The sequence below is a fragment of the Megascapheus bottae genome, chromosome 9 (genome assembly GCF_031878675.1).
Source record: "Megascapheus bottae isolate mThoBot1 chromosome 9, mThoBot2.hap1, whole genome shotgun sequence".
NCBI lineage: Eukaryota > Metazoa > Chordata > Mammalia > Rodentia > Geomyidae > Megascapheus > Megascapheus bottae.
The window spans coordinates 32409589-32481677 of NC_143517.1; the positions used below are offsets into that span (position 1 = coordinate 32409589).

The following is a 72089-nucleotide window of genomic DNA, read 5'->3' on the forward strand; positions in this document are numbered from 1 at the left end:
TATTCAGTAATTTTTATAGTACTTGGATCTAAACTCAAGATCTTGGGGTGGCTAGGCAGACACTACCATTTTTCTTTTTCTTTTTTTTTTTTTTTGAGACAGGGTTTCTCATCTTGCCCAGGCATTTGCCTAAACCACAGTCTACCTATTTTGGGCTTTCTGTCAAAGTTAGGATACCAGATATGTACTATTGAATATTTGTGACTTTTTCCACCAAATCTATCCTCAAGCTGAGATCCTCTCAATCTCAGCCTCAAAAGTAGTTAGAATTACTGGTGTGAACTACTGGCACACATTTCGTTAACTTCTTTACTCATGAACTAGAAACATTCTACCTCATAGAAAGAATATAAAAGTAAATAATTTTGGTGTTGCTTAGAGATTGGCAAGTATTGCAAAACAAGTAAATGAAATGTTATGATCACAAAAATAAAAGTAAAACATGAAGAAATGCTCAACATCTCTGGTCATAAAAGAAATGCAAATCAAAACAACTCTAAGATTCCACCTCACTCCAGTTAGAATGGCCAGGATCAGGGAAACTAAAAACAACAGATGCTGGAGGGGATGTGGCTAGGAGGGATCACTACTACACTGTTGGTGGAAGTGCAAACTCATTCAACCACTATGGAAAGCAATATGGCAGTGCCTCAAAAGACTAAACATAGAGGTCCAGCAATTCCACTACTAGGCATTTACCCAATTGTCCAGAAATAAGGACATACTAAATCCACTAGCACAATGATGTTCATTGCAGCACTATTACGATAGCAAAGATATGGAACCAACACACACGTCCCTCAGTTGATGAGTGGATCCACAAGATGTGGTATTTGTACACAATGGAATTCTATGCTGCTGTCAGAAAGAATGACATCGCCCCATTTGTTAGGAAATGGAAAGACTTAGAAAAAATCATATTAAGTGAAGTAAGCCAGACTCAAAGGAACATAGGCTCAATGGTTTCCCTCATTTGTCATAATCAGTAGAAACCTTGGGCTCTCCTAGCAGAGATCTGCAATAGAACAAAATCTTGATACATAAGGCCATATAGTATGAAGCTAATTGAAAGGACCTCCAGGATATTGAAACAAAAGCCATACAATGAATGATTGTTGTCCTTAATGTACTATGTTATCTCTCATCTCTATTGCTGTCCCTTGGTTATCTCATATTGTTACAGTATCTCACTTTGTTATCTGATATATTGGATTTATTTGTATTTGGTTAATTGGAATTGGATAGGGAAGGGGGTAAAACCAAAGTGGGGGGTGGAGGGATGGTTAATGGGGACCAAGACATGTGAAAGGTAATCAATATATGTGAATTAACGCACCTTCAATCTGGCAAATGTCATGTAACCCTTTTATTAATTACAATAAAAAAAGAAAGCATTTCACCTAGCAAATTAAAGTTAATAACATGCATTGTAAAGCAAAGCCAGGACTAGTCTTCTTGTGATGTGAAGTCCCAACAAATGCTTTCAGTTTCTCTGATTGTCTGGTAAAGCAAATAGCTTGTTGGTATAATGCTTGCTTTGTAAAGTATTTTGATTCAAATCAGTGATAGAGCCCTAACCCAAAACATTGCTATCAAGAGGAAATCTCCACAAAAGTACCCTTGATCAATCTTTGACCTTCACTCACTTGACTCCTATGGTCAAGGATGGCACATGGGTTAGGTCCGCCAGATCTCAGCCACTCCTGGCCTTTCCCCTGTCAACCCTCAATTATGGAGAAAGTACACTTAGGTCTTTTCTCACAGGCTTGCTGACATCTGCTCCTCCCTTATGATGTCTGTCAAATTCAGTACTCAAGTATTAGAAACTCAATGAATTAGATCCACTCATCTAATCTTCCTCAGTATTCATAAAGCTGGTATTTTAATGCTTCTTTAAATAAACTTATTCAAGTCATTCAAATTAGAAAACAAAATGTGTCAAAGATCAGTCTCCAAAAGATTGAATATCTGATTTGGGGGCCAGGAATGTGTTACTCCTTACATAAGCACCTGTATATATAAAACAAAATAACATCTGTGCAAAATGATTGATGTAGCTAGAGCATTACTATAAAAGTTTTCATATACTGTTGTTTGAGGCACACTATATTATATTTTATAGCTGGCTTACTCTCAAAGGCCTGGGTCTTTTATCAGTTGTGTTTTAGTGAGCAACTTATATCTTGGAATTGTAAGTATAGGAAATACGAGACTTTTATTTTGTGACATCAATTTTATTCAAAGATGAGTGGTTACTTAATATAGGCAGACCTCACATAAACAGGACTTCCACAAAGACAAGAATATAGATCTCAATATATAGGCTTAGCTCTAGCAAAATATTTCTTTAAAAAAGGGATTTATCCAATTGCAAGATGTTAAAGCCAAAGAATATGGTGTGTTTCAGCTACAGTTTGCAAATCAGAAAGCTGCATATTCATCTTAGTCTAATGAATTCTTCACATACTGCAGCCACCATTTTTAATAGCATCTAGATTTATCTGCTAAGCCACTATGCTTTCTTTCACTCGGTCCCAGGATTTTCTGCTAACAAGACACTCTTCCACTCAAGCCATTTCCCCAGCACTTTTCTATAATTCATTTTTCAGAAGGGGTCTCCAACGTATGCTCATCCCCAAACTCTGATCATGTTTCTCTTGCCCAAGTCTTTCCACGTTGCTAGTAATAAAGGCATGAACCACCACACTTACCTTGTTTTCTGAGATATGATCTTGTGAAATTTTTGACCAACCTAGCCACTAACTGTAATCCCCATTTCCACTTTTACATAACTAGGAGTATAGCATGGGTCACCCCATCTAGGTATAAGCCTTGCTGTCGCATTATGTCTTCATATGGATGTCAAACATGGTGTGAGTAGTGACAGTTATGTCGTATCCTGGTTGGTGATTGTTTCCTCTCTAATGAAGGCTTCTGGGATCTATAAAAACAGATCCATGTATATTTTCGTTGCATTGCGTTTATCAGCAAAGTTGCAATTTTCAGCCTTTGGCCATTAGCAGAGTCCTTTAACTTCTGCATAGAATATTGTGTATACTTACATCACGGTGTATTTCTCGGTGCATGTTGTGGATGACCAATGCTGTCTTTCAAAACTCTCTCCCACAGCAAAGTTATTTCTCTGCTACTCATTTCCAGACAAAGAAAGCTTAATTTTCAACAGCTTGCTTTTTCAGCGCATGTCAAAATATTCAGCAGATGTACTCAAAAACCAAGTATATTTTATGGGTTTATTGGTAGATTTTTACTCTTAATGGGTTATTAGGAACGCTTGTAAATAAAGAGTCGTTAGTTTATGAAGAGACACTGATAGAATGATGGTATTACGTTACATAAATGATCCACACATTCATACATTTATCCCTTGCTCATGTTGCTGAATTATGTGCTCTGGATCTCATAAATGCTTATTAGAAATGCACTCTGATAAAAAATCAAACCCAAATGAGCTTCTATGTTGCTGACCCATCTTATGACCATGGTGGACTTGAAAGATTATACCTCATGATAGACAGCTTGTATAGAAAATGCAGTAACTTTATATCCAGAAACCCAACTCTGAGTTGCTACAAGCTCCCAGAGGGATAGCAAATGCTGCTTCCTGAGATGACAGCTATTTCTCTTCTTCCTGAACCATGGTCTTGCTCCATAACCTTCACAGAGCTCTCTGAACTCAAAGGCCCTTTCAAAGCTGTCAGCATGCAAAGTCACTTGAGAAATATGTTGGAGAAATATTTTTCAAAAACTATAAAGTATGCAGCAAAATCTGGTGGTAAGAGCTGTAAATAATTTCTTATTTTGTGGAGCTCTCTTACCATGCCCTTTATTAATTTGATCTCTATCTGAATTGTGGTAGGCATACCACCAAGTGATCAAGGAGAAAAACACTTGGGAAAAAAATTGGAATTTTTTTCAAGGTAGCAGCTTACTTGAACTTTCAACAAAACATTTCTTTGTTTTGGCAGAATATTGAATTCATTCAGTTCTAAAATCTACAGAACAATGGTGGATACTATAGTTTCCTCATATCCTAGCCATTACTAGATTTAGTGTTTCTTCTACTTGTATACCTTCCAATCTACTAAGAGATGCAATTGTAATATTATGGAAAGTCACTTAGGAGAAAAGGTTTCTGGTTTCCCCCTAATTGGCACATGGTGCAATTCCAAGATTGTATCCATAATATGTGCCCTATAGCACAACTTCTAGTCATGCTCTGTAAACATGGGTTATGCCAGGGTCTATACAGACTTTGTATAAGACCTACAAAATCATTTATGTGATGAGACAGCATGCCTGTCTCCTGGCCTCTTGTCTGTACTAATAATTTTGTATGGACTGTGAATGATGTAATAATTATCTAAAGGCACTTTGGCAAAAGATAGGTTTCCCACCCTTGCTGGACCATTAGGTCCATTTTAATTAGGTTCATTTTATATCCCTCTCCCCATAATATCTGTTCTACTCTACTGAATGCAGTAAGTACCCAGTCACTCATGTGTACATGGTACATGTGTACATGGTTTTTGCCTATCTCACAAGACAGAAGTCAGAAAAATGATGGTAACTATAAAAGAGGGAAATAAAGGTAGTTGTAACAGGTCAGGTGAGTTGGTTAGTAGTTGATGTCAAAAGAAGCCAGTAAAATAGTATAGGCTATTTAATTTTTTAACTCACTAGCCATATGTTGTTCATCATGAAAGAAAAGTGTACATGTATCTGTGATCACATAGAGTTTATTTTCATCACTGGAGGACAGACTGTGCTTAATGAAGTAGTGAAAACCTATCCAAATTTCTATTCACTAAAGATGTTGGGAGCAGCAGGGCGCTGGTGGCACACGTCTGTAATCCTTGCCACTCAGGAAGCTGAGATCTGAGGATCATTGTTCAAAGGCAGCCTGAGCACAAAAGTCCATGAGACTCTTGTCTCCAATAAACCACAAGAAAATCGGAAGTGGCATTGTGGCTCAGGTGGTAGAGCCCTAGCCTTGAGCTGAATAACTCAGGGACAGAGCCCGGGCCCAGAGTTCAAGCCCCAATGAGTGACCAAAAAAAAGATGTTGAAAACACACATGGAAGATGATCATATTCCGAAGAGAAAGCAGAAAAACTGCAAGCTGAAAGCTACAAATGGAAATGGGTAGGTGAGTAGTTTTTCATCAGTTTTCCATTTTCTCTTCAGCATTTGGAAAGACAACAGAAAATCTAAGATCTTTATCTGGTGTTTAAGAAAAGCAAAGCATTTTTAAACATATGTACACCTTGATAAGGTGATTAAATGACAACTTAAATTTTATCAAAATTTAACCATTATTATTTTGGAGATGTATTAGAAGTAATCACTTAGCACAAAGTACATGCTCAAAAATTGTTTAGTTTTTAGGGTTCTCTTATAAGTTTAGAATAAGGCTTGAGTCACTTAATAAATTCTTACAACCAAAAATCATTGCTGATAATATTAAATATTTTTGTTACCAAACAGATATAGTTACATGAAACATTGCCCTGATCCTGTATTCAAAGTTTATATATGCTTAATGCAGGTAAAGACAAGTTTATGTAGGCATCATAAGTCACCAGTTTGTTAGGAAACAAATATAATCTAAATGTGTCATCCAAAATGCAGAGAATTGCCAAAGAAAATGTAATGGATTTGGGAGAATATATCAGGCCACTTAGTGTGATAGCTATGTAAGATCACAAGAAAAGTAGAATAAGATGCTCAGAGTCTGAGTATAAATAAGTAACAAAATTCTAACAAGAAGAAGAAATAGGAGACAATTTTCAATTGAGGTAAATTAAAGTTGGAATCCAACATGGTAACATAATGACAATAATAAAGCAAGTTTCTTTTTTATTAATGTTTATGATGTATTTTTGTGATCATTTATGTCAATTGTCTTCTGTCAAAAATATAAAAATAGAAAGAACAGAGACAAAGATTCAATAATTACCCTCTCACAGTAAATGATTTACTGATAGGTATATAGCAACCTTACGACTGAGTTCAATGCAAATAATAACCAAATTTTAATTTTATCCATTTGAGAATTGAAAATTTAATTTTTAGACAAATTTTTCTGCCACCACAAATCTGCAGAGTAAGTCTCCAACATGTTAGATTAAGAAGTAAGTGTGGGCCAGGAGTTTGGCCTAGTGGTAGAGTGCTTGCTTAGCATGCACAAAGACTCGGGTATGGTACCACATACTTAGAGAAAGCCAGAAGTGGTGCTGAGGCTCAAGTGGTGGAGCTCTAGCCTTGAGAAAAATCCAAGGACAGTCTTCAGGCCCTGAGCTTAAGCCCAGGACTGGCAAAAAAGAAGTAAGTGTGCAGAGAATAATTTGCCTATGAATAATTTGCCTATGCTTCTTGTGTACATTTCATAAATTTCTTTAAAAAGCCAATTAGACACTAATAAGTCAATCTGAAATGGTACAAGGAATTTTTTGCTTGTTTTTTGTTAGTTGCAGAGTCATGTTATATTATCCAGGCTAACTTCATACTCGGAATCCTCCTGCAGCAGGCTCCCTAATACAGAGATTACTGGCACGTGAGATAGTATTATTTTTAACACAGTAACAGTCTATAGTCATGTTTTAAAAGCAGGGTTCTATTTGCTAGTAATCATTCAAATATTTTAAAAAATACACTGGATGTGAAGCTACAAACCCTATCTACTTGAGATGTAGAGATGAGGAAGACAGAAGTTTTAGAAAACTGAGACAAAAGTTTCAAAGACTCCCCCATGGATATGCCTGAGTTCCCACTTCCCTTGATAGCAATAATAGGATTATAATCCAGGTCAACCTGGGTGAAAAAGACAAACCCCCACTCAAAGATAACAAGACAAAAGAAGATTTTAACATTATCTCAAATGGTAGACTACATGTTTACCATGAGAAGCCCTGAGTTCAAGAAAGAAAATTGACAGAATGGCAGAGTTAGGAGGAGTGTGGGAGAATGATGAAAAGGGTGACTGATCAAGAGTCACTGTATTTATAAACTGATTTGTTAAGCAGCAACCACTTTGTACAACTGCTTAAAGATAGCTTTTTTTAAAAAAAGGAAAAGAAAGAAGCTAAGCTAGGGATCAGTCAGTGGCTAACACCTGTGTTCTTAGGTACTCAGGAAGCTGAGATCCGAGGAATTGCCGTCTGAAGCCAGCCCTGGCTAGAAAAGTACTGTGAGACTTTTATCACTAATTAATCACTCAAAAACTGGAAGTGCAGCTGTAACTCTAATCAGCAGAGTGCTAATCTTGAGAAAAAGAGTTTAGGGACAATATCCAAGCACTAAGTTCAAGCTCCACAATGAAAGGAAGGCGGGAAGGAAGGAAGGCAGGAAGGAAGGCAGGAAGGAAGGAAGGCAGGAAAGAAGGCAGGCAGGCATGTTGGGAGGGGGGAGGGAGGGAAGGCAGAGAGAGAGGGAGGGAAGGAGGGGGTAAAGGAAGAAGGAAGGGCAGAAGGAATGAAAGAAGGAAGGAAGGAAATAAGGAAGGAAGGGAGAAAGAAAGGAAGACAGAAAGATGAAAGACGAAAGAAAGGAAGGAAGGAAGAAAGAAAGAAAGAAAGAAAGAAAGAAAGAAAGGAAGGAAGGAAGGAAGGAAGGAAGGAAGGAAGGAAGGAAGGAAGGAAGGAAGGAAGGAAGGAAGGATCTGGTAACAATGTTCTACCAGAAATGCGGCTCATGGCTGTAATACTAGCTACTCAGGGGGCTGAGATCTGAGGATTGTGGTTCAAAGCTAGCCCTAGGCACTAAAGTCTGTAAGACTCTCATCTCCAATTTACCACCAGAAAACTGGAAGCTGTGCTGTGGCTCAAGGGTGGAGTGGCAGCCTTGAGCTGAAGAGCTGAGGGACAGAGCCCCGGCCCAGACTTCAAGTTCCACGACCGACAAGAAAAAAAAAAAATGTGCTCATTACCTTATGTATGTAATAAGCCCCCCTGTACATCCCTTTGACAATAACATTAAATTAAAAAATAAATAAAACCAGAAAAATAAGTAAACAAGCAATGAATCGTGGGGTTTAAAAAAATAGGCATAATTACTATACAAATTTTAATGTTAATGATACTTTGTTGTTTTTTTTTGTTTGCCAAAACCAGGGGTTTGAACTCGGAGCCTGGACACTGTCTTTGGGCTTTCTCGAGGCTACTGCTCTACCACTTGAGTCACAGCACCACTTCTCCTTTTTCTGTATATGTGGTACCAATATAGTGCCCAGAAACTTGAAGCCCTCCCCTGAAAGGATCCCCAGAGACCAAGCATCAATGCAAATTGCAATGAGTCATTTATTGACGAGCTCGAGCATGGTCTCTGTGCACTGATGGTCGAGTGCAGACCAGAGGCCCCGAGCACAAGATTACCGCACCTTTTATACATACTTTGGTAGGGGGAAGGCCCCAGCAAGTAATAGCAACAAATCAATACACCACGTGGGAAATTTATACTATAATTCCATTAAATGATTGGTGCACTACAAAGCAGGAAAGGGGTCATGACTAATCATTGGTCAGCCTAGCTGGCTGTCATTCTAGGAGGATGGTTTTAGGCCAGATATGAGTCTAGGGGGATCTCCATGGTAACGGGCTTATGATTGGTTGACATTTGCCCTAGTTTGCTGGCCCTCACAAGTCGGACCTTGTAGGTGCCAGATGGTCACTATCTCTAGCTCCAGGCTGGGAATGTGTATACTCCCTGCCAGAGGGTAGCTCAGTGTCTGGGACCCAAGGGCGAATGGGTGGTTGTAGATTAGCCAGAAGGATAGCAGTTACATTCCTCAGGGTTTTAGCAAGCAGATATACAGAAGCAGAAAGGCAAGTTAAGGAAATACAAGTATAAAAATACAAATGGCTAACATAGGTTTATAGAAAATATATAGATATTTTCTATGCTCCTCACCAAGAAATCAAACCCAGGCTTTCTATATGCTAGGCAAACACTCTACCACTAAGCCAAACTCCCATTTCCTTAATGATTTTAATGGTTATATTTCTACAATTTTTCTACATCAATTTTACATAAAACAGAATTTGGCTATGGTAAACATTTCCTAAGTGTTACCTGTGGTATTTGTTAGCACCTAAAAAGTATTCACTTCTTTGTGATTGTTGCTCTTAATGTGCTATGTGAAGTTATTTCTTATCTTTTTTCTACTTATGATTAATCTGATGTGGTTACTGTATCTGACTTTGTTGCCTGCTATATTGAATATATGTTTATTGGTATATTTGAAATAGGGAAAGGAAAGGGGAAAACAAGATGACTGGGAGGGGTTGGGGAGAGGGAAAAGAGAACAAAAACATGAGAAAGGGTATCAAAGTTCGAGAAGTAATGTACCCATTACTGTAACCACTCTGTACATTATCCCAACAATAAAATAATGAAAAAAAAGAAAAAAGTCCTTCAGAATTTTATTGATTTTGCATTTCATTCCTAATTAAAAATTAGAGCAATAATTTATTTATCTGTAAATATGCAAGGCAAAGCAGAAGAATTTAATGTAAAATTTGAAAATATCCCTTCAACTTTCTTAGAATGTCAATTAATTTGGAATTCATAGACTGCAAGAGAATTAATATTTGTGGAATGTGGGATCCTCTTATCAAGAACATGGAGTGGTTTTGCAAATATTCAATAACTCTATTCAGCAAAATTTATGCCATTTGATCCTGAGTCTGTACATTTCTTTACTGAGGATTTTTTTCTATTTTCTTTTCTTCATTTATTAGTTTTTCCCATTTAATATAATTAGTGCTGATAAAGAGTACATAAACAGTTGTTTATGAATAGGAAAACTGTTCACTTTTGAAAGTCATAATTTTGTTCCTGAATGTACTCATGGCTTGTAAATGAATGTTATAGGATTCAGTTGTATGAATATATAATCCTATTATCTGAAAATGATACTTTTTGTAATTGATATTCTCCTGGAAAATTATCTTTTTCATTCATGTTATCATTATTCATTTCACTCATCTTGTAAGTTTATTCAGCTTAAGCAAACTTCATTCTCATAATTCTACTTTCATTGCTATATGAGATATAAGAATTTAGAAATTCTAATTTCATATGTTTGAGTAGTATTTTGTTTTAAATAATATACTAAGCCATTGCTTGATTTTTATTTTGCTTTATCACTTTAGGAAGAAGTCTTTTTGTTACTCTATTTTCTAATTCATTTATTCTTGCCTTGCCTATTTAAATTCTTTCTTTTGGTTTGTTTGCAAGCAATATGCATGCTGGAGGCTGTGAATATTTCTGTAGGCAGAGATTGAGTCTTATACCACTAGAATAGCTAGTGTTTACCTTTTTCTAATTTTCTGGATATTTCTGTGTTAAATCTATGCCCAGACAGAAGTAGTTTATCAGAGAGATTTTTCATTTGCTTTGCTCCTGAACTTTTAGTGGTTGAAATCTTAGATTCCTATCAATTTATTCACTTATACTGTGAACCATTCTCATTGTTAGAATGTATTGGTGTTATTTATTTGCTTATTTTTTTTTTATTTTGCCAGTCCTGGGGCCTGGGCACTGTCCTTGGAAACTTTTTGCTCAAGGCTAGTGCTCTACCACATGAGCCACAGTGCCACTTCTGGCTTTTTCTGTGTTTGTGGTACTGAGGAATAGAACCTAGATTGTCATGCAAGTTAGGTAATAACTACTACTAAGCTATGCTCCCCATCCTATTGATGTTATTTTTGAGGCCTAACATGTAGTCACTCCCTTTTTTTCAAATGTGGTTTCTAAGATGCTTTATTTGCTGGATTCAGGACATTAATTGTGGTATTTGTATTAGAGCTCCCCTATTCACTGTTCTGTTTACCTTCTAGACCCACAAGTTCTTTTCAATTATTTCATTGTTCATAGTATGTTTCTCTCAAATTTCCTACAAGCATTTGCTTTACATTTTGTTAGGCTTTGGAGCAGCGATATTCATGACAGAGTACCCTGAGAACCTCTCTTTACCTTCCTATTGTGTTTTTTGGTGTGTTTTTGGACTTCTTTTTATACTTATCCTTTACTTTTGAACCTCATACCAAGATCTAATTCTGATATGTATTTTGAAGTTACTCAGACCTTCAGAGCAATGCAGAAACAGTGGTTTAAGGTAACAAAAGGCGACCTTCGGAGATAAATAGAAAATAATGTTGGAAAATATATTTGGTTGTGAATGTCCTTGAGTCTTAAAACAACATCAACAACAAAACCAGAATATCATAATTGGAATGGAAACTTTAACATAGGGATTTTAAATGTGTGCAGTAGGAATGCAATCAAATGATACCTACGTAAAAATTAAACCAGGTGACTTAACAGAATGAATGGGGTTGAAATAGATGTTAGAGGAGTGATATTGGTCATAACTTCACATGTTGAATTAAAACTCTTTTGTACAATGAGCATGTAATATACATATACAATAAAATTCTATGTTGCCATCAGAAAGAATAACATCACCCCATTCATAAGGAAATGGAAAGACTTTCAAATTATATTTGAAATGGTTTTTAAAATACAAAAAAGAATTGTAATTAAGTAAATATTTGCTTCTAGAAAATCTTCCCTATTAGCATGTAGAAACATGTGAGGTATTGAAGTATTACTTTTGATAGGCCCTCATTCCTAAAAAGATAGAACATAGCAGGCCTTTAACCTACAAATACGAGCAACCTTATCTGTTTATTCTAGTATGTTTTTAAGTTTTATGTTCTACATGTGTCATGAAATAAAAATAATTTAGAAATATAAGTTAGGGAAGGCAAACACTAAAGGTAGAAGTAGTTTTTAAATTAGTATGTATGTGTATGATGATGAAAGAGGAAACTGAGTCACAGGAAATGAAGAAAACAATGTGATAATTCAGTTCGATGATAAATGCTAGATTCAACTGAATTTCATATTTGACTGAATAAAGGGTAAAAGTATAGAAATAAGTAATAACACCTTGGATTTCCTATTTGGTAAATTACTTACATGATAATGCCACCAACATATGAGTAATTAAATCAAGAACCTATTCAGCATGATTAATCCAATAATGATAAAGTAAGTATGTATACCTAGTACCATAAGGACTTAGAATGAAGAAGAAAGTCATATGTATACACAGAAGAATATATCAATTGTGTAAAAACATGACTTTTTAAAGGCATGTATTCCAAACAGCAATGACCAGATACCAGGCTAAGCCAACTGAAGTGCTAACACACTTGAAAATGGTTTATTAACTATGCAAATGTCAAGCTAACTCTGATTTTCCCCAAAGCAGGATAAACAAAATAAATGAGCCATTAAGAGACACAGGTGAGGCACTCAGCCTTCAAGGACCCTGCTTTGATTACTTTCAAAGGCAGAGAAAGGCAACATAACAAGTCTCCACTTGAACACAGTGTGTTTATTCAGTTTGATGCAAGTCAGAGGAAATAGCCCTAATAGTTTTGAATTGCAATAAAAGGTTGTATGCACTTGTCAGAGTTATACATTTAGGCCATAAAAGCAAAAGATGCACTTTCTTAATTAAGCAATTCAGGTATAAATTGGGGAATAAAGAGGAAATGGAAGCTTCACATGGACTCCAGTGTGTTCCCAAAATAACCTTTCCCTTTTTATTCCAAGATTTCCTATTCAGCTGTCAACATCAACTTAAAAACATTCAGAAATTCAGACTGACCATTATTTTTACCAATTCATAACTTCCATCAACCTTTACCTACCATTTATGAGACACTTTCTTTAATAATTATTAATTTATCTCACTCATTGCTCTATGATATTTTCAGAAATATATGTAGTGTATGAACTATGTGTGGATCCCACAAATTGAAACTGTACACAAGAAGGATGCTAACCATATTGCCTAGTCACAATTAAAATCAAAACACTAAACAAAGTTTTCACCTAATTCAAATTTGCTTTATTTTATTGAGCTCAAGGTCATTTTTATAAGTCTAATAATATATTAGAGAAAATGGGACAGAATAGTGAAGGGCAAAGTCTTGCCTCTCAAAGACACAGTTTTATTTAATTATTAATGTGGGAATCATGAAGTTGTTAGAACTAGTTCAGAATATATATTAAACAAACACAAGTTTCTATACATTAAAGTTTGTGATTAAAAAAAAAGATGTTGAACTCAATTACAGCTAGATGCAAAATGGGATTTTTATGCATGGAAGGATAAGATAGAAAAATCAATTAAACATCCTGACAGAATTTATTTGCATGTCTAAGAGCAAAAAAATATTTTTCAGCAATCTACAATTTTCAGGGAGAGATGCAAATAAAATAACCTGAAGGTGGGGGCCAGGAGTTTGGCCTAGTGGTAGAGTGCTTGCCTAGCATGTACAAAGACCCGGATTCAATTCCTCGATACCACATACATATAAAAAGCTGGAAGTGGTGCTGAGGCTCAAGTAGTAGAGCTCTAGCTTTGAGAAAGTCCAAGGACATGGCTCAGGTCCTGAGCTCAAGCACAGGACTGGCAAAAAAAATAAATAACCCAAAGGTAAGTGGCGACAGGGAACATGGAAAGGTATTGCAATGGACTGAATGTGTGTCCTTTGGAAATTCATATGGTGAAACTCTAATCCCAGTGTGATGGTATTTGAATGTGGGCCTCTAAGGGGTGATTAAGTCATAAGGGTAGAGCTCTCATGAAAGGCAGTAGTGCTCTTTAGAGACTCTAAGACTTTACCAGAATCCAATCACAACCATACTATTTTTAGTATTTTGAGGAATATCCATACCATTTTTTATCATGATAATGTGAGCACACCTATCTACCAATAAATAGTTCTTTGGTCTTTATATGCTTGCCAGCATTTATTGTGTCTTGTCTTTTGATAATGGCCACTCTACTAATATCAAATGATATCTTCATTGTGGATTTTAGTTACATTTTTCTTAGGATTGGCAAATCTGAATTTTTTCACCATTTATTGGCCATTTGTACATCTTTTTTTCTGAGAAATATGTGTTTACTTCCTTGCCCATTTTTCAGCTGGAATCTTTGATTTGCTGATGTTCTTCTTTATGAATTCCTTACATATTCTAGGTTTCAAACCCTATTCAGATTTATTGTTTGCAAATGCTTTTTTCCATTCTGTTGGTCATTTCTAATTGTTTTCCTGGCTGTGCAGAAAATTTTCAGTTCAAGGCAATCTTGTTTGTTTATTTCACTTTCAATTCCTGTGCTTTGGAGGTCCCATCTGAAAATATGTCCCTATGACAATGCCTTGAAGTATTTCTTCTACAGATTTTTGTAGTTGTTTCAAAGTGTCAGAATTAAAATTCAGATCTTTGATATATTTTGAGTGGACTTTTCTGTATGGTGAGAAAAACATGCCCCATTTTATTCTTTTGCATGTTCATGTGCAGTTTTGTACATCCTGTTATCTGAAAAGCCAGTCTCTGCTGTTTGTAATTCCCTGGCTATAATCCCAATCAAATTCCAATGACTTTCTTCAGAAAAATAAAATAACCCTATAATTCACATAGAATTACAAAAGACCAAGAGTAATCAAAACTATCCTGAGGAAAAGAATGAACAGGACTAATGGCATCAAAGTAGTTTTGTTGAAAACATATCAAAATCTATATTTCTATGGGGTTTGATATAAATCAGAAACATTGATTTATGGACAAAATACAACACCAGAAGTTAATCTGTACTCAATTGACCAATTTATTTTTGATGGAAAAGCCTACAGCATTCAGAGTGGATTTTTAAGTTACCACCATAGATGATAGATAGATGGATAGATAGATAGATAGATAGATAGATAGATAGATAGATAGATAGATGCATTCATCTAGCCTTGACATGCTAGTAGTGTTACAATCTACTATAACTTCATTAAATATGACTGCTAGAATATTTGAAGTCACTTATATTTATCCCATATTTTGTTTGGACAGCTTGTGTAACTCATAATGACTAACGTGCTAACAGAAAAATGCCAACAAAAATCTTATAAACTCAGTACTGCAGGAAAGGTCCCAGACAGCTGAGCAGTCAAGATGTGGAACTTCACTGAAGACCAAATCGCAGAGTTCAAGGAGGATTTGCAGCTATTTGACCAAGCAGGTGATGACAAGATCTTCTACAGTCAGTGTGGGGATGTGATGAGACTTCCGAGCCAGAAATCCACCAGTGCTGAGGTGCTTAATTAAGGTTCTGGAAAACACCACGAGTGATGAGGTGAATGTAAAGGTGCTGGACTTTGAACACTTCCTGCACATGCTGCACACTGTGGCAAAGAACGAGGACCAAGGGACCTAGGAGGACTAAGTAGAAGGCCTTTGGGTGTTTGACAAGTAAGGGAATAGTACTGTCAAGGGTGCAGAAATTCGTCATGTACTCGTCACTCTGGGTGAGAAGATGACTGAGGAAGAAGTGAGATGTTCGTTGCTGGGCTAAGGACAGCAACGGCTGTATTAACTGTGAAGAGCTCCACTGAATGGTGCTGAATGGATGAGGACCTCCTAGTATCCCCAAGTCTGTCTGTGCCTTGCCCCGCATGAGATTTTTGTGTGGCCCTAGAAGCCACACAAAAGGCCCAAGTGAGCTTCCTCAGCTCCCTTGTCACAGCATACCTTTCCCATCTTGTCTCTAGGTTGATGTTTGCCATCTGCACTCACCTCACGAAATAGCTCTCTTTACTCCCCCAACCAAAAAAAAATCATATAAACTCTTTAAATATTGTGATTAAAAATAATGACTATCAAAATACCTACAACCAAACAAGGGATATATGGAATTAACAGAGAATGAACTTTTCCCTATTAATTACAGACTATTTAACAGATTCATCATCACAGACAAAAGAGACAATTGCACACATGATCCCCCTCAAATACCAATAATGTTTATAACCCTTTAGTGGTATCAGGGTGCTTGGGGTTTACCAGGACAGGAAACAAAACAATATCTCTATCTGAGATAAGAAGTCTGGCTTTTCAGGCCCAGCTCTTTACTGATATCTTTACTGAGAAACTATATAAGCTGTGAATTCCTTGATTATAAAATTAATACCCTTAATTTGAAGATCCCTTCCAGTTGAAACGATTCATTGGCACTGTGCTCATCTAGTACTTCACATTTTCTTATAACAGGATCCTAGAAATAAGGATACATTTTCAAACACTCAAAGTTCTCTTTCATAGGCATCGAAACATCTAAGAGAATATCATGCTGGGGGTGAAAACTGAGAGTGCCAATGCCTGGGCCTTTGGGCCAGCAGAACACTTCTTTCCCAGTATTGGTACCTTATGCTCACTGCCAAATTTACATATGCATAATTGCTGGCTTTTGTTGCATCTTTCCTATAAATTATAATACTTCTATGGGCAAGGTAGACACAGATTGAAACATTTTTTCTCCCATCCAAGTTTTGGGCAAAACTAAAAATAATTATATATATACTCATTATATTATAAATATAATACATGATGTTATTATAATATATATTTATGCATATATTTTTTCTTGTGCAATAGGGTATTTTGGCCCAGTCCTATGGTTTAGGCCAGGAGCTCCAGAAACATTACCATTTTCAACCTGACTCACAACAGCTATTTTCAAAGTTGAGCATGCATCAGAATCACTTGGAGGTCCAGGGTTTCTGATTCATTAGAGTTAGGAAAGATGTGAGCTGAAAACCTGCATTTCTGAAATGCCCCTGGGTAGGTTTTCTTGTTGCTGATGATGTTACTGCTGTTGCTGCTAATGCTGATGCTGATGCTGAAACTGGCTGATGCTATACTGGCCTGAGGACTACTCTTGGCAGACCAATGGACTAAGAACCAAATCACAAGAGCCACTCACCCTATAAGCAATCACAAGGACTGCCAACTTCAGCACAGAGTGGACTGCACTCCTATGTTACAGATGAGTTCTTTTTTCATACCATATTTTGGAGAAAATTCTAATTTATATATTCCTATCTGGAAAGACCACTAATGGCACAAATGACTTATTTTTACTGCTGGGAATTTTCTTGTGTGGTTTTTTTATTGCCCACTCTCAATGGAAATGGCCATTCAGGTTCTGAGGGATTTTACTTTTATTGGCTTTGTTCCTCAGTATACCCTATTTAAACATGGATGATGGACAAATTATCTTCCAGAAAAGTTCCCTATTAGCCAAAGAACTGATGTTACATATTTTATTTTCAAGAGAAAGAGATGATAACAATTAAAATTTTTTTACCATTTAAAATGTTTATTTAACTACAGAGCATGCTTTTTGCTTTTTGAGGTAAAGTCAGTTTATTCTAATTACATTCATACAATTTAAAAGCTTCCCCTGTTCTCCTGATGATTCGACATTTTTACTGCTTTGCATCTGGATGTTTTTAGGACATAATGTGCAACTTCATGGTTCTGTAAGAACACCAACTGACTGTGCAAATATGCATTAAGGCAATGGGAATTTGGGTTACCTAGTCCAGACAATGCTGATAGAAGCATCAGACACATGAACTGACAGCTAGGATACTTACTGTAAAAAATAATAGCAAAGGCATTTACACAAGTGGAGGAATGATGTAGATTTACTGTCCTTTGCTTGTTTGGCTTTAAATACTTCACCTAGTTATTACCAAAATTCTGAGATCAAGAATTCATGAGCCCACTGCCTTCATTGCTTTCTTTAAAAGAATTTAAAGTTGTTTTAGAGCTTCATTTTATTTAGGTTAATTTCTTCTTAAGAATTCCAGTTAATTCATCTCTCAGAAACAAAGTTAACAGATATTAATACACTTTTACTGGTAAGAAATCCTTTTGCCGGTATCAGGGCTTAAAGTGAGGGCTTTACACCCTTCCTTGGCTTGTGGCTTGTGCTCTATTATTTGAACTACATTTGTAGCCCAGCTTTTTGTGAGTTAATTGGAGATGAAGTCTCTGGGATGTTTCTTTCTGGATTGGCTTCAAAATGTGATCCTCTACCTCTCAGGCTTCTAAGTAACTGAGTTCACAGGCTCAAGTAAGTATCCTGAAGAGATTTTACTGATTTTGAATTGTCAGAAAAGTAGCGGTTTCACAGATGGTAGGATGTAGTAAAAACAATGGATAATGATGGATTTTGTTCATATTCTTTACATGATGTTTCATTTATGAGGGTACAATCAATGTCCTGGCCAATGATTAATATATAGTTATTTCAACACTGATGATTATTGTCCTTTATCTTCAGCATTAATAATGGCCATCTGTACTCCCTTCCCTTTAATGAGTGAAGCAATTTTACTTTACCATCAGTCTGTTCTGGGAATAGCATTGTTAATGTTATACTCATTCAGAGAAATGCTTGAAGTAATTATGCAACCCATCTGAAATTTGAAAATTAAAAATTTTCCCCCAAGCCTTGCAGCCTTCACTTCAGTCATGAGCATACTGTCACTTTATCTGGCAAATAATCATTCAAGCATTTTTAACAAACCAATGATTGATATTTTTTGAATCTGCATGAATTGGTGTGAATCTGCAGGAATTTTTTTAATATAACCTTCTGATTTCTGAGTTTGTCATGTTCATCATTACTCCTGCTAAAGGCAGTACCTTTTTTTAAGATATCCTCTCAATTTTCAGTAATACACCCTCTATCTGGCAAATATAATTGTAGCTCCTCTATACATTGAGATAAAAATTTTTAAGATAGCCTCTGAATATTCTGTTAAAATGAAAAGCAAACTTAGCGGTATGGAGAAGCATGAACCCTACCTTTGGAGCCAGCAATGACTAGCATCACAACTAATGTTCACACATTTGTTGTCTGTAGACAGAGCTAATTTTTTTTCTTTTTTCTTTTTTTTTTCCTGGGGCTCAAACTCATGGCCTGGGCACTGTCACTGAGCAATTTTGCTCAAGACTAGTGCTCTACCACTTTGAGCCACAGCTCCACTTCCAATGGAGTCCTCTAAAACACAACTATTTCTTAATAGTTTAAATTCACTAATGCTTGCATTTATATTTCACAGAACCAAATGATTTTAATTGGCATTTCCATTGCTTCAAGTCTCTCTTAAGTTCCTTAAACATAATAAGAGAGATTGGGAGGCTAAAATTTTCTTCTTACAAATAGAAGTCACCAAAAATTCTTTAGATAGCACTTTCAGAAATAGCGTACAGAGAGCTTGAAAGTCAACTCTGATAGATCCAACATTATTTCCTGCCAATTAAATGATTCAGAATGCAACCTACCTGATAGCACATCACACCCCATTGTAGTAAAAACAGTCACATTCATCTGGTCAAATGTGCTTACTATTATTTTTGTTCTGTAAATATCACCACTATTCATCTTACTAGTCATCCTGTGTCTTTAGATATATTCAAGACAACAGATGCAATTTTGTTTGGAGTAAGTTGTCATTGACTTAAATGGGAATTGCTGGGGAAACAAGAAATCATCTGTTCAGATAAAACTGTTCAGAAAAAACAGTGTAATTTGTGTCTTACAGAGAGAATCTATGCCTCTTATGATGATCAGAGCTGTTGCCCTTTCATTACTCATTTCAAATGTTCCTATCTTGCAGGATTATTTTCTATGATTCAGATTTGATAGGTCTGGGATGGGGCCCAGAAATTTATAGTTTTGAAAGCTCATCAGCTTATTCTTCTTTGCAACCAATTTGTGAACCTTTGGATCATCCAGGTGGGAAGATATAAGACCAGAAGGTATAGTGGCTCATCCTCTTTTGGTGTCTGGAATTTTCTCATAGCAATTCACTTCCTTACAACTTTTAACTTAAGTGTTGAAAAATGAAAATAGTTTTGAAAGAGGCTGTATCCACTAAGTGACATCAAGATCAAAAACTTTAACTCATAATGAATAATTAGGGCAAGCTAAGATTCTTTGGAGAACAAGAATAATAATGAGATTAAATTCATTTTTACTTTTATCATTACTTAAGAATATACCAGTGACCTAGAAGACAGGTAGAGTGTGGTGTGTTAAGCCTATGACAAGAATGTAACTGTAAGACTACAAATATGGTACTGAAGTTCTAAAAGCTTCACTGACCTTCTTATTGCAAAATTTTATGCCAGAGCTGTGGTGTAGACATCAAATCTGAATAACAGACCCCATGCTCTCAAGTTTCTGTTTCACCAAGATTGTCCAGTTTCCAATTTTACCTTATAATAGCCTCTGTAATAGAAACATATGCACATCAGATTCAAACTCAGAAAGTGTTTAGGTAGCTCAGAGGCAGCACCTTGCACAAATCCCAACATAGTTGTATTTAAAGCAGTTTAAGTAAATGATCCAGAATAGTCAGAGGTGTCTCATCAATATCTTCAGCTCAGATTCCTTCTCCTTATTTTAGAAGCTTTCCTTGCCTTCAGTCAACTTTAACATTATAACCTTATTTTTGGTAGCTTTATTTTTTTATCTTATTGTTATTTTCTTTAAAATCTAATTTAGAAAACAGACTAAGCATAAGAATAAAATATATTCTCTCTCGGTCATTATTTAGCAGCATAGGTCAGGAATAGCAACTTCAGAAAATGAATTTCTGAAGTAGTTTGTAGAACTCCAAAGCCAGATTTCAATAATGCCAGCTTAGCCTGACATTAGAGCTCTTCAAAACCTATCCCAATCATGTTACATCTTTCAAATGCCTTTCTTACTGATCTTTTCAGATGTGCAATATTCCACTTATCAAATGTCTCAATATCCTTGTGTAGACCCTGCTCCATATTACAATTCTTACAATATTTTCGCTCATGGTATCTGCTACACCATAGTCCATAGTATTCTCTTTAAAATTGTAAACATTTCTTCCAGTGCCTTCAATAGGAACTAGTTGCAGTCTCTTTAACATTTCCCCTCCTAGATCACTACTACACTGTTGGTAGGAGTGCAACTATGAATCCCTTGTCTGTTATATGGTTAGTTAAGATCTTCTCCCACTCTGTGGGCTTTCGATTATTTTTGTGATTGCTGTCCTTAATGTGCTATATGAAGTTATTTCTTTTCTCTTTTTTCCAATTGTGGTTAATTTCATGAGGTTACTGTATCTGAATTTGTATACTGATATACTGTATATACACTTATTTGTTTATTTGAAATAGGGAAGGGAAGGGGGAAAACAAGATGACTAAGAGGAAGATAGGGGAGTGGCTGACAAAAACATGAGAGGACTATCAAGTTTCAAGAAGTAATGTATCTACTACTTGACGAATGTAATTCTAAGACCTCTATATATTATCCCCAAAATAAAATACAATAAAAAATATAAGTCAAAAAATTTCCTCTGAGCATTTTATTTGTATGAGATGAACAATTTTCTATCCTAAACTCTAATTTTTTCAACATTCTATATAATAGCAATGCTTTTCCTAGTAATCAATTACTTAATGAAAAACTTGCTGAATGAATGAATGCTTCCTTTAATTTAGTACTTTTTTAAAAAATCATAAAGGTGATATACAGTTACATAAGTCAGGTAATGAGTGCAGTTTCTTTTGAACAGTCCATCTCCGCCCTCATTTTCTCGCAGCTTCTTCCCCTTTGGCCCCCTTACCCTCCATATTGTATAGTTCATTTCCAACACAGTGTCTTAATAGTATCACTGCTGAATTGGTTAGCTCTTTTTTCCACCATTCTGTGCTTTGCCTTCCCCTCCCCAAATAGATAAATTTATAGAGAAGAAAGAGTGAACAGAATAAAAAACAGGGACAAAAGGTAATAAACCAGATAATGTAAGTTTTAAAAAATCCACAGATAGTACAATAGAACCTTTTGTTTCTATTTCTTGGAGTTCATTTTGACAGGAATCATTTTTATGACTATATGCCCATAGCTATTGAGCCTTTGTGATCTTCTCCTAAGAACCTCTTTTGTTCTCACTGTGTGAATATTTAAATTACTATTTCATTAATCATGTACACATATAATGATTTGTCTTTTACTATTCATTAAGTTTACTTGTAGATTTATTGGCAGTTTCTAGTTATTACAAATGAAGTAAAGCACTCAATTAATACATGGGCTACAGACTTAAAGAGAGACTTTAAGGAAATAAGGATAGCCAATAGACACATGAAGAGATGTTCCATATCACTGGCTATGAAAGTAATGCAAATCAAACAACATTGAGATTCCCCTCACCGCAGTTATAATGGCCATTATTTTAAAAAAAACTATCATTAACAAATGGTGGTGGGGATGTGGCCCAAAGGGAATGTACCATACTGTTAGAAGGAATGTAAATTTGTTCAACCACTCTGGGAAACATATGGAGGTTCCTCAAAAGACTAAATATAGAGCTCTCCTATGAACTAGCAATCCCACTCCTGGGCATTTATACAAATGACCACAAACTAGGCCACACTAAAGCCAATATCACAATCATATTCATTGCAATATTGTCTACTATAGCTAAGATATGGGATCAAAGCAGATGCCTCTCGATGGATGAATAGGTCAAGAAAATATAGAATATATACACAATGGAATTCCATGCTTCTATCAGAAAGAATTACATTGCCCCATTCAAAAGGAAATGGAAAGACCTGAAAAAAATTATATTGAGCCAAGTAAGCTAGACCCAAAGAAATGTAGGCTGCATAATTTAGTATTCTTGCTGAACAGATTTAAACCCCACTAAAAACAACTACTGTGAAAATATATCTATGACTTATAACTATCATTTTTCTTGTGTGTGTGGAATAGTACTTAGAAACTACTTTTACTAAAAAGCATCTACCCTTTACTTTGGCACACAGGTTAACTTTTAAGCAAGAGAAAAATGTGGCATTGTAGCTTCCGTTTGCATCTTTCTCCTTTGCTCTGAGTCTTTTTCCTACAATAATATGGGTTCCAGAAAAGCAAAGTATTGATCAATATCATCTTTATGCCAAACTGTCCCCAAAGAAAAGAATAATACATAACCATCATCACTATCTCCAATGAAAACAAAACTGAGTACAGTTATCTATGCTTCTAAGGCTTCAGCCTAGAATAGAAGTAATCATCGTATGGGAACCAAATTGCTCTACTCAAGTGATGACAGCAATGAAAACTCCAAAACCACTCTCAGAACCAACTGACTGAGACAATCAACCATGCCAATTATTCCTGCATCCCTCCCCTCCTTCCCTAATTATACCTTTATTTAAATCTAAATAAACGTCACACCACAAAGTTGACACTAACATGTGCTGAAATGTTTACTTGGTCTCTTTCTTCAACATGCCTATTCCATGAAATGAATCTTCTTTTTTCCTGTCCTTCACCATTTCTTGCCTTTTTATTTGTAGCGTTAGAGCAAGTAGCAACCCTGACATGTTTAGAAACTGTGAAATCAGACCGCTAATCTGTACCATGGATATGTGTGGATTTGGGATAAAACATCATGTTAGGTAAGTGTTCAACTCCTGAGACTGAACTAGGCTAGGCAAGCTATGTCTCCAGCCTAGATAACTGAGTTATTTTTAATCTGTTGTTAATGAGATTGCTATTGACTACACAATTGTCTATTGTTGAAGAGTGGGGGTTTCAAATAGAGTCTTTGAAGGGAAGACTACATAACCTTCAAAACAAGTGATTAAATTCTATTTGTACATTCAGTATTTCCAGGGAAGGGAAGGGGAAAACATTTGGAGGGAAGGAAGGGAAAGGGGAACAAAACATGAGAAGGTGTATCAAGGTTAGAGACATAATGTACCTACTACCTGACGAATGTAACTGTAACCCCTCTATACATTTTCATGACCATAGCACCTATAAAATAAGAAATCATTTCCTTAAGCTGTCCTAGCTGCCTCTGATGTGTGATTCTGAAGGAAGATCAGACTACCTTGGGTGAACTGCTTACAGCCTCTGATGACTGTATGATCCAGAAGTCCTTGAATGGTTTTGAGCCTCCAAAATTACCAGTTAAAGCTCAGTCCTTAAGGCTCAGAGCCTGTCTGGCCACAAAATTTTTCAGTCCTTGAATAGAAACTGGTCACACTGTAGTTTGGGCTATTTACCAGCAGCTAACAAGTTTTCTGAAATGGTCCTGAGGAAGGAAGTTGCTTGAGGCTTCTGTCTGTTGCAGCCTGAGTTTGCCTGTCACAATCAATGTAAATTGATCTCTCAGTAATAAGAGTCATCTACTTACAGAGACCAGGCCTTTTGTATTTTGGACAAACTAAACTGCTGTGAGAAAGAAAACTCCAAACACAATAATTTAAATAAGAAAATCATTTCTCACTTACAACAATCTACATGGGCCAGGAAATTTTAGATAACTGGACCCCATGAAGGACTGTAAGAACACAGATACATCTTCTGTCTTGATACTCTATAATCCTTTTTGGCTCTTGTTTGATTTTTTTAGCAGGGAAGATAAAATTTCAGGGATTTTAATGAAAGTTATGACCTGTCTCCAGAAAAAGTACTGGGAGAGAGACAGAGACAGAGAGAATCAACAACAGAGACAGAGACAGCAGGGAGACAGAATGTTCTCCCATATTGCTTGCTGGATTCAGCAGTTCCTAAATCACTAACCAGAACACTAACACAGGGACTTCCTACATCTGCCTCACTAAAGCTACCCCATCCACCAGGGCTCCTGATTCATAGTATAAACTGTAAGAGTAACCTGGTGCCAGTTCTACTGGAGAGGAAAGTGGTGATCTTTTACTATCTGAGGTCCTATTACTAAGAAGAAAGAGAAGAAGAGAATTAATTTGGGGAACATTTATCCATCTGTGTCATAATACTGTCAAATAATTACTACTTATATATCAAATATTATTTGTATATGGGTAAGATGTGTTATTTTAATTTTTCTTTGATTCAATTTATTTTGCTTTCATATTTCACTTTATGATATTCAATATTCCTCAAAATTTCTTTTATCTATTCCTTTTTACTTTTCTAAACAAGTAGTTGTACAAAGGGATTGCCATTTTACAAAGCATTTTATATATATAAAACATCTTAATCAATGTCTCCCCTTTCAACTTTCTCACCCCTAAGCCTTCCCTTACTTTTAAATTTTTTATAGTATATACACTGAATTCTTGACTTCATTCTTTCCCCACTCTTCTCCTCTTCATTTATCTACTCTTCTCCCATTGGCCCCACTTACACACTTGGAAGGTCAGAGTGCCTGATGTTTAATTTGGGGCTTTTACTTTGCCTAAGGAATTGAACTATTTGAGTTCTACCTTGAACCTACCATATTTCAGTTAATACATTTGTAACCACTTATATACCACAGTGTTTACTTACAGATTTACAGGCCAATTGTAACTACTACATATGAGGGAAACCACATAACAGAAGTCTTTCTGGGCCTTACTTGATAGTAAACAATAACATTTTCCCCAAATCTTTTCATTCATTTGCATACAATGCAATATGGTTCTTTCTAAATGGATAATAAAATTCCTTTGTGCATATATTCTGCACTTTCTTGATCCAGTCATTTATTGAGGGGCATCTGAGCTGATTCCATACCTTGGGAATGGTGAACAGTGCTGTAATGAGCATGCTTGTGCTGATGGTGGCCTTTTCATAACCCACTTTGGGAACTTTTAGATAAATACCCAGGAGTAAAATTTCTGGGTCTTCGGGTACTTCTGTGTTTAGTTTTTTTGAGAAACCTGAATACTTCTTTACAGAGTGACTGAACTAACTTACCTTCCCAGTAATGACGTATTAGTGCCCCTTTTGCTCTGTCTTTGCCAGCATATGTTATTGTTTGTTTTCCTGAAAATATCTATTCTAATGGAGGTAAAGTGGAATCTCAGTTGTTTTGATTTAAATTTCTTGTCTGGCCTCAGGCATTGAGCATTTCTCTTTTTTTCATATATTTTTTGTTGTAATTAATAGAAGGGTTACATGATATTTGCCAGATAGATGGTGCATTAATTCCCATACATTGATACCCTTTCACATGTCTTGGTCCCCATTTCCCTCTCCCCAACCCCCCACCCCTCATCTTGTTTTCCCCCGTTCCCTATCCAGTTTCAAATAACCAAATACAAATATACCCGAAATATCAGGTAACAAAGTGAGATTAAAATAACATCTGTGGTCTAATATAAGACAAAATTTTAATTATCCCAATGGACTACTGAAGAGTATGAACATTCAGCCTCTATACTTATTTTTGCCTAATCAGAAAAGTATATGGAGATCTCCTATTATCTGTATAGATAAAGAAATTTCTTCCTGTAATACAATGTTTATTTTGAGACTCTTTTGACATTGAATATGAGTAATGGCTATACAAGTATAATTATAATACATTTGGGGAATTTTTCTTTTTGCTATTACGTATTACACCATACAAGGTTTTTGTATTAGGTTCTATTGTGTCTGTTACTATAGAATCTTTTCTATTACTATTGTCATAGTAATGTACAGAAGGGTTATAGTTATATATAGCAATGTACATATTTCTTCTCAAATATTGTCATCCCCACATTTTCCCACCCTCCCAACACCCACAGCTGTAAAATTCATTTCCAGTATAGTTTCTTGTGATTATCGCTATTACAGTGGTTCACACTCTGTCCTTTGTCTCACCTTTTTGTTTTCCCCCTACCCTAATTCAAATAAACTACAATATATCAGGTACCAAAATCAGATACAATGACAACAGGGGACAAATCCCAGGGGAGAGGGGAACAAAAAAAAATAACTTCACATAGCACATTAAAAACAACAATCACAATGAAAAACCTTTTGTTTCCATATCCTGCAGTTCACTTCAATTAGCATAATCCTATGTGGTCATAAGTACACAGCTATTGACCTACTGAGATCCTCTACTAGGAAATTCCTAGACATATACTAGATATTACAAATGAGGGAAACCATGGAGCCTGTGTTTCTTTAGGTCTGTCTTACTTCACTTATATAATTTTTCCAAGTCTTTCCATATCCTTTCAAATGTGCCAATATCACCATAGAATTCCATTATTCCATTCTCTCTCTCTCTCTCTCTCTCTCTCTCTCTCTCTCTCTCTCTCTCTCTCTCTCTCTCTCTTTCTCTCTCTCTCTCTCTCATATATATATATATATAATTTTCTTTTTTCTTCTTTTATTTTTTGCCATTCTTGGGCTTGGGCTCAGGGCCTGAGCACTGTCCCTGGATTTTCTCAAGGCTAGGGTTCTACCACTTGAGCCACAGCACCACTTCTGGCTTTTTGCTATGTATGTGGTACCGAGGAATCGAACCCAGGTCTTCATGCATGCTAGGCAAGCACTCTACCATTAGGCCAAACTCCCGGCCCCTAATTTTCTTGATCCATTCATCTACTGAGGGGAATCTGGGTTGGTTCCATACCTTAGCTATGGCAAATAGTGCTAACAGCTGCTTTTAACTGAGTGCTTGCTTAACTTTTAGTATTTCTGAATTTTGGTATCTCTCAGTTACATTCCATTACATAAATCTCATGATAATTTTTTCTTTCTTATGTAATTCCTGATGAATTCTTTTTCTGTCATTGATTTTTGTCTTTCACATTTCATTTGCTCTCTGTTATTCAGTTTACCAGTTTCCACTTTGTTTAATGATATTTGTAACTTCATTTAATCAGTCCTTCTCATGCTGTCACTACCACCAATGGTGGCTTTCTATTAAAGGCGAAGAGTAGTTGGGGAAGGAAGAGAGGAAGTCAGGTTATTAATGGGGGGAGAGAGGATGGAACTGCGCTCCTCAAAAGTTTAGGGTGATGTCTCACATCTTGTTTCCTGCAAGAGATCTCCCTACCAATACCATTCACTTTTCATTTTTCCTATCAACTACTCATATGTAAATTATGGACTCTATTGTTACATAACCTTACATTTTAACATAATCACTTAACAAACCTTAAAGCTAATCAATATCTCTATCCTGTCTGGAATAACAAAGGTTATCAGACTGCTTTAACTCATAGCATAATGATCAACATGATCTATATGTTTGAAGTAGAAAGAAAAGCTTTTCTGCTTAATTTACCTTCTTGATGTGAAGTCTATTTTAGAAATTTGGTTCCTTACACCTCTATACCAAAAAAGGCTATTTTATAGGCTATCTCTGTATAAAATTATGAGCCAGGAAGTTTCTATAAGTAACATCTATTTTCTGAAAACCAAGAGAATGCAAGTCAAACATTCCTAGTTTTTAGATCATAACAGCTTAGGCACTTCACGAACAGTAAACAAAATGATTATGCAACATATAAAAGTTTGAAAGGAACAGAGACTTTTTGTTTAGCTCTGCTTTGTTTTTGCATTAGCAGATAGGTAAAGTACTGCTTGAGGGAAATATTAAAAGCTCGTCTACTCCAAGTCTCCCATTTCAGCTTTAAAGTCCCTTTAAAACTGCCTGGGAGCTGGGCTTGGTGGATCATACCTATAATCCTAGCTACTCAGGAGGCTGAAATGTAATGATTTCAGTTCAAAACTAGCTCCAACCCTAAAGAACTCCTAAAGAACACATGAGAGTCTTATCTTCAATTAATCACTAGAAAATGGGAAGTGGGGCTGTGGATCAAGGGGTAGGGTGGTAGAATCGAGCTGAAGAGCCCTGGCCCATAGTTCACGCCCCATAACTCACAATAAAAAGGAACACCACAGAGTCATTCTTCAAGTTCTAAGAGAGCTCTCTGGGGGGGGGGGAGAGAGAGGAGAATCAACCTATACATTGAATATAATCCATCAAGTGTATATTCTCTTATACAGTGCATAAGAAAATCAATTAATCAATTCAATCAATGAAATCTTTCTGTTGTTTTCTATAGATCGAGATCAGAAATCTATATATGATTGACAGAAATATTCATTCAAATCAAGTACTAAACGAGGCTATATAAAAAAGGTTACCCTTCTTGAATCAAACATTTAAAATCAAATCCCAGATCTCTCAATAGTGGTTAGTTATAATAATGGTGATCATTATGACAAGCCTGTTGTTAGACATCTCCTTACTTTGTTTTATGGAATCATCTCTTTTTCTTCACTACATTCTTTTTCTCTATGTCAATCCTGAACTGACATAGAACTTGAACACAGAACCTGAATGCTATCCCTGAGCTTTCCACTCGCTACCACTTGATCTGCACTTCCAACTCTGACTTCTGGGTGATTAATTGGAGGTAAGTCTAATAGAATTTCCTACCCCAGCTGGCTTCAAATTACAATCCTTTCCTCAAAAGACTAAACATAGAGCTCCCCTATGACCCCGCAATTTCACTACTTGGCATATACCCAATAGTCCAGAAGCAAGAACATACTAAACCCACTAGCACAGACATGTTCATTGTAACACTATTTATCATAGCAAAGATATGGAACCAACCCAAATGCCCCCTCAGTAGATGATTGGATCAACAAGATGTGGTATTTATACAATTATATGCTGCCATCAGAAAGAATGACATAGTCCCATATGTAAGGAAATGGGAAGACTTGGAAAAAAAATCATCTTAAGTGAAGTAATCCAGACCCAAAGGAACATAGGCTCAATGGTTTCTCTCATTTGTAATAATTAGTACAAACCTTGGACTCTCCTAGCAGAGGATTACAATAGCTCAAAATCTAGATACATAAGGCATATAGGATGAGGCTAAATGAAAGGACTTCCAGGATATGTAAACAAGAGCCATATAATGTGTTACTGTTGTTCTTAATGTCCTATGTTATTTCTCATCTCTTTTTTGTCCCTTGGTTATTCTCATATTGTTACAATATTTTACCTTGTTATCTGTTATATTGTATATATGATTATTTGTTTATTTGAAATAGGAAAGGGAAGGGCGAAAACAAAAGGAGGGGAAGAGGTAGGGGAGGAAAATGGGGACAAAAACATGAGAAGGGATATAAATGTGTGTGAAGTTATACACTTTCTATCTGGCAAATATAACTGTAACCCTTCTATTAATTACAATTTAAAAAGAAATTAAAATAATAATTACCATCCTCAGATCTCAAGCTCCTGAGAAGCTAGAATTACAGGCATAAGCCACTGGTTCCTGGATCTTTACTGTATTCTGACATGCTAGATAAAGCCATTATGAGGTCATTTCACAAGAAACTAAAATAATGAGACAGTAAATAACTGCACACATTCACAAACTATACTGAGAGCCTTGAGCAAGTTGTTGAATTTCAAAACCATGCTTTTTGCTGTTGAGCTAATTTCTCTTTGTGCTCTGAAATGTTTAGGCAGCATCTAAATGTTCCCCAAGATACCCCCTCCAAGAAATCATCACATTTCTGTTTTCTCTGTATAAAACCTGCAAGGTGCATAAAGACTTTGGGGGCCAATAACTTACATATACAATTAAGCTTGAGTATAATTGATCTGATTTAATTATCACTAGCATTTACTCAGGGATGTTGTTTAATGTGAAAGGTGATGTTGGAATCTGAATTGTAGCTAGGTCTAAAATAGCTATTTGGGTAGCCAGTGTAATCATCAACGGTGTGTCGCCATCCTGGGGTCCTTTCCAGTTCACAGCACTCCACCTGAGTAGCAATTCTCTATTGCCATTGCTGTCAGTGAGAGTTACCTGATGGCATGATGTTTAGTGTTGTCTCGGAATGTGGTGAGTAAGAAAGCATATCAGTGCATTTCTTGGCAATATCAATTTCACAAACATTTTTTGCCAGTGCTGGGCTTGAACTCAGGGCCTGAGCCCTGTCCTTGGACTTTCTCAAGGCTAGAGCTCCACAGCACCACTTCCAGCTTTTTTCTTTGTATGTAGTACCAAGGAATTGAACCGGGGACTTCGTACATACGAGGCAAGCACTCTACCAGGAGGCCGACTTCCTGGCCCCAATTTCACAGTTTTTTAAGAGACTGAATCATCCCTTAATTACACAAGACTATTGAAAAGAAACTGCCACAATTCCCAGTTGAAAAACAAAATATTGTCTTTTTACTTAAGTACCAGGAACGGAGTTATCCTGGTCATTTCTACTCAGGTTGGCTCTGCCACTTGAACTACAAATCCACTTTTGGCTTGTTGGTGATTAATGGGGCTGATAATCTCACAGGTTTCCTGTCTGGGCTGCGTTTGGACCACAGTCTTCAGCTATTAGGCTTCAGAGAATTAATAATACAGGCATGTGTCACCAGTGCCTAGTAAGTCCATCCCTTATAATGAAATTCCAAAAGTTACAAAAATTAATTTGGTAGGTGTCCCTATATTGGAAGAAATTAGTCTCCTGAGACTATGCTGTAATACAAAGAAAATATAATCAAAGAAGAGAATAATAATCTGTAATATAAAAATAATATAAGAGGAAAAGTAAATTAGCAATTAAAATCAACCACATAGCCTAATCTAACATATCCACAAATCTTTACACATGGTGTCAACTCTCCTATAACAGAATGCAAGTTTCAACTAATAATCCAACACACAATTAAACTCAACTAAATAAATGCATGTATGTTTCATATTGCTGATCATTGGAAAAAATCATAAAATTACCTTGAAAATAAAGTCATGTTAAATATTAAAATACTAGGGGCCGGGAGTTTGGCCTAGTGATAGAGTGCTTGCCTAGCATGTACAAAGACCAGGGTTCGATTCCTCAGTACCACATACATAGAAAAAAAGCCAGAAGTGGTGCTGTGGCTCAAGTGGCTCAAGGCCCTAGCCTTGAGAAAATCCAGGGACAGTGCTCAGGCCCTGAGCCCAAGCCCAGAACTGGCAAAAAAATATTAAAATACTAAATGATAGAGGATATTTCAACACTTGACATACTAATAACTAAAAGAAAAAAATCAGTGAGTAGGAAATTAGTGACTCCAGGCTCTGTGACTCCTCAGGCAATGGACCTTGACTTCCCACAACAACAATGACCCTGTGATGGTGGAAAACAATCATCTTACAAACCTGTGCTGCTTTTCTTCAAAATTTTATGAGAATTCAGAAAAATATATTGATGTCCATTCATCTCAACAATAACACAATCCAGATGGTTAGTAAGCAGTAAAATTATTTTCCCGAGAGGGAGCAACACAGATTGTCTTATCTGTGTCTATGGTCTGGATGAGTTGTTCTCAAAAATATTCAATATATTCAATATACTCTGGTTCCGAGGAAAGCTGCCAGCTTTTAAAGCCAAATTTGATGGGATGGTTCCTGGAGGAAAGAAATGATTTTTTTAGCACATGCATTCACTTAACAAAAACAAGAAATTGCACATTTATAAGAAACATAATTAAAAGTAAAATATTTAGAAACCTTTGAAAGATATTGTATGGAAATAACACTAGTGACCCTTTAGAAATGTATCTGATTATGCTCAGCATGAATTGAAATTATATTTTGCTATTATCAAGTAATTTGATCATAAGGTCAGATTCTGATACTGGTTGGTACAGATCAAGCTTAAAATTCCTATTTTTATTTTTGGCACTGAATCAGACAACCAGAATTGAGAACATTCTGACATTTATGATGATGCTAAGCTATAACTTCATATGACAGACCTAGATTTTAATTATGTTTATTTCTTTTAAATTACTCATGGTCCCCTTCATTCTAATTTTTTTAAGTATGAAATTCAAATGCTGAATGTTCTGTTACAGAAAGAAATAAACAGTCAAACTTTTGATCAGAAGGAAAAGAGAGCAGAGCTATTGGAGGCAAACTTGAGTTTTCATCCTGGATCTTATTTTCACATATATGATGTTACGCAAGGCCTTTAACTTCACTGTGTGCATTTTCTTATCAATAAGATATTGAAAATATATTTGCTTTGTGGACTTATTGTGATATATCATAAGTAAATGGTATTCCTTGTACCCAACATTCTTCTATATCTATAGCTTAGAAAAGATGTCAAGTGCCTTCAATCTATGTATATAGTTATAACACGGGCATCAAATCCAATCAGATACTAAGGGAAACAGAGACTACAATTCTAATGTCTGCCTTCTAACCAGTTTTGATGTTGATATTTCCATTGAAATAGTATGGGTTGACTTCAGGAATCAACAAAATCAGTATTCCTGAAAGTTAGATAGACATAGATTCTTTAGTCCTGCTCTTTACTTTTTCAGGATCATTTCATAAATGAAGATGAACAGAATCAAAGTCCAGATGTGGATGGAATGTTAAAGATTAATTTCCATGTCTATTACTTTCAATATTTGTTCAGTGAGTTGTAAAAGACCAAAAGATGCTCAGCAAATGCAAGAAGTTTGTCTTATCCAAACTGAAGTGCTATAGTTTAGAATTCATACCTACCATGTAAGGAATGTTCAGAATTTCAGCCTTACCAGAAAAGACTGCATAGTAGAGGTAACTTTTTTAATTCATTCTGGAAATAGTACCTGTGTGAAGTGAAAGTATAGTTTAAAACTAAACTCTAAAATTCAATATAAAATATTCTTGTGATAAGAATTATTATGTGTCTGAAAGACTTTTTAACATGTACTTAAAGAAATTGCATATTACAGTAAATCAAATCATAGAGACCCATTTTATTCTTTAAAGGGGAGGCATTCAGGCAAAAGAAAGTACATTTTAGTTAAATGTCATATTTAGAGGATACAATGAAAATAGCCTCCCGGGTTTCAGAAAGATTGTGTATAAATCTTTATTGGAATTGAATCCTCTTGCCAAGTAAGATATAAGATTTCAAAATAAATATATTTAAAATAAAATGGTTCTTTCAAATACTGAAAAATAAAGACTATTTTTGTATAATCAAGACAGCTAATGATGCAAAAAATTCTCTATAAATCAATCATCCCTCTGTGTTTGTTTCATTAATTGATAATATACTGGGATATCATTTCAGCAACATTGCCAAAACTTCTCAAGTTTAATTTCAATCCAAAATTTGTAGCAGAACTCAGCACAGTGAAAACAAAGAAACAAAGAAAATAGGAAAATCCAGTACAGATGTACATTCCCATGATATGTAATGCATAACAGCCTCATTTTGTAACATACAAGTCATCATGGCAACCAGCCTACAAAAAATATTAAAGAAACTTGATGACAAGCTGCATATTTCTCTTTGAACCTCATATAGCTCAGATTTTACAAGATTTAACATTTGAATGCAATATATCAGTTTTACATGTACTTATAGTGATAGAAGGAACTCTATAAATTCTTGAGAATCTGGCAGTAGAATTGACAACATAAATAAGTAAAAATTCTCAAAGCAAGGCACTAATCATTCAGCAAATGCATGGCAATAAATTAATAGGGTCTTTGGGTGAAAAATATTAGAATAACAAGATTAGTCTGTCACGTCAAAGACTCAAAAATTATATCTTCTCCTCCAGTCCTTGCAATTCTGTCTTTAGCTAGTTTTTGGATAATCTCATGCTTTTGCCTAAGATCAAATCCATTTATTTATTTATTTATTTATTTATTTTTGCCTGTCCTGAGGCTTGAATTCAGATCCTGAGCACTATCCTCGGGCTTTCTCAAGATTAGTACTCTACTACTTGAGCCACAGAGCCATTTCCTGCTTTTTCTATGTAGATGGTACCCAGGAATTGGACAAGGGTCTTCATGCATGCTAGGCAAGCACTCTACCACTAGGCCAAACTCCCATCCCCAACCAGGTCCTTTTATAGCTACCATATCATGTAGCTGGAATTATTGGCACACACCACCATGAACAAATATATCTTTCTGCTTTTGCTCCTTTTTGAATTATCAAAATTCATTAGCAAATTATACATTTTTTCTGTGTTTTCATAGATCTGTATATGTATATTGTATGTAACATCCCTAATGAAATAAATACTTAAGGGACCTATAAATATTCCTGAAAAATAGTCTAATGTCATGATTATATAACCAAAGACCACCATTTTGAAATATATGTCTTTTCCTGGCCACCTGTCAGATTTACAACCTAGAAATAGTTAACCAAGAGTCTGGAAGCTGTATCTGACTTTGATATCTGATGTATTGTATATTTATTTATTTATTTATTTGAATTAGTGAAAGGAAGAGGGAAAAATAAGATGATGAGATAAAAGAAAAGGGTAAACCAATGTAATAGCAACATTAACAAGACAATATGTTGGAAATAAACTTTACAACTTGAGAGGGGATGGGAGGATAAAGAGTTCAAGAAATAATGTACTCACTACCTTAATGAATACAACTGTAACTCCTCTATACATCACCCTGACAGTAAAATAATTTTTTTAATCCCACAAAAATAAAAAAATCCTGGGAACTTGTTTACTGAAATAAAATAATCAAGAAAGATATTGTAGTTAGGTTTAATGCTGTGTGCTATCATTTCTCCCAGTGACTCATGAGGATGAATCATAAAGATACCGAAGTTTGGGTAGCTACCGAAAAAAGTGAGCAAAGACATGTAGACCTCATCTCAAAACTAAAATAGAAAATAGAAAACAAGTATAACAAAATACAAAACAAGTGTTACAGGGTATTATTTTTCAAGTGGTAGTAACATACCTTGCAAGCATGAGTTCCTGGGTTCAATCTCCATTACACCTCCCTCCCCTTGAAACAAAAGTATCCCTAGATCCTAGTCTCTGAGAGGATCAGGATCTAACTAATAAACACCTATTAGCAAACACAGAATACATGATCATGTTGGCCAACCTCCCTCCTAATTTCCATATACTTATTAAAACAACAGCAGGGATAACAGCACAAGGATAAAGCTCCTGTCTTTGTTTTAGCTGAGTTAAAATCAGTCTTTCCCCTTTGCAGTGGTGTATTATTCCTAGCCAACTGAACTTTATCTGTTGCAATTTTTCTTTCACATAGCCAGAACATTTTTGAAAATAAGAAAGGGGTGCCTAAGAAAATGGCTCAAATCATAGAGCACTTGCCTAGTAAGCATGAGGACCTGAATTCTATACCCATCTCCATATTGTACATGTGGATGTCTGTACAAATGTAAATGTCACAGTGAAAACCACTTTCACCACTAATATGTACTAACAAAATATTTTTTAAAAAGTAAGAAAAGGGTGTGAGAGAAATGTATATCTACCTAACATCAAAAACTATATGCTTAAAATAATTAAAAAGGAAAATAGCTGGCACACATGTACATGCCTATAATCCAAGAAGGTTAAGGTAGGAGGATAAAATCAGTCTGGAATTCCAATTTAGATATCTTTAAAAAAAGTTGATAAAATTTTATGACAAAGGTAAGATAGAGAATGTACTGGATTGATGGTATTCCCCCAAGTTCAAGTCTGTATCAGAGCCTCAGATGTGTCTTGATTTGGAAGTGTCTTTTCAGATGTTGCTTAAGGAAGACAAGATCATACTGGATTAGGATAGTCCTTAACACTAATCCTTGCTTCATTATGAAGGCATACAGAGAGAATTGAGTTCTATGCACTGAGGGAGGCAGAGACCACAGAGATGCAGCTACAAAACAAAGAACATCAATAATTGCCAGCAAAACCCCAATGCCCAGAAGAAAGGCCTGGATCAAATTCTCCTTGAGTATCTTCGGATGGAACACAACCTACTGGCCCACTACTTTCAGTTGGCACAATTCTCCAAAACTATGAAAAATAAGTATCTGTTGTTTTAAACTGGGTAGCTTATGGCAATTTGTTATGGAAATTCTTTGAAACCAATGTAAATCATAATGCAAAATAAGCTAAGGTTGTGGATGTTATTTCAACCCTTGTGGATGTCTGTTTGACTATGCATCAGTAGCAGAGACAAGCACACTGATCTCTCTAATTACAACACTTTACATAATGCAATGAGATTCACTGCATAAGCTCAGTGGCATCATTGCATGGTTTAGATCTTCGTTGTTTGGTGTGGTCCTCAGAAAAAAAATGTCAGTGCAGAAATTTGGGGTATTATTAGAGAAATTCCTGGCCCTTCCTTAATCTATTGATTTAAGACCTGAAGGTAAGATCCAACAGTTTGTGGTTTTATAGACTCCTCAGGGGACTCCTATGCATGCTAAGTTTTGAGAACTACCTCTTTAGAAAATAGCATCTCATTTGATGTTGCCAAACATCCCATAAGTGATTTTCTTTAGTCTTTTCTTTTTTTTTATTGACTGCCATAAATATTCTTATCCTCATGCCAATGAATGCTAGAAAATCCAGCAGTCTTTGTAGCCTTCTTTCCTTATCCTCTCTAAGGTCTGAAACTGTAAAGATGCCTTATTTATTAAACATGAACAGGAGAGAAGTCTCTATTGATTTCAGTTCTCCCATGAAGCAAATACATCCCAAGCATTCTTTAGCTCATCTCTATTCTTTCCCAGTCCTAGGACACTACATGCTACCCCACAGAGTAGGATAGACCAAATGGAAACTGTAAGAATACGCTTGAGTCATTCTGCTATATATACAATATGACTATTTGTCAGTAACATCAGGTCACAGCTAGATTGGCTAAATTTAAATTTTTTTATTATTACATACTAAATTTAGGATCATAGATAAGTTACTTGACTCCTTATGCTCAAACATTAAGAGAACAATTCTCTTATCCCCATGGTTATTGGATTAAATGACAGATAAATGTCAAACCTTTGCAACATGGCATGGTATGGAGGAAAATCATATAAGCCGGTTATTAAATAATGTTTTTGTTGCTCTATTTACCATCACTGCCATCATTGTTATCATCATCATCATCATCAAATTTTTAATAGAAAACTACTTCTGACACTTTCATCTGACACAGATATCAGTGTCTAGCCTTTCATATAGTTGTATCATAAGATTGCTTTTATATATCCACTAGATTATAAATTCTTTGAGCAGGTATCATATTAAAAGTGGGACAATTTTCTGGGCATAAATTTGGCTAACTGTTGAGATTTGTAATGAGGCCCATTCTATGGCAGGAAGGCTAGAGTATTAATTGATTCTCATTTCAGGTAAAAGTAATATTGCTTTTAAATTTCATATTCACTCTTCTTGTATTTCAAGTTCTAGGCTTCTCTTTTCTAACTAGCAATTTCGCTGTGATGGATAAATACCTTTTGTTACTACATTTTTGTATTTATTTTCCTCTGTGTGTGTGGGGGGGGGGAGGTGTGTATGCTGGTACTGAGGTTTGAAGTTTGAGTCTGGGCCTTCTTCCTGACCTTTTGTGCATAAAAATCACAAAACTTTATTTAAAAATAAAGCAAAAATATCGAAGATGTGCAGTGCACTTGCCATAAGATCCTGAGTTCAATTCCCAGCCATCTGAAGTACAAATGGTCAAAGGTAACAATTCATGTATCTCTTCTAACAAAATGGAGTCAGATCATACCAAGTTCTAGGAAGAAAAAAAGCTGTAACAAAGAATTTAGACCTCATATACTTTTCCTTGTGCAAATTAAATTAAATGACTCCAAAATTGTCACACTGAGATTAATACTTCTTAGCAGTTTTGAAACTCCCGTGTAACTGACAGTCTTTCAGGAATCCTTACCAATGGCTAAGATGTATCAAATTGAAGATACAAAGGAACTAAATGAAACATCACCTCTACCCTTAAAGAGTATGATTCAATGGAGTAAGCAATGAAAAAGGGATAGCATCCTATTTATAGATAACAGGCAATGAGATATATAGAAGAAACTTATATTTGGGAAAAGTAAAGTAGGTTTTATTCTTGCTAAAAAGCCACTGAAGAACTATGTATGAAGAGACGTGCCAGCTACTTAAAAGAGACAGTGGCCAGAAGATCATAGACTGATGCCTGCCTAATTAAAGATATGAAACTTATCAAAAATCAATTAATCAAAAAGGGCTAAGAATATGGCTTCAGAGGTAGAATATTTGCTTAGCAAACAAGGCTCTGCTCTGAGTTCAATTCATTGGAAGGAAAGAAAGAAGGAATGAAAGAAAGGAAGAAGGGAGGAAGGAAAGAAGGAACTCTCGGTTTTCAGTCTTTGTCTTAATTTAATAACATAATTTTATACACATTATCACTCACCAATTGAAAATCCCAACATACTGCTCTCCCACACAACTTCTTCATTGCCATCTCTTTAATACTACTTGATTAATTTACAAATAAGCACTCAATTTCCTCCATAAAACCTCCCATCATTCTCTTCTTTTCAGTAAATAGAAAAGTACATAGTAACCACATACCTGCTTCTTTAGCACCTGCTACCTTTCTGCCCTACTTCCTCTCACTTGCTCATTCTACTATAGCCCCTCTTTACCTCCCTCAACTTCATCTAGTACCTCCAGTAATATGTCAGGATCCTGTACTTGCTGCTTCCTCTGCCAGAAATGCTGTTTCTCGGCGTCCATATGGCTTCATCCTTCGGTTTCGAATAGAAAATTCATTTATTTATTTGAAATAGGGAAGGGAAAGGGAAAAACAAGATGATTGGGAGAGGTAAGGATAGGGAAAATGTGAGAAAAACACAAGAAGGGATTTCAATGTTCAAGAAGTAATGTACCCACTACCTAATGAATGTAACTATAACCCCTCTATATGTTACCCTGATAATAAAATACAATAATAAAAGTAGCAAATTCATTGCATATGTTGCCCAATTAATATAGCAGTTACTAAATATAGTACCTTTTCTACTTTATCCAACAAAATGGAAAAACTGGGATCCAAGTGAAATGCTCTATCCAAGACAGCTCCACTCATATCACAAGGATAACTTGGGGGTGTGGGGGGACCCTAAGCTTTTAGCTTGAATGCACATTAATATTATTTATGGAATTAGAGGTCTATTTTATTATGGGGAACCTATATGGATTCATTTTGTATAAGTACAGTTTAAGGTAGCTGAAGGAGTTCTTGGTTGACTCCAGCATGTAAGTGGTATGTTATTCCAGATTGAATTAGGATCCCATCCAGCTTTAATACAACCAAAGTGCACACTTGAAATATCTCCAGGGACAGAATGTTGAGTCAGGAAAAACTAAGAGGGGTCCCTTGTCTACTAGAATATCAGTAAGGGTCAAATGAAGAAAGTTGTCTGCTGTTTTAAAGACACGAATGTCACCTGAAAAAAAAAATTATACACCATGATGCAAATGTGACCACAGTCATTCAGGTATAGGACGCTTATTTCTTAAATTTGCATGTTAATGTATCTGGAGGTATGCCTTTGGGAAGGTAATTAGGATTAGAAGAAGTTCTGAGCATGGAGTCCCTGTGGTGAAATTGGTGCCTTCATAAGAAAGTGAGACTTGAGCTTATATGCTTGTTGTTTCTCAACATGTGATGTCCTTCCTCTACCTAATTACAACACCACAAAAAGCTGTGACACACATTCTCTGGTGCCAGCCATGCTCTTGGCCTTCCCAGTCCCCAGAAGCATGGACAAATAAGTATTCTTTATAAACTGTCTTGTCGCAGATTTTCTTATGGCAATATAAAGTGGATTAACATTCTGTCTTACCAATTTTCTCCATGATATTTTATTTGTCTGCTTCACATAGAATATGTTGCCATACCAGTAATCAGTAAACATGCATCACATGGTTTGAGGAACATTAGATTGAAAGTCTAAATTCTCAGTTCCAAGTTCTTCTAAGAGGTAACACCAAGTTTTGTGTCCTTCTAAGGCAAAAGTTGAAGTCAACACATACAGAAAGTAGGACATACAAATAAATCATTAAGATTGCAACATTTTGTTATCTCTTTCCTTAAAATTAACTGCATTCCTGCAGTTAACTCTTTTTGAATGCACTTTATAATCTTACAGTAATGCAGGAAAACAATTTTCTGTTCCTTTTAAATACAGTTTCTCATCTACAAAGCAACTGTTTCTCTGTAAGTGTGAAGACTATATCCCCAAATAGCCTTCCACTCAAAGTTTCCAAGGAGCAAGTAAAAATTTGCAGAAGAGCCTTAGTTTCTAGAAATATAAAGAAGAGTGTGCACGCGCATGTGTATACGTTCCTAAACTAAAATCAGACAGGAAAAACAAGAAAACCTAAAAGTAACTTTTGTATTGTTATTAATAACATTTTTCATTACTTAATACCAATATCACATGGTTATATTTATATATAAAAACTTAAAATATATTCAGAATTAGATCCTAAACCTCTTACTTATTATATAGAACTACAAATTTTCTTTCCTCACTGCCCATGGTTTCCAGCTTTGTGTTCTATTCCTACTCAACATATTTGCATACATATGTGTGTACTTACACATAAATATCTCGGGGGGGTTCTCATAAATAAATCATTTTTACAAGTTGTTCTGCAACTTGTATTTTTCAAGTTAATTTCTCAAAAAATCTTATTCTGTCATTGCATATAAAACAACCTCATTGTTTTATAAGGACTGATTATTCCAAAATGTAACATGAAGTGTTTCCTTCTGAGATTTTACATACTGCACAATTCACCAACTAAAAATCTACCATCTCCAGTGAACTTCATTATAATCAACTGTTTCATGACTAGTCTTTAAATATATTACACACATATCAGTGCTTGATATTAGAAAAGGAGCATAGGAAAGAAGGATTAATTTTTATGTTCATTATTTTTATTTTATTATATATATTCACATAGATATATATTTGTATGATGAAGTGTACATAGAAACCAACAGAAAAATCTATGTGTTTTAGTGGAATTGATTTTTTTCCAGTCATGGGCTTGGTTTCAGGGCCTGGGCACTGTCCTTGGGCTTTCTCAAGGCTCTACCACTTGAGACATAGCACCACTTCCGGCTTTTTTTTCTATGTGCATGGTACTGAGGAATCGAACCCAGGTCTTCATGCATACTAACTAAGCAAGCGCTAGGCCAAACTCCAGCCCCAGTAGAATTGATTTTTAATTCTTATTTAGAGTTGCATACATAAAGCAAAAAAGATGTCTTTTCTTTGAAATAGCATTTATAAAATAGCACTGATGGAAGTGCTTCATTGCTAAAATGTTTACACAATACATAATTTTAGATTAGGTAGAGATCAACGGATGATGGCAGCAGTTCAGGGTGAGTCTTTCTGAACTCTCGCCAAGATACCAGTTCTAACATTGTAGGAGAAAGTTCATACACAAAGATCCATCCTAAGTAAGCTTTAACATCACAGAGATCTCAGTCAGAGAACAAGAAGGCAGCATGGAACGGTGCCAGCCGCTTGGAGCTGCCACGGAGACAAAGCCTCTCTCCTGAACCTGAGCAGAGACAGCACTTCTCAGCAGCGCAGACCTGCCGGCTCCAGACAGAGCCAAACAGAGCCTGCGCCAGCCCAGAGAAGTCACCCAGCCGTGCACGGACCTGCCAGCTTCACAGAACCAGAGAATCCAGCAATTTGTGAGTACCTTCTAGGAGAAGTTTCTACTTCTGCTTGCAGAACGGCATTGGGAAGGAATCCCCTCCCCCACCAGCCGAGAACAGCGCCATCTTGATTGCTGGCAAAGATCTTGCCAAACCAACTGGAGCCTGAGAAGTGGGGCTGGCAGTGCCATCATTCAAAAGGACAAAGGTTTTCCCAGAGGCAGCTTAGCCAGACATCCACCTCAGGCGCTAGCAGAAATTCCTCCTCCTGAATGGGACTGTGCTCCTGGAAAACAAAGCCACTCACAGTTTCCCCAACTTTTATTTTTTCCTCCAATCAAGCAAACTGATCAGAAAAACCAGAAAGCCAAATCACAGGAGAAAAAGACTTTTTGATCCTGAATTTAGTGGAGACACAAGTTTCATACCCTGTTCCCCCCACAAACACAAAAAACAAACTAAAGAATACCCCCTTTTTTCCTACATTTACATTTTTATGTGTTCTTATTTTTTTTTTTACCATTTGTCCTTCATCGTTTTTTTTTAATGTTATGATTCTTTCCATTTTTTTTCTGCATTCCTTCTGCCATTGTGGTCATTCCAAGAAACATAGTGACAGCACTGGGTACAGACTGGATACAAATGATATTTTAATTGATATAGTCACCTGCTTTTTAATCTGTTGGCTGTTAACGCTAATATTTCTTGTCTAAAAACTTACAATTGTGTGGGATTTTCCCCCACCTTTTTTCTTGTTTTTTTTTGTTGTTATTCTTTTTACTTTTTAAAAAATTTTTATCATTGATACCTCCTATATATACCTTCCTCTTTTCTGTATGTATTCTTTATATATTCTTCTTATTATGCTTCTTATTTTCAAAAGTTTTATCTTATTTTTTCCAAATTTTGTACTATTTTACCCTTTTATCACCTTTGGTCAGTTATCCTTACGCTATCCCTTTTCTTCATTACTATATTAATCTTACACTCCTACATTACTCTTTTCTTACCTTCCTTCTTGTCTTTCATACTATTTTTCTATTTCTGGTCCTCTGTGCATCCTTCAACTTTTAGAATGCATGGATCTGCAGTTGATGGTTGTTGAGCAATACTGTATATCTCAGTGTTCAATTATACTGTAGGTCCAGAGGGACTTAAATACAATAGAGATTGGATTGACAGGGTTTTTTTTGGTCATAAATCGCTGATCGGTGGTCATATTAGATTTGTCTGTAAGTGCACAAAAAGAGAGTGATAATACCCATCTAAAATTGTGAACATCTATTGTTTGGCCAGCTAAAGATCTCTAGGTTCATTATATCTTAAAAATTGTAATCTTGTGCAGTATTAATCTTGCTCCCATTTACAAACAGGCAGAACAAGAAACTCAAGAAAAATGGCAAATCAAGGAATAGCATTTCTTACCCAATATAAACAGGCAAGGGAGCAGTCAATGGCAAAACTAGAGGAGAGTCCTCTAACTGCTATACCAATGTAATTGATAAACATAATCAATGAAAATTTTGAAAATATACAGAAAGAGATACGTAGGGAAGGCTTATCTAAACAAGATGAAACCATAAAGAAGGTGATATGTGAATGTGAGGAAGCCATAATAAAGGAATTACATGAACATGAGGAAGCTAGAGAGAGAAAAATGGTCAAATTCATACAATCCACAAACTAAAAGCTGACCGAACTCCAACAAATGTCCAATGAGAAAAAAGCTGCTGAGCTGACCACTCAAATGGAAATCAAGGAGTTAAAGAAGTTGACACATGATCTAAAACAAGAGATGCAAGTGATCAAAAATGAGCAATTTGAAGCAAGCATATAGGGGATCCAAATAGGGAAAGAGGAAGTGAAACTTTCTCTCTTTGCAGATGACATGATTCTGTACTTAAAGAACCCTATCAACTCCACTCCCAGGCTCCTTGACCTGATTCAAAACTTTGGCAAGGTAGCAGGGTATAAAATTAACCCTCAAAAATCAACTCCCTTACTCTACGCCAACAGTAAGAGGAACAAGACAAAAATCAGGAAAGCAAATCCTTTTGCAATAGCCTCAAAGAAAATAAAGTAACTTAACTAAGAATGTAAAGGATCTTTTTGATGAAAACTTTAAAACCCTGAAAAAGGAAATTAAAGCAGAACTGAGGAAATGGAAAAACCTCCCATGCTCCTGGATTGGAAGAATCAACATCGTGAAAATGACAATCTTGCCAAGGGCTATCTACAAATTCAAAGCAATACCCAACAATATCCCAATGTCATTCTTTAAAGAAATTGAAAAGGCAATCCAAAATTTCATATGGAATAATAAAAGACCCCGTATGGCAAAAACACTTCTTAGCAGAAAGAGCTGCACAGGAGGAATTTCAATACCAAAGTTGAGACTCCATTACAGAGCTATAGTGACCAAAACATCTTGGTTCTTGCACAAGAGCAGGCCAGAAGACCAATGTGATAGGACTGAGGACCCAGATATTAACCCACAGACCTATGGTCACCTAATCTTTGAGAAGGGAGCCAAAAAATAGAATGGAAGAAAGACAGCCTCTTCAACAAGTGGTGCTGGCAGAACTGGTTGACCATCTGCAGACAACTAAAGTTGGATCCATCTTTGTCATCCTGCACCAGGATTAACTCCAAATGAGTCAAAGACCACAAGGTTAAAGAAGATACACTGAAAACTTTACAAGAAGAAATAGGAAATCCTAGGTCTTCTTGACACAGGTCGAAATTTTCTTAATAAGGACCAAGAAACACAACAAATCAGAGAAAGTCTGGATAAGTGTGACTGCATTAGACTGCTGTGCTTCTGTATGGCAAAGGACATATCTAGCAAATTAACTACAAATCCTACGGAATGGTAGAAGATCTTCAACAACCATATAATGGACAAAGGCCTCAACAACTGAAAAAACTGAATTATTCTCAAAGTAATCTTGAAAGAAACAACCATCCCATTAAAAGATGGGCCAAAGACTTAAAGGGAGTCTTCTATGAAGAAGAAATAAGAATGGCCTATAAACACATGAAGAAATGCTCCACATCTCTGGCCATAAAAAAATGCAAATCAAAACAACTCTAAGATTCAACCTCATTCCAGTTGGAATGGCCAGGATCAAGAAATCTAATAACAACAGACGCTGGAGGAGATGTGGCCAGGAGGGATCACTACTACACTGTTGATGGGAGTGCAACCTCATTCAACCACTATGGAAAGCAGTATGGCAGTTACTCAAAAGACTAAACATAGAGATCCCCAATGACCCAGCAATTCCACTACCAGGCATTTACCCAATCATCCTGAAACAAGGACATACTAAATCCACTAGCACAATGATGTTCATTGCAGCACTATTTACGATAGCAAAGATATGGAACCAACCCACCTGTCCTTCAGTTGATGAGTGGATCAACAAGATGTGGTATTTGTACACAATGGAATTCTATGCTGCTGTCAGAAAGAATGACATAGCCCCATTTGTTAGGAAATGGAAAGACTTAGAAAAAATCATATTAAGTGAAGTAAGCCGACTCAAAGGAACATAGGCTCAATGGTTTCCCTCATTTGTCATAATCAGTAGAAACCTTGGGCTCTCCTAGCAGAGATTTACAATAGAACAAAACCTAGATACATAAGGCCATAAGGTTGACGCTTAATGAAAGGACCTCCAGGATATAGAAACAAAAGCCATATAATGAGTGATTATTGTCCTTAATGTGCTATGTTATCTCTCTTTTGCTGTCCCTTGATTATCTCATATTATTACAGTATTTCACCTTGTTATCTGATATATTGTATATTTGCTTATTTGGTTATTTAAAATTGGATAGGGAAGGGGGAAAACAAGATGAGGGGTGGGTGTGGGGGGAGGGAAATGAGGACCATGACATGAGAAAGGGTATCAATGTTTGTGAAGTAATGGACCTTCTATCTGGTGAATATAATGTAACCCTTCTATTAATTACAATAAAAATACATGAAAAAAGAATACATAATTTTAATCATTATAAACAAGGACTAGATATTTAAATATTCATGTTTTGTGAGATACTGAAGTACTCCTTCATAACCAGATAGGCTTTATCTTGGATTTCTTAAAGAAATCATTTTTATTTTCAGGAATCTCTACTCAGAGATAATTCTTCAGCCCAGCAATATATCCATGACTCAGTTAAGATGCCCAACTCCTAAGTAAAGATAAATTGATGATTCTCAATTTTCTGGTATACCACTTGCTTTCTGATCCTATCTAAGACAAAAAAATGCAATAGAATTCTTCCTTTAAAAAAAACCTTCAAAATTATAGACAGAAATGGAGAGTTTTTCATTGAGACAAGATTAAAAAAATGCCTATGAAGTGGTCTATTTTCTAAACGCATCCATAGAATGAAAACAAAACCATCTATATCAAGATTATAAGCCACTCATCACCGAGGAAATAATAGGCTGAGGCTCATCACTCCATAAAAAATAAAAGACAGTAATTAGAGGTGGAGCATCTTGTTGCCTTGACTCTGATTGCACTAAGAATTACACTGACATAATTAATATATACTAAAAAGTTTTGTTGTGCCTACATTAATGTGCATTATCCTATTCTCTATTACCTTCTATGTAATAAAAGACAATGACTAAAACATGTGACAACTGCATATTACTTTATCTCCATCTCCTCTACCTTCTCTTATTTACAGTCCTCCTTCTATCTTCTTTAAGTTTTATTCTGATTTTTCCCCTAACTTATTTTCAGTCCTATAACATAGGGCTGCTCAGCTTCAGCACAAGTGGCACTTGGGACTGGATAGTTCTCTTTTCTTATTGGAGCTGTTATACATCATGGAATTTTAGCAGCACCATGTACCCAAGAGATATCACTATTACTTGTTCTTTTGTAACAGCAGAAAAGGACTCTAAATATTGTCAATTATGAGGCAAAATTGACACCAGTGGAAGACTATGATTGTAGTTTTTATTAAGTATAAAATCTACTATAGAAAAATCCTATTCCAACCTATCCCATCCACACACCTTACTAGCCTAAACTGATCATCTCTCCCACTCCCTGTACCAGTTAGCACCTTCACAAGCACTTTCTCAGCATCCTGCTCATTGACAGGAGAGGTGATGTAGCTGAATTACTAACAATAAAATAAGCCATAGAATCTATTCTAAAGATACACATTACCATGAGCCTGTGGTGATTCAGTTTCTTCATGTGTAAATAAAGGATAATAATACCTCATGAGATTGCTGTGAGAGCTAAGTGAATTAATGTGACTCAAGCATATGTCTGGCATTTAATAAATGCTATGTCAAATACGAATGAGTGTTGGCTGGTACAACATTTTATTAAAATCACATACTAGTAGAGATAGTATATGAACATGGATCTGTCAAGTACTAGAACCTGTACTCATAAACATTAATGATGCCCTAAATGAAGAGGCAGGGGAGGGCTCAAGTAATAGACTGCCTACCTATTATGAGGTCATGAATGCACATCTCAGAATTAATCCCCAAAATAAAGGAATCACTAAAAGTGACATAGTAAGAGCTATATTTACAATTTCAGAGGAAATGGTATAAGTAACTTGTTATTTTTTGAACTTAATATAGCCTAAATACTAATTTTTTCTTTTCTTTTTTGGTTCCAATGATTCAACCCAGGACATTATTGCATTTGCTAGGCAAGCACTTTGTCAATGAGCTACATCCCAGACTCCCTATATTTTAAATATAGGATATTAATTGAGCTGTTTTTTAATTAACAAAGTCATGTATACACACACACACACACACACACACACACATATATATATATATGTATATATGTATATCCTTCAAGTGTTTATTAACCATATGTGGCTCGGCTACTGAATTAGTCAAAGAGTAGACTAAGAAAAAAGGACAGGTGAAGACCCTGAACGTAAGGACAATTGTTCCCATTCAGTATACATCTGAAAGTCTCACCCTCTTCATTGCACTGGATCTTCTCCAGAGCAAGCTCAACAGTTTACAGTTACTGCTCAGCACACACAACTGGAAGCATTCTGTATTTATCAAACCTAAGTATGGAGAAAGCAAAAATGAATAAATGCATGAATAAAGTAAAATAAGATGAAAAGCAAGTAGTGGACTGCATTTTTTAACCCAAGAGAAGTAAACGAGTCTGAAAATCCAATAGCCCACTCAACTAAGATCACTTGGCTGTTGAGAAAAGAGTGTCAGAACTAGAAACAGATGCACAGCTCAAATCTCCTGCTGTCAATCTGATAAAATCCCAAATGTTTTTTTACATTAAAATGCATACTGCTATTTTTTAATGTATTTACATCTCCCAGTAGAATTCTGTGATTGCATTACATTATTTAAATTCTCTTGAGGATAGCATTTAAGTAGAATCACTAGGAAATGTTAAAGAAATCATTTAAGTAGGAAATGTTATGGAAATAATAACAATAAATGAAAAATGGATCTGAATACTATGATCTGGATTGAGCATGACAGAGATGTTTGAAGAACCCCAATGAACATTCATTGGAAGGGTAGCTAAATATTCCCAGTTGCTTGAGCTATTTTGAGCATTATTCATTCCTTACACATGCTGGTTCTTCTTTAAATGTGAAGCCTGAATCGGGCACAGTAATATAGACAGTCTAACAAGCACAAGAAGCAATGAAGATAACGCTCTTTACAGACTGTGCAGAGATAAATCTGTTTATTACACTAAACTTTAAAGCTCGTATCGACAACTTATTGAATGTCATTTTTCATATGTTACATATACATGAGTGCCCAGAGGAGTGTACACAGATAATTACCTCTAATACACACCTTAAGCACAAGATGCCTTCCAATTAGACATTTTCAAATACTTTTAGTATAAAGTTCTAGATGTCTAGGTTAAAATTCATTTTGATTTTGACATCTGCTACAACATCAGCTAGGAGCTATTATTTTGTAGCTTCACGACAATCACCAATTTCATGAGGTTCTTTGCCTACTTAACAGGAATATTAAATATGGTACAACCTAACAGGAAACCCTGTAAAATGCCACCAAAAGCTGCAATTCTCAAATTTTATGTGTATAAGGATCACCATGGGAAGCTTTTTAAGAATTCACACCTCTGGTCCTCTCTTGCAGAAATTCTGATTTGGTGAGTTTGGAATGGGGCCTAAGAAGATAATTTTTTTAAAGGACCTGTGAAAATAAATGAGAAAAAAATGAGAACAAGCAAAGGCTATTTATTCAAAGCTTGCTGTAGCAAGGAAGTTAACCACCATCACTTGTGTTTGTCAGACTCAGAGGCAGAGAGGAGGGAAATCATTATAATGAAAATAAAAAAGGAAGGTTTCATTTATGCCCTGGTGAGGAAATTGGCCCAAGGAGTTTAACGAGAGCAAAGTGTGTGATTGGTTAGAGGTGCATGTTTGTCATCCTTAAATTGGTACTAACTTAGAAACTGGAATCAGAATTAAAGATGCTTTTGGTAATAACGTCCTGGCCCATTTGTGTCTTAAAAACAGATATTATCGTCTGGCTTTCTTGAATATTGAATATAGACTACAGTTTAATTCCCTAGAATGGTTAATGCAAGTGATAGTTTGCTTACTAGCTTTGTGGCCGAAGACTGAGTTAGTGTCCTATTTTTACATGTATGCTTCTATTCATATGTTATCATTTATATCTCCCAAAACGTTGACACAATGCTCCTCAACAGCATGTCAGGTACTAAACCACTTGTCATTAGAGTCATTTGACCCTAAACTATTCACTGTGCTGACATTTTCCAATTGATCTCAGTTCAGGATATTAAAATAGAATTAACTGGGGTCATCATCATTTGATTGTGTAACCTTTATTCTCAGTTTATAGTGCTTTCACATAAATCACCAAATCACTTCTCTTATGATAGGGCATTACTGGATATTCTCAGACTGGTAGATTCTATTCACCTGGGATTTCCAGTTTATCAGATATTCAAGGTAAGCTACATCTATAAAACACAAATAGTCAAAGGAAATTTTCTCAGTATACTTTCCATCAAGAAAGTAAGGTATATATTTAGGAGTAACTCATCCTGATGTCACCATAGATGAAAAATATATAGAGCGATTTAGTCTATTAAGTCATTGCATATTTATTATCTTGGCAACAAAATAAAAACTTGCCAATACAAACTGATAACAGGAGCTTTATCTTGAGTGATTGTTGTTCTTATTGTACTGTTATCTCTCTTCTCCCTTGTTGCCCTTTGGTTAATCTCATATTGTTACTGTATCTGACTTTGTTACCTGGTATATTCTATATATGTTTACTTGTTTGTTTGAAATAGGAAAGGGAAAGGAGGAAAACAAGATGATTGGGAGGGGTGGGGGGGACAAATACATAAGAAGGGGTATCAATATGTGAGAATTAATGCACCTACTATCTGGCAAATGTAACTGAAACCCCTCTACACATTAACTGGATAATAAAATATAAAAGGGAATAAAAGAACACACAATAGTAAACGCTCTCATATATTCTTATAGGAGTAAATGTGCCAAAGGCACTGTGGGGAAAATTGAAGCTTTCCCTATAAAATTACTAAATTTTATAAGTATTTACTATAGAGAAGAAAAGCTTCAACCATATAGAAAGTTCTATGTGAATTTTTCTTTTGCCAGTACTGGACTTGAACTCAGGGCCTGGGCAATGTCCCTGAGCTTTTTTTGCTCAAGCTAGTACTCTACCACTTGAGGCACAATTCCACTTCTAGCTTTTTCTATTTATGTGGTATTGAGGAATCAAACTCAGGCTTTCATGAATGGTAGGCAAGCATTCTACCACTAAGCTGTATTCCAAGGCCTATGGGATTTATATTGCTATTTTATTCCTACTTGTTCCAAACTAGAAATTCATTAGATTACTTCAAAAGAGTGATGAATGAATTTAAGTCACAAGCATATAACAGAATACTACCCAAGATCGAGAAGGAAAAAGAAAACTATTGATTCAATATGTGTAACACAGTGGAATCCGGAATGCATTTTGTTAAGAAAGCTACGTAGTGTGTGCCTGCATCAGTATGACATTCTGGAAAAGAAAAAGCCTGAAGAAACAATATATCAATGGTTACCAGTGGCTTGAAATGTTAAAGAGAAGAAAAGACACAATGAGCTGAATACATGAATTCCTAAACTTTTTGACTCATGGGGATGGAAATTCTTACAGCATGTAAATTGCTAAAACAACCAAGGAAGAATAGGAAACAAACACGGAATTTAGGATTCTTGAGCCATAACTGCAGCTTTCATTAAGTAGTTTTTCTCCCTCCCCCTCTCCCTCTCTCCCTCTCCCTCTCTCCCTCTCCCCCTCTCCCTCTCCCTCTCCCTCTCCCCCTCTCCCCCTCCCCCTCTCCCCCTCCCCCCTCCCTCTCCCCCTCTCCCTCTCCCTCCCTTCCTTTCTCTCTCTCCCTCTCTCCTTCTCCCTCTCCCTCCCTCTCACCCTCTCTTCTCTATGTCTTTCTCTCTCTCCTATACCTCCTATACCACCATTCTCTCCCACTTCCCATTTTCCTCCCTGATTTATCAATTGAAATAATATGGAATTTAGTCTGTGATAAATGTATCTGACTATATGATAAATACATAAACTCACAGGATAGAGTAGGGAAGGAAGGATCTGCACTGATGAACTTTGGGGGACAGTGATCTTCCTGGAAGTGGAAAGCTACAGAAATAGCACAATCTTATAAGGCTGTCTCTCACTAGAGCATGAGTCACTGATCCTGACATTAGTGAATACTGAGTTCAAACAAAGGTGCAACTAATTTGCAGGTAATCGAAAGCGTACTTAGAGGACCTGCACAAATAAGAAAAGAAAAAGTTGCCAAGTAGTTACAAAATTACTTCTGTGTACAAAAAGGGCAAAAATTAGCAGTGTGGAATTTGGATCCTAGAGAATAACAAATGAATGCAAAGAACGGTGGTATACATATTGCATCCAGTTTATCATTTTTTGCTTTTGATGTAGAGCCTATTTACAGCAAGGATGGTCAATGATAAGATAAAACTTTAAGAAATGGTTGCAATTATTTCAAAAATAGCAATAAGTGAAATCATCCATCAAAGATGTGAAAGCTTTAAGCCCCCATACATCAAGATCCTATTATTATCTACCATGGAGCAAGCAAACCAATGACAGCAGAAGATAGGACAACGTAAAAGTGAGGGATGATCAGTGGTGATGACTCTTGTGTGAATAGAGCCACTGATGTAGCTCCAGAATGAGCTTACTATTCTTTTTCTATTTATTTATTGGCATCAGCACAGAAAAAAAAAATGAGGACAGCCATTTTGGAGGATTACTTTCAACCCATCACCAATTGCGCAGACTCCTGTCCTCACTTGACTTTCCATTTCATAGTGGGATATGCTCTACAAAGTTGCTCTCCCACTTTTTCTACTGATTGAAATCGACATTCTCTAAGGTCTTGAGCCTTATCACTCAGGCTTCTGCATCCCAAATCTTATTTTGAGTCATAATGGCTCTCATTTCAGAAATAACTACTGTGCATGTTGTAAGTAACTACTGTGCATGATGGTGTGGCTGTGTCGATCCTATGACTTTCATCAGAAGTGCAAGTATTTCACATCATTTTTTAAATTTTATTTTATTATCAGAGTGATGTATAGAGGGACAATAGTTCATATCATTTAAAAAACACTAACTTTAAAGTCAGAAATGTGAGAAATGGTCCCGCCACTCCCTTGTTAAATACATATATATTTAGATAGATAGATAGATAGATAGATAGATAGATAGATAGATAGATAGATAAATAGATAGATAGATAGATAGATAGATAGATAGACAGACAGATAGATCGATAGATTAGATAGCTAGAACATTTGCTTTTACTCAGCCAGTTTCATTGGTTTTCTGAAGATGATGCTTCTGCTCAATCCACAAGGTTGTTATGAAAGAAGAAGAAAAAAGAAAAACAGTTGTGAGCAACTGCACACCTTCTAAATGATCGCATAGAAACTACAGCAATGATAGTCATGAAGGATGAATACGAAAGGAGTGAGTTGGTAATGGGAAGAGTCTATTATTAGAGATGATGAAGACAGAGAAAATAAATGCAATAAATGGACCAAGTCTTGCTTAAGCAGTGGAAGTTTTGTAGGGAAAAAAATACATTTTGCTATTTCCAATGCATAGTAAACTTGGTGATTAAATAAAAGTGCATAATCGAAAAATCGGCATTCTTAAGATGGATTTTTTCTTGAGAATTAATAGTTTGATTCCTATTATTTCTAGAAAATTTCTTTTCTCTTTCCTGGTAGACCATTGCTCCCTATTCAAAACATGCCCTTCTCCTCTGCAGAATCATCATTGTCACACTGAGGACCACGTTTCTGCACCGTAGAGAAATCATAGCAGGTCTCTTTCTTTTCCTCTAAAGCTCCACATTCATTTTAACACCCAGCAAGACAGAAGCTGCACTACTTGGTTCCACGTTGGAGTCTTCATTGGTCCTTGCAGAAGGTCATAGCTACACTGGGAGACTTCTAACTCTCTTGGCTGTGGTTTTGTGGGGCCTTAAGTTGATACCACATAGGTAAACAGCTCTTAAAGAACACAGTATTTTAACTAGAAAATTAAGTACAGAGGTGATTTTTTTCATGAGTGAAGAAATCCTAATGAAATTGTAAATTTGTAAATACTAAGACAAAGGGGAACAAAATCAAAATCAGTATTATTATCCATTAATGAAAAATATCTGCAATGTTTTCTACTTTTTGGACTCCAGGCTTTATGGGGGAGAATAGAATAATAAGTCACTCTGCTCTCTACCATGGTGAATGAATTTTTTTTATTGTGTTGCTTAGGATACATAAAAACGATGACATTACACACAATGATATATACCCTGCAGTTATGCTACCATGCCTGTGTGAGGTACAAATGCAGAGATTCAGAAGATTTGTTCCTTATGGTTTATCACTGTGAATATTGCATTGTTGCAATCATTTTGGTTCTGGCAATGTACTGAGAAGAACCAATATTCCACTTAGATTTCTGTCTGTCTGATGAATCAAGGAAGTATTTCTAAAAGCTATTTTTTGCTATTAAAATAGCTAACAGTAACTTCACTGTGCATGAAAGTGGATCTAAATCATATGGATATATCTCAGTGAGCTCAAATTAAATAAGTCTCTAATTTACATTACATTTAGCACAAACCCAATAATGCCTCCCCTCATTCCAATGTCACATGCCACAGGAAAAGTGATTTTGAGGAAAAGTAGAATTATACAAAAAAGGCAGAAAATTTTTCTTAGAGGTTAAAAGGGCATAGTGAGATTCTATGAATGGGTGCTTCTCTATCTTCATATCTTCGTATATTTAGTTGTGTCTGCAGAAGTAAAAACAACAACAACAACAACAACAGTATAGACTCGTGGTAAGAAGAGGATGCCAAGAATTTTAGAACTCCAAACAGTTACTTTTTGCTCTACCTGGAAATTGAAAATTGATTACAAGAATTTAGTTAACCTACATGTAATTGAAGTAACATACTTCGAAACCAAGTTCTCCAAGAGAAAGGCACATCTTTATAAAGCCACATATTATTGGTGGAAAGTTTTCTACCCTGGGTTAGCCATAGTTTTCTTCAGAAAAAATTGAGGCTGAGTCTGTTTTTAGAAACATCAGAAAGAATCCCACCTGTTGAAATACTGATCCTTAGCTACATTTGTCAAACAGTGATCTTGAATTCACTTGACAGTGACTTTGTTTGCAAGGATTCCAAATAACATAAGCAAACAACATCATTTTCTTTGTGAATTCTAGAGAAACAAACTTAATGATTATATTCAAATACAACTGGGATTGCCACATGGCAGCGGTTAGCATTTGTTTTCTTGATTTTCTCTTGGACCGTTGCACTTATTTGGCATTTGCTATTATAACAAATATTTAATTGCAGCTAAGGGAAAACACATTTAGAGGCAGCCTCTTTCTAAGCTGATGGTAGTTGCTTCTCTCTGTTATGTATTTATTCTTTTATTACCTGGGAATGTATGAGCAAGTTGTCACAGAGCTTCAGAGCAAAGGTAAACAAATCCATCAATTGTCCACAGAGTTTGCCAAGTGTGGAACATTTGCATGGGGGGTGCACTGGATGAAGTTAACAGAAATAGAGTATTCAGCACAGGAGACAGAATAAGGTTTAGTAAAATAAGGAGAACGGGGAATTCAACTTAAATGCTTTCTCCCCCCTGTGAGAAGACTTTTACAGTTAGGAATCCTCATCTAGAGAGACTGTCCTTTCAGTGGCTTTCAGTGAAGAATCCTCTATTGAAATTACCCAGTGAGATTTTCTCACTTTTAACCTCACCCATCTAAACATAATTACTCTCTTCTTGAAGTGGCCATCGGTGCCTCTCTAGCTGTGAATTTCAGGTATTTCCAAATCCATCTTAGGTCTAACAGATGAAACATTACCTACCAGTGAGCTGCTCAAAAGAAAAAGAGAAAGAGAAAGGAAGTCAATGCTACTGTATCTGACTTTGTAACCTGGCATATTGTGTATACATTTATTTGTTTATTTGAAATAGCAAATGGATGGGGGGAACAAGATGATTGGGAGGGAGTCGGGGGAGGGAAATGGAGACATGAGAAGGGGTATCAATGTATGAGAAGTAATGTACCTATTACTTGTCAAATGTAACTATAACCCCTCTATACATTATCCCGAAAATACATACAATAAAATAATTTACCTCCCTCTTAGTACGTATGTGATATGGACATACATACAGTTTTCCATTCAGATTATATTTTCTACTTCTCATTGCACTATCAGGGTGCTTTGTGATCATTTCACCACCATTTTTAGGTAAATGTTGATTGATTATAAACTATCATCAGCTCACTGCCTGTATTCTCTGATTTGGACTGACAAAAAAGCTCAGGTGTTAAATGACTAGGTATTAGCCACCTCAACATCTATGCTTACATAAACCACTGATCAGTCATGTCTCCCAACGCTTTCCCTCCATTTTGCGACTGGCAATAGTCTCTGACGACTGCGGTGCTTTAAACCACTTGGCAGAATCCAGGTGTGCCCATTTTGAACCATTTCCTGTTCTTCTAACTAGGAAAGGGGTTGTCTGTTGTGTAATTGTCCTCAGTGCAAGATGAAGATATTGAATTCTACATTTTGGCGCTCTCCAAAATTTTTACTTTTAACTCTTATGTGTCTCCTTTTAAAATCACAGCCTTGTTGCTTATTTTATTTAGACTCCTGATGGGTGACAGGGGCCATGAGGTACAAATCAGTCTATATTGTTGTTGTTGTTGTTGTTGTTGTTGTTTTTACTTCTGCAGACACAACTAAATATACGAAGGTCCCAAGTTCAAATATAAGTTGTATGCCAAAAAAACCTTAGGGAAAAAATAAAAGGCAAAGGGTAACGAAGGTTAAAGGGTGAACAGATACAAAAATGGTTCTCACTGGACACTCTATTGAAAACGAGCTCTTCAACATGTGGGTGGGATGGGATGGAAAAATTAGAAGAGGGGAAAAGGTGATATTGCCCAAAGAGGAAAGTACTCTTTGCCTGACATGTAACCATAGTCCCTCTATTTTTAACATTTTTCAAATAAAAATAATAACCTAGAAAATACTCAATTGTTGCTAACAAAAAAACAGAATCTCTGTACTTCCATCCATTTATTCTTACTCATTTTATTAAAGTGTTAAAGAAAAGCTATATATGGCCCAAAATGAACATGGAGGATTGTGATTATACTCTGGGTCATTTCAAACCTTAATTATATTGATGTATTTGCCCTTTCCTAGGAGCAGAGTTGGGGAAAAGGCCACTCTGATCTCAGTAGGACTTTGGGAAATAGCAACATGCATGTGTCACTACCCTATGATTAAATGAGTACTTGTCATCCCTGTTGAGGAAACACAAACTTTCATGTGGCACTTTGTAAAGTAACATGTCAAAGTTGGGCCTTAGTGCTCTTTCTGATTTATTTTCTATGTGCAAATTAATCCCTTAGAACTATAATTTAATGCAAACTCTCAAGAAAGGAATCCTAGCTTAGAGCACTCCCTAAAACCTCGTTACATATACTTAAAGCATTCTATATCTTGGTAAATCTTTGAACCTTGCAGTCATGTTACTGAAATAGTTATATTAGTTTTAAAATTATATAATTCCTCATCTAAATAACAAAGTTGAAACTAACAGTATAAGATAGGCCACAGGCGAGTACTGTATGATATGTATTACTCTGTCTTAGCCATTACATTAATATTAATAATACTCCTAAGGAATTATATTAATATTTCATAGACCTAAAAGAAAGTTATATTATTGTAATAATTCAATCATAAGAAATGTAGAGGTTGCTGGATTCTAGAGGAATCCAAATAGAATTTCAGCATATATGCTTTGTCTTTGTCTTACTGAGGCATGCTCTAGACAAACTTTGGTCTTTTGCTTACTTCTTTACCACCTAAATTTATGCATAAAATTAGCCACACAGTTTTCTTCCTTGCATACATGAGAATAATGTTCATCTGCTTTACTGTTCATTTGAGCTAAAGAAACCGCTTCCCCTGCATTTCCCATCTCCCTTCATCTAGGATGGAGAACTTTTAAGTACGAAGAGCTTTGTCAATCTTAGCAACTTCCAAACACATCCTCTTACAGGAATTACAATTGCTCTCGAGATTTCACCATCCAGAAAATACTATGCTTGACAGCAAAAGAACTGAATCATGATATCTCAACTTGTGAATCGGAGAATTGAAACATACAACGTATGTTAACTGATACCAAAACTAATATATTTTACTTACTTCTTTTATCGTCTTGTGAAAGTGGTCATCTATTGGTGATCAACTGGAATGACGTTTAAACATGGTTTAGTAGATTTAAGTCACTTGAATGTTTCAACCATGCAATTGTTAGTGTAGGATCTACTTCCCAGACTCTAAACATGCTTGGCTCCTGCTTTTTCCATCAGTGTACCTTGCTGCAGTCTGGATATGCTAGCTCGGGCTGTTTCAACAAATTAATGTTAGAATCTCAGTGCCCAAACAATCCAATTCATCATTTGGGGATGAACGTATTCATCAGTAAGGTAGTATATTTAAAAATGGAGAAAATAATAAGTACAAATGTCCTAGATTTGAAACTTGGGTATTGCAAAGGAATGTAGCTCATATGTAGAATGCTTTTCTAGCATGTGCAAAACACTAGATTTGATCCTTCCATTTCAAGAAATGAGCTGGAAGTGAAAAGTGTCTGTAATATTGTCAGCAAGATGAGGATGGCAGAAGATGATGTTATAGCCTCGAACAGATAAGGTGGATGAAGCCTCCCAACCATGATGAAGGCATGTGCATTTTCTTCTCATTGAAACTGGGAGTTATAGAGTAGCTGAACAGAGGAGATATGATTGGAATTACAATTTTTAAAGACCATGTACAGTATAGAAAAAAATTAATAGGGCCAGGGTTTAGGTCTACTGGTAGAGTGATTGCCTAGCATGCAGGAAGACATGGATTTGATTCCTCAGGCCAGAAATGGTGCTGTGGCTCAAATGGTCGAGCTCTCACCTTAAGAAAGCTGAAGGACAGTACTCCGGCTCTGACTTCAAGCCCCAGGACTGGCAAAAAAATAGTAAAGAAGAAAATAAATTTAACGAGATTAGAGTGCTGCAGTTATTTACATATGACTTCTATGTCAGCAAAACAAATCAAAGAAAAACAAGCAACAAGACTACCAAAACCACTCATCAGTGGACTATTCGGTGAGGTGAAGGGGGCATGGTAGAAGGAGAAAGAAAGGAATCCAAACGTCTGATTTAACTTCATGGCGTTTGCTGTAAGTAGGAAACCCAGGAGGGAAATTAGTTGGGAGGTGTGAAACTACAAGAGTTGGGACATGTTAACATATTTAAGCCTATGAGATACTTTACTAGATATGCCAAGAAGGTTCATGATTATATGGTATCATATTTAAATCAAAGAAGAACACCAAAGTGTTCCAATCCTCTCTTCTGCATCCTGAGATTGACTTACATAGAACACAACTTTATTATTATTTTCTTTGCCAATATTGTTCATTTTTGCTGTCTTTCTACTCTGAAGAATCTCAAAAGATACAAAAACTTTATTCAAATGCTAAATTAACTTCATGTTTGAACTGGAATAAAATGAGCACATATATTTAGCCTCCAGGCTTTTTTGAGAGCAAAGTATGGAGAGAAAAAACAAGAAGTTGTCATTAGAATTCTAGACAGGATGTATTTTCTCTCATTGTTGAACAATCATGATGTCTCTTGTTACTGTCTGACAGAATCTAAATTAATTGCAAATTTGCAATGACAGCTGCTTTACATAAGATGGGATAATTTACCAATTGATCTTATGAAGTAATTATCAGATAAATTTGATAGATAAAATAGATATTTTATTGATAGCATACTACATTTAGTGTTTTGTCATATAATTTTTAATTTGAATCTTAAAATGTCTAAGAAGTACTACTATAATCCTAATTTCACAATGAGAAAACTGAATATTTAGAAAAATTGAACAACTTTTATGAAAATAACACAATTAGAGACTGCCAGAGACAGTACTCAAAAATTATTACCTACATAAATAATTTCTCTTCCTAATCATTATTTTGCCTAAAAAAAATAGAGGAGCTAGCTACCAGTGACTTATGGTTCTAATTCTAGCTACTCATAAGGTTAAAGTCTAGAGGATCATGGTCAGAAAACTGTATCTCCAATTAATCATCAAAATGCTGAACAGAAGGCATGGCTCCATCCAGTAGTTTGATCACCAGCCATGAGAAGAAAAGCAAAGCTAAAGCTAAAGCCCCATGCATTGAATCTTTGAGTTCAAGTCCCAGTACTCGCCCAAAAAGGAAAAATATTGAGGATATGAATGAATGAAATTTATTGGTAAATATTAAAGATAGTAAAAATATAAGATATTAAATATTAAAATAAATTTTAAAATGAACACTAAGTAAGCAAAAAAAGTGGTATAATTCAAATAAAAGAGAATGTAAAAGAAGGAATGAGAGTCACTGAATGTCTGCTACTGTCCTTTTCCATAGTCAGGCAAAGAAGATTTTCCTGCATTTTAAACCACCTCCTTTCCCTTTGCTTCATGCCTGTATACATGGATGAATATGAAGCCAGTCTGGTATCATTTTTCTGGAGCACAAGGGAAGTCATAATTTAGATGAGGCTGACACCTTAAGAAAGTAGCTAATTTCCAGGCTCATGCTGAACACTGACAGAAGAACCCCAGCATATACCCTAGATAAAAACTAAGAGAGGAATCTTAAGCCAATAAAAAAAGCATTTTATTTGTACTGACTGCTCAGCATCCTCCATTTGTAGGATGTTCATTCCCCTTAGATGGCAAATCTCATGTATTCCTCAAAATTACACTGAATTGGCTTTAATTCCAAGACATCTTCCCTGATACCTGCCGGAAGAGTTGGGCACATGAACTCTTTCTCCCATACTAGGAGAGCATAATAGTCTCCCACTAATTGAATGATTTCTCATATACATGTACACCTTTTCTTGCAATGGAGAAAATGCTGAAGGATAGAAAATGCTATATATGATTTTGGGATCACCAGCATTTATTGTAATGCCTAACACATGGTAGGCATTTAATCAATGCTTGCTGCTTGAAAAGATGAATGATTCTGAATAGAGTAACAGGGAAAGCAAGTCTACTAAGAAAATGCATGCACTGCACTAGGAGATATTTAAGAGTAGTCATGTTGTTTATAGTAAATGTGTCTATTTTGTTTGAACAACACGAGACACTCTTGTAGAATCAACAAAATCACACAAGAACAGCTTAATTCCATGACCATCGTTCATCAGTGTTAGCCCATGGAGAGATAATGTGAGAAAATGCTTGACTTTAAATAGATTTGACAAATGAGGCAAATATGATTGAATTTGAATCAAAAGTTAGAAAGCAAAAATTCTTCAGTATCTTCCCTAATGAGGTTCATTTGCATTTGGTAGCAAGAGGGCTTTAACACGATTGTTAAACTCAAATCTTCCTACCTTTGGTTTTATTTTGCTGGTAGCATGGTTTAGAACAATAATTGATACTTATCATGGAAAATCCCATTATATTTGAAACCTACAAATAAAAAATGATAATATGTTGGAAATGAACTCTACAACTTGGGTGGGAGTGAGAGGATGGACTGTGAGAGAGAAACAGGAGAGGAACTAATAATGTCCAAACGAGAAATGTACTCATCATCTTACATATGTTATTGTAACCCCTCTGCATATCACCCTAACAATAAAACTAAATTTAAAACTAAGTAAATAAACTCTCCTTGAATGTTCTTTAAAAATGCACCTTTGTAAGATCATAATTTTCCAAGTGAATTATTGTTATTCTGTTTTGCTTCCTCTATCATGTACCGTGAGAGTACAGCATTCTTCTTGGGGACAGAAAAGAATGAATTCCTATTTATTTTATTCCTAACTGAGGCCTCCAGCAAAAGAAGAATTTGAAGGTGCCAAATAGTTAGATTCCCCATTGTACCAAATGAATTGGCCTAAAATTAAATTTTATCCACCGTACCTGGTAGAATTATAGCTTCTCCTTCCTAAAGAATGAGCCAATTGTTATGGACAGGCTGAATGAATATAGAGTCAAGTTAAATTAAGCATTAATATTAAAATATATTTCTCTTTTAGTTTTTACATTCATGAAATCACCCATTTTTAAAGGAATGAAAAAAAGGATCATTTAATTGATTTTTACCATTACTCGATGAATACCACCAGCTGCAGGCAAAATCCATTAAAGGCACATCTCTACCAGAATGAAACACAAATCCAATGAACACTTATATGCAACATTTGGAAATTCAGGCTTCAGGCTGATAGAAGTGATTCAAATGATTGCCTCTCATTAAATGTTGAGAGCAAAACAGAGCAGACATGCCACCCTAAATGAACAGTGCTTTCAACTGTTACAGAGGGCAGTTTAATGTCTTACACATTGCCTTGTGTAAATAAATGAAAGCACTGACAATGGTGTAACTCAACCATCATGTAATACAATGAACATAATCAGAAATTATGAGTTAATATACCTAGGACATGTATCTTAAAACTTGAGCAAAAATGAAATCATATTGCTGAAAGCTGAACTAATGACAACATAGGATTTCTTTTTCATCATTGTCATTGCCCTTTGAAAGAACAAATGTTGGTTGTGTGGGGTGAGTTCTGGAAAAAAAATTATATTTAAAAAAAAACTTCCCATTCTCTAATATCATAGCTTACCATGCATTTTTTTTCTGTATTCATTCATGCCTGTGCAATACCATTACTTTGAGGATTATAATAGAGCCCTCAAAAAATGAAGACATCCAATCTTGGACTTTGAACTTCCAAAAATATAAGCTGAATGAATTTATTTTCTTTATGAAGTATCTGCCTCAATTATTTCACTACAACAATAGAAATCTGACTGAGATGTTGTCTGTTTTCCAAGATTCTATAGACTGCTTCAACATATTTGAAGCCATATTCTTTGGCTTCAAATTGGTCTTTGCTAAAATGTGCAGACAAGGACACAAAGTCGAAGGAAAGAGATGGACAGGCATTTCTGCCCTGATACCTAATCTAAAATCCTGTTGCTGGCCATCAGTCATCAAAGCCACAGTCACAGCAGCCATACTTCCCAGGCATGGCTCTCAGTTCCAGCAACATACTCTCTCATCTTGCTCCATAAAGCCTGTGAGCAATCTGGCTTTCCCTATACTGATGGTATACTGAAGTCTTTGATTATTCACTCTACTATGCCCCCCAGAAGAGTTCTGCTCATGAATGTATCCTCCATTAAGCCTTCTGACAGTTTTATTTGTTGAGTTGTCCTGACTAACAACCTTGAGACAATCCAACCTAGCATTTCCTAAGTTAAAATGTAGTATTGGGCGGGACTGGTCACTCTGGGAAGGTGAAGTTAAAAATGACTGCTAGAAACATCACCTTCCCTTCCACATAGATCACCATCCATATTCCTGAGAAATGTGTCCAAAAATATTGTAAATATTAGTATATGCTATAGGTATAATCACAGAAGATAATAAAATAGAACATGCCAATAAAATAGAACATGATACTATTAGTGGTTATATAAAATAAACTAGCACAGACATTACCTATAACCACACATATGCTCACATGCACACAGACACATACACACATACACACATGCACACACACAATATTAAACAATACTTCAGAGGAGTTTTTTTTTTACTTCTTTTTTTGCAATACCACAAGCTATTGTATTTACAGAAGATTTTGTTTGTTTCCTTGCTACATGAAGCCACGTCTCCATTATTTAATACATATATCCAATGTACAATTCCAGTACCTGGCACAAAGTTGTCACTCACAAAGAATACTCATGAATAAAATTATAAAAAACTAAGTCCTTTAACTACTGATTGTTCATATGCATTGTAATAACACCTCTTCTGAGATTTATACCCAAGAATGAGAAAAAATCAAAATATAAACAATTACAATAGGGATAACTAGATCACATTTAAAAACTACCTTATCTGGAGTTTGGCTTAGTGGTAAAGTTCTTGCCTAGCATGCAAGAAGACCCTTAGTATCACACACATAGAAAAGCCAAAAATGATGCTGTGGCTCAAGAGCTCTAGCATTGAGGAAAACACAAGGACAGTGCTCAGGCCCTGAGGTCAAGCCCCAGGCCTGGTCAAACAAAGAAAAAGGAAAAAAATCTTTATCTTCTAATGAATCATGTCTTATTATGGACATATTTTCAGAGAAAATAAGTTAACTGGCCTAGTTTCAAAAAACAGTGGACTAGAAAGTGAGAACTTGTGCTTCTGTTTGTCTTATACCTCTCTCTTCTATTTCATGGAAGCTGTGAATAATGATGATAATGATTATTTGGGGATCAATTAATATGTAAGGAATTCGGCATATTGTAATAAGTAGAAGATCAAAAGTCTCTTACTTCATTGAGATGTTATTTAAATTCATGGAAACACAAAAGCTAATATTTATTTTAAAAAGTCATTCATCATTTTAAAAATAATTTTGAATACTTTAAGTTAGAGTCAGAGATGCTTTATCTGCGAGTTAAGTAGGTAGGTAACTTGGGTGCATTCGTAAGAGGCACACCTTCATGTAGGCCTAAATTGGACATCAGTGTAGCTCTGTTTCCATAGTAACCACTATAGTCCCTATCCCTACTTTGCACATTTGGTTTACTGCCAGTTCTCTGATTTGTTCATCTACTTCAGTTGCTTCTTCTCTTAAATCCCCCTGCCCTCTGCTATCAACTTAATTAATTTTAATTTATCTCAACAAGTCTGATCTAGTAAGCCACATAAAGGTTGGGTTGCAGCCCCCATTGTAATCTCACAGATTTACTTTTTTATAGGAATTAATTTAATGAATTGCCCTATTTACTGAAGGGATGTTTGATCAAAGTCTTGAATAAAATGAGGGAAGTGATGAGAAGAGCAAAATTACTTTAAATCACTGAGAGTAGAGTGTATGTGTATGTTGCAAACACAGCAAAGAAATCATAATAGTGGGATGTGTAAGCAAGGTAAAAGTAGTAGGAAAGTAACCTAAGGCAAAGTCTCCATAAATGTTGTAAGAACTTTACAATTTAACCTAAGTGTACAAAATCATTAGAATAGGAGGTACTCCCTTGAAAATAAGTTTAAATAAACAAAAAATCACATATTTCATATAAGGAGATCAGATATGACCAGAAGATATGAGAATAAATTGGAGTCATACTGTAAATAGAGGATCTTGTAGGAGGAATTTGTAAGATAGGAGGAGGTAGTCCAAAATGAAAAGAGATCACCAAGTCCTTGCCAAATCAGCAGTGCAACATCAACCAATACGTAGTTAGCAATGCAGAATACTTAGCTTTTCTCTACATGTACTTAATAATATGCTGTATGTTTAACAGGATTAACAGGTGAACTGTAAACAGGAGGAGGGATACTGGGTGAGAGGAAAAAGTAAATACTTCAGTAATGCCAGATTTCACAAATCAAGCAAGAATGCCACCAAAATGCCAGAGGCTAGAAAATGAACTTCAACCCATTGGGTAGAGACTAGCATATCATAAGTAACAGAAGTATTACCATTGAAAAATTCAATGCTAAACAAAATGATGGAGAAATTCCTTTTATAATTTCAGAGGAAATCAAGTAAGTTAAAATAAAAATACATTTACAATATAGAAATCTGTTTTTTAAAAAATATACGTGGCCACATTATTGTGCCAGTTCACGCCAACACATTCTGGAGTAACAAATGAAGAGATAACCATGCAGTGAGGAATGAGTTTAACTGACAGAGATTATGAAACGCAAGAGATCTCCCCCACCTTATGCTTTGATAGGCCCCAATTTTCCCAGATTTATGAATCATAAAACATTAAAAGGATACATTCCAAGAGGTAGATAACAGGATACCAGGAAGCAGTAAGATAATTAATTTCTGTAATAGATCCAAGATGCTAGAAGCAGTAAAGTCAATACTTTCAGATGCTCATTCCTGTCTTTTGACAGGATTAGTGCAGAAGTTGAAACACCATAAACAATCATGTGACCAGGGTTTTCCACTGGAATCATTCACTCTCCATGCATCATTCACTCTCCATGCATTCATTCATAGTAAACACAGGGCCCTGCAATTCCCACATTATATCATTGAAATTTTTTAAAGCAATTATCTGACTACATATGGATATCCTAAGTAAGTTTTCATCCATACTTCAGAATCTATCAGATTCTCTCAAAAAGAGATGCATATCAATGAGTTGTTGTTCTTTTTATGTCTCATATTCTAGACACCAAGCTAAATTTCAAATGTGAGCTTTCTAAGAATGTAAATGTGCTCAATTACAGGGCCTCTCTTTTCCTTTGGTTTGGGCACAGAGGTTGTTCAGACCTCCCCTGCTTCTTATTAAACACAGCAGATAGGGATACTTAGAATTCATCACAAGGAGAAGGGACAAGAATAACAGAGAAAATGATCAATCCATGAAAATGACTTGAATATTAATTCTTAACAGAATAATTATTCACAAAGTGAGTTCCTTTTTCTCCTATTTTTCTCCCTTTGGGCAAAACCTAGATACATAAGGCCATATAGGATGAGGCTGAATAAAAGGACCTCTAGGATATAGAAACAAGAGCCATATGATGAGTAATTGTTATCCTTGATGTACTATGTTATTTCTCCTCTCTTTTGCTGCCCCTTGGTTATCTCACATTGTTATAGTATTTCACCTTGTTATCTGATATATTGTATATGTGTATTTGGTTATTTGATATAGGTTAGGGAAGGGGGAAAACAACATGAGGAACAGTGGTGTGGAGAGGGAAATGGGGACCAAGACATGAGAAAGGGTAAAAATGTATGTAAAATAATGCATCTTCTATCTGGTGAATATAATGTAACCCTTCTATTATCATACAAATATATGGAAAAAAGTCCTGCTGCAACACTCCATTAGGGCATCTGAATATAATCTCAGTTTAAAGTCCAAAATCTCATGATCTGAACTAGGAATAAGTAATGGACACATTTTCTCTGTCTCTGGACTTATTGCCCCATTAAAATCTATGCTCTTTTAAAAGTATGTCTTTAAATTATACTTGCTCATTTTTATATCGAGATTGAGCTTTGTACTTAATTCACAATATATACCTAATAAACAACAAAATAATGAATACAATTGAAAAAGTAGCAAGTAGAAAACATCCTGATTCTGTGATTTCACAGGAACCCAAATTCAGGAAATGAGGTTAAGGAATGAGAAGCAGATAATTAGAACTAAAAGACAGACTAGTAGCTTGAATATAAAATAAAAGAAGATAAAAAATGGAGGGGTGGGGAGGAAAGAGAGGAACCAGATAACTATTGACATTTCATAAATGCACTCAATAAGTTTATTACAACTGTAGTGCTAAAATAGAAACGAGATTTAATACTGGGAAAGACAGAGTACCTATCTTCAGAAAACTTATTGTCTAATGGGAGTTCAAAAAGAGGAAGTATTGACAGAGATGAGATATGGTGAGGCCCAATGATCTGTCATTAAAAATCCAGATGGTAGCAACCAAAGCAAGAGAAAAGGAAATCATTGTGTTGGCTCTTAACCTTCCACATATGAAGGCTGACAAAAGAACTGGGCTACAGAGCTCAAGAGAAACTTGACTGAGGTTCCAAATTTTCCTAAGCTAAGGCGAAAGATTGGCCACATAGTAAAGAAGTAACAAACGCCTGGAGTGGAGAAATGATTGACTGCTGTCTTAAATACTTCTCCCAACTATCCTCACTTGTGGACAGAACATCAATTTAGACTAGTTTAAAATTGTAGCGATACATAGTAAATTAATTTTAACACTTTTTCAAATGCCAAAATTTAGTAGTGGGATAGCAATTCATTCACAGATGAAGAGAAGCTGAAACCTAAAATCTTGCAGTGAGTGCCAAAACAAAGCTTTCACCTATCAATAGCTGGGACGTATATAAAAGTGAGATACTAGATTTACTAGCTAATCATGATGATGTGTGGAGCTGGGAATTGGATGACAAGTATACAAAACTGTACACAAACAGATCTCTTCTTTTCCCTCTCCTAATCTTATAATCAGGTTTAATACCCCTCCCTTTTCAACTATTCCAGAAAACCACATATTTAGTCTCTTGAAAACTAATCTATATAGGCTTCAGACTAGAGACATAATGAACAATAGGATATGATGGCACTGAAGTAAAAGCAGATGGGAGTAAGAACAAACAGTCATTTCTAATTAGTACTTTATTAAAAACACATCATTTTTATGTATTACAGGGGGTAATAATTCAATACAAATTTAAATTTACTCTCAAGAATATCACTGTTATATTATGTTTTCTTCCTATTTTAAGGAGAAATTCAACAAACTACACAGGTTTTGTGACACTAGTATATTTTCAAATACTATTGTACACTTTGAAAGATGCAGGGAGAGAAAATAAAGCAAAAAGATTGAAAAAAATCTTTCCAATCAGACTTCTGCCAGCAATTTTAGTATCATCAGTAGTACAAAAACAAAAACAAAAAAACCTTAGCCAGACTAAAGTACAATTTATCCCATCCCATATTTGAATCTTGTTTTTGAATTCCTTAGGCTTCTAATGAAGAGTTCTTCCAATGGGAAAGTCTTTAAATCTGATGGAGCTGGCTGGGAACTGGGAAGATGGGGGCAAAATAACCCGACTGTGAAATTCTACCGAACTGCAGTTGTCGGTCTTGTTTACACAGTCTTTTAGAACTTTCCTTGCTGTATCTAAAAGATGCTACTATACAGAAATGTGATTCCAAGCTCCTGCCACACATATTACTACCTCAGAGACTCACTTAAGAAAAATTCTAATTTTCCATTATCCCATTGCCTGAAAGCTGGGTGAGCCAATGAACCTGACTTAATGCACTTGCTATACCTCTTTGCTTCTCCTTTACTGACGAACATCAGCAGCGCCAAGACTTTAAATGTCTTCCCAGACATCAGGAGATAACACTGAAGCTCTATCTAAATCATTCCAGCTTTCCTGCATAAATTTGAAGAACAGACCTACTTTTTTTTGGAGTAAAATACCTCACTTATTCTTGACTAAAGCTGTTTTTCCTTTGTTCTTGCTTAATATTGATTCTTAACGTCTCAAAATTATTTTAAAATTGTTCCCTTACTTTTCCTTTTGTTCAGTTGGTTTGTTTTTAAAATGCTGTCAAAGTCAGCATATCCAGTTTTGGATACCTCGTCATGTATTTTAAAAATCATATTCTCATTAATGCACACACACACACAGACAGATAAAGAGGAGGGGAAGGAGACAGAAAGAGAGATGCGCCATTTGTGGATTGCCATTTTTTTTGTTCCCATAGAGATGTATCAGTTTCCTATCAAGTAAAAGATGTGAATCATGGTTTATGAATACTTATTAATTTTATATTTGATTATTCCATTTTAACATCTATGGTAAAATGAGTATTTTGTTTTCAATATCATTTCAATTCAACTTTTGTTCTTTTAAAAGACAGCACTTTATTGCTTCAAAAATAATCAATGAAACTCTGTTTTTTCTGAGAAGTTATTCCACAAAAGGGAAATAGCAAGTATAAAATGCTGCTGTCTGATTAAGTATTTCATCTTTGTGATTGCTGTTCTTAATGTACTATGTGAAGCTATTTCTTTTTTCTTCTTTTCCCCTTAAGATTTAGCTCACGTTGTTACTGTGTCTAACTTTGGCATTTGATATATTGTATATGCCTTTATTTGTGTATTTGAAAATGAGAAGGTGAGAAAAAAAACAAGATGGGGGAGGGAAAGTAGGAGAAAACATGGGAAGGGGTAGCAATGTTCAAGAAGTATTGTACCCACTACCTCATGAATGTAACTGCAACCCCTCTGTACATCACCCCAACAATAAAATAGTTTTTTAAAAAATAAGGAAGGAAGGATGGAAGGAGAGAGAGAGAAAGAAAGAGACAAAGAAACAAATAAAGAAAGAGAGGTAGGGGTGGGGAGGGAGGGAGGGAGGAAGGGAAGAAAAGGAAAGGAAAAAAAAGAAGCCAACATAGAAAAGGTATTTCTTAGCCAATATGCTTATCTGGAAAAATAAGATTCAGTTATTAAGGATTCTGAACTAATCATGAGTGTATCTAGATGTTACATATCTAATGAAAATCCTAGGATTGATGTAAAGGAAAAAATTCAGAAAAGATATTTAGAAAACATCACAAAATCAGAGTTTGTACACTTGTCAGTGAGTCTTATATTCCTCTGCATTTCTGAATCACTTTATAGCTTTTAAAGAACTTCCACATTTGTGATAAGAGCATTCAATTTCATTATAAAAACAACAGTTTTCTTCATCTTTCTTTTTGGTGCTTCATTAGAAAGTTAGAATGTATGTATTTCCTGCACTTCTCCCAAGTACTTGAAACTTGAGATTTACTTGATTACAAAGAAATGAAGCTAGGGTTTTGTTTGGTACTAATCCTAACTATTGAATTTTATAGAATAACAGAATCTTTTTATTTAAAAAATGAAAATTGATGGTTTTAGAGGTAAGGAATTTTCATGTGAAAAAAATAAGAGTTTAAGAGGGAGCTCAAGAAGTTCAATATGTTTCTTTGGTCATCAGATAAGGTCCTGATAGTCTAAGGATGAAGAAAGCCTGTGAACCAGGCAAAAGGTGTTGATGAGTAAATACATGCAGGAAAAGTAAGCTCCAGCTTAAGACTCTTGGCCAATGAGTTATGCATGAATTTTATTTTCTACAGGCAAAAACGAAGTTATATGGCAGTGTGGTTGGGGATCTAGGCTTCATTCCAGTCGATGGGATTTTTACTCATTCTGGGTATCAGCCTTATAAGTTGTATGACAAAGTTTTATGATAAAGTTGTTTCTCTGTGCCTCTCTTTCCTGATTTTTTTGGCCAAACAGTAACAATAGTACCTACATGATTATTTGTCATAAACTCATGCAAGTGTGCTGATACAAGTAAAAGATAACCAAGAGTCTAGATGATAGTAATCACTATGTCTCCAGAGAAGTGGGAAACTTCAGGCTCCACCAGTCTTAACTTTAGTCCATATCGTTCATACACTGGATTTGTTCAAGTTTTTCTTACTCATGCTCAGTTAAGCAATCAGAGTTGCTCAGTCAGTTCTCCTGCCTTCAAATTGTCCTTTATCACATAGCAAAAGAAATGCCCCCTGAGAAGTGCAATTGCTTAACCTGGCAGTGAAGGCTCATAACTATATGCCCATAACTTGGTTAATGAATCTTACCAGAATTGTATAGGATACAGTGAAGTTTATAGCTATAAAGTCTAATCAGAGGCATTCTAGGTATTAGAGAGGCTGAGATCTGAGGATCACAGTTCAAAGCCAACCCAGGCATGTAAGTCCATTAGACTCTTACCTCCAGTTAACCACCAGAAAACCACGACTGACAAAAAAATGAATGAATCAATGAATGAATGAGACATCTTAAGAAAATAGCCTAAATATTATACATAGTCTAAAAAATGAAAGAAGACAAATACAAAGTTAATAGAAAAATCATAGCAGAAATTAATGAAATGGAAATTGAATGAACAAGATAATGGCTTTTTTCTCTTTTCTTGAACTCAGGGCCTGAGCACTGTCCATGGACTTTCCCAAGGATAGAGCTCTACCACTTGAGCCACAGCACCACTTCTGGATTTTTCTATGTTTGGGGTACCAATGAATGAAACCCAGGTACTTGTGCAGGTTAGACAAGCACTCTTACCCCTAGGACAAACTCCTGCCCCTGAAAAGAAAATATGAGGGACCACATAGCCCTGACAGATTGCAAATCCTGTTGCTGGCAATATTATAAAATCTACAAGTGATAATCAGAAATTCATTAAGGAATTTCTGAAAATGTTATTTCTAATAAATGACAAAATCTGTAAAAAAATGATATATTTATAAATATATATGCTTTACCCTAAACAGATCTGTACCAATGAATTGAAGCAATATTGAATGAAAAGTTTCCAAAAAAAAGTTTGATAACTTATATAAGATATAAACAGAATAATGGACAAAAATCACATTATCTCAATAGATAAATCTTTTTAAAATTTCAACATCCTTTCGTAATAAAAACCCTGATGTAACCACAAATACAAGAATCATATCTCAACATAGTAAAGGTTCTATCCAATAAACTGATAGTCAACATTATACAGAGTAGGGAGTAACTGA

At 35.6% G+C, this 72089-nt stretch overlaps 1 long non-coding RNA gene and 1 pseudogene across 1 annotated transcript; both read left to right on the forward strand.

Moving 5' to 3' along the window:
• The first annotated feature begins 15045 nt into the window (after window positions 1–15045).
• On the forward strand, window positions 15046–15503 carry LOC150058978 (myosin light polypeptide 6 pseudogene; annotated as a pseudogene).
• Window positions 15504–29018: 13515 nt separating this feature from the next.
• On the forward strand, window positions 29019–53360 carry LOC150058979 (uncharacterized). Its single transcript, XR_016536576.1, has 3 exons — window positions 29019–29115; window positions 50112–50181; window positions 53154–53360. It is a non-coding gene; the product is annotated as an uncharacterized LOC150058979 (long non-coding RNA).
• The last annotated feature ends 18729 nt before the right edge of the window (window positions 53361–72089 follow it).